Consider the following 72089-nt stretch of genomic DNA (forward strand, 5'->3'; position numbering starts at 1 on the left):
ACCAACGCCAGGACGGAGCCACGATGGAGCTCTGTGCCAGGGAGGGGCGCGCAGAACAGGTACTTAATGAACAGAGAATTAATATAGAACATTTGAGCCTCCAATGAGATGAATTCGTCACACAAAGTCAACAAGTGGAGCAACTCATAGGGGAAGCATGTTTGCATGCCCCTGAGCTGGAGATTGCGGCCGATTTACCTGTTGGCATATGAATCCAAAATCTAGCTAGTGGGTTCCATGAAGCAAAGGAGGAGGTCGCGAAGATTCAATTGGAGCTCAGCTTGTAGATTGCAGAGTTGAAGCTACAAGTACAGCCTTCGATGCCACTAGAGGTCACCGAGCAGTGCAAAATCATCATTAGCTCTGGCCGGGAAAAGATCACACGTTCCATGAAGGAATGCACTGACTTGTTAGCTCAGTCACTTATTACGCTCACTTCACTCCAAGAAGATCCTACCCTACAGTGACTGGAAGCCGAGGAAACAGAGCTCCAATAAGCCTATGATAATGTGAACCACGTAGACAGTTGTGGTTACACAACGCTTGGCCAAGATGAAGGAGGCCCAGGCCCTGAAAATACAAGCTAATGCTACCCGCCAGAAAGAAGCAGTGGTTAAAGAATGTCTCTAGCCATGGCTTGATGAGGCATTCATAGTTTCCACTGCCATCGAGCGCAAGGTGGCACACATGCAGGAAGAATATGCACCTGGGGCAGAAGCGATAGCAGATACTGATGTGTCAGTGGCACGCGTTGAACGAGTACAACATATGGCGGATGATTTTGCTGTACGTACCAGTGAGGCACATAAATTGTTGTCTGACCTTTGTGTGAAGATTGTCACACCAGCCGAGTGACTCGGGACGAGTCACAATGATTGTGTTGGGGGACTGTTGGGTAGCAGAGGGCCCACGAACAGTTTTGGGGCTTAAAGCCTGCAATTTTGGGAAAGGTATGGTAAGGACTCTACGAAGTGTGCAGAGCACGAATTGTAAATGAGTCAAGTCAAAGGGTTGTCCGCCCAAAAATAATGTAAAATAATAAGAAGTGAATCGGCCTGCCCATGGTCCGTGGACCATGGGAATGTGTAAATAGAGCAAGGCTCTATGGATAGAAGTCAGTTTTTGTTAGAAAATTATATATTATGGAGCAATGGAACACATAAAACATTGCAGAAATATAAACACAGAAAACGCATAAAACAAGAGAGACACAGATATATGTGGTTCACCTAGTTTGGGCTACATCCACAGAGAAACAACCAGTACTTCTTTTATTATATTATCCAGCAAACATAAGAGATACAACCTATAGCAGATCTGCTGTAACACCCTCTTAGCTCTCAATCTCCTCTCTTTTCCTCACTCAGAATACAGATATATATAGACACAATACAATTCCCTCATATATAGTGAGGGGTTGCCTTCTAGGGAAAAAAAACCCTAAATTAAGCATAACTTCTACCATCAGATCATCTGCCTAATGAATGGCCCAGATTGACTACAAATTACTAGACTTTTACAAGGCAATTTTACATCTATTTTTAGCTTCGATGGCATTGCCCCCGAACCCCCGCCGAGGGACCACTGGCCCTTAGACCCCTACGTGGAGGGGTGTACAGTCTTCCTAGGGTATACATCTGGATGACACCTTTGAATACAGAAGATAATCAGGCTCCACACCCAATAGTTTTGGTATGTACTTGTGGATCTAGAATGTAATAGGTTGTTAAAGAACGAAGTCTTGAAGCGTCTGTAAGTCTGAGTCAAGGGTGTTGGTAGGTAGATAGTGTTGGCATTATGAGGCAAGTGTTGTCCTTGATGGCAAATCACACAGATGATAGATCATAGTGCAGGAGGTCAGCAGCAAGGATTTGATGATCAGACTACAAAAATGAAGAGAAAATATATATACGCAGGTTCATCGTGACCAAGCCGCGTATACACGCGGGTTAGACGTTACAAAGGCACGTATGCGTATACACGCACTTTCATGCAAGGAAAAGCGCGTACATGATGTGAAACTTACTTTTGGTCCGTGGTAGTTAGTCCTTGGTATTTGAACCTATGGTTTTGGACCATAGTATCTCGACAGTTGTGTTGATCCGAAGTATTTGGTCCATGGTATTGGTTTGTTATGGTTTTGGACCATGGTATTGAGCAAGGCCTAAGACTATAAAAGGAGAAGAAGATCATTAGGCTATGGTATCTGAAAAAGTCTTGAATATCTGATGAAGGATTAGATCCAGTATGCAGATTATGGGTTGGTGATGCATTGCTTGATCTGAGCTAAGGAGAGATCTCACCGGTTGATGGAAGACAAGATCTAAGGATAGATCGGGATCAAATGGTTTGAAATGAACTATCTTTATATGGTTGATTATGCTTATTCTAGATCTACATACTGACGCATGTAATGTTCTATAAATGTTATGAGTATGACTGATGTCTGGTATAGCTGCAAAGTTATAAGAAAATATTTTTAGATCTGTACGCGGGTTGTCTTTGGAAAAAGCGCGTATGTACGCGGGTTTGATTCATCGTAGTAGCGTATACAGTATGAAGTATAATATTTGAAGTTGCAGATGGGTCTGATTGTTATGGCAGAGTTCTGTGTCTGCTCTTTGTTCTGGTGACTGTGTTGTTGACAGGGTTTCAGTGTTTCAGTGATTCAGAGATTGATGATGCTAGTATTGATTGTTTTGTGCTTCAATGATATTTATGGGTCCAGTATGAAAATTTGATGAAATGTGGCCTTCAGATTGTAGTGTTGTGCTTCAGGAGTATCCAGTCTGAAAATGTATGAAATGTGGTCCCTGGAGGATGAAAGGAGATTGTAGGTCGGCGCCTACGTACTAGTACATCGGCTAGTACAAGAGCTAAGGGGGTTGTAGCTCCCATCCAGGAGTCTGGAGAACGAGACAGGGTTGTAGCCCTCTACAGGTAGAAGCCTCCGTACTGGTAAAGGACTGCACCAGTACAAAATATTGTAAAATGATGTATCTTATTGAAAGAAGATAGAGATGACTTGCAGCAGGGGGTTTTCACCCACATTGGGTTTCCTCCTTATATCTGGTGTTCATGTGTGCTTCATGTGTGTGATGATCTATTCTATTTACTGCTTCTGTTTACTATTCATATGGTTAATAATGCTCTGATGCACTCATTAAGGATCAATTAACTGAAACATAAGGTTACTGGATATACGCGGGTTTCATTAATCACAGTTGTGTATACACGCGGTTTTTCTTAAATGAAGTAGCGTATATGATTCTGAATATGGAAATGAAAAAGTTTTATTGATTTGATAATACTGATTCACCCCCCCCCTCTCAGTATTATTTCCAACAGATAGAGGCTATACAGCTGTGTGCATAGAGGCCTAGTAGAGTCCGTAGCTGTGTGTGCAGACCCCTGCAGCTGAGTGCGCAGGGTGGATCTGGATGTTTTAGTGGAAGAATTGAATAAAGATAAGTTGATTCTGAAATTATGTGTTAAATTTGAATTATTATGGATCTGGCTAATTTATGGTTGATATAAATGTTTGATCTATGCATGTATGCTTATGTTATGAGTTTATGAAAATTTATATCTTTTCTGGGTGCGCGAACTGGTTATTTTCGTTAAATGTTTGCTTAAAGACCATAAAAAGTAGATCTAATCTATAACAACGCATTAATAAGTATTAAGGATTTTCCTCGGTCCGGATCTACGTGGAGCAGAGTAGCGCAAAGCCACAGAATGGCGTGTGAACCTTCCAGACCACATCAATACATCCCAAGGGTGCGAAAACCTGGTTCCATCACCCTCCCCTGCTACCTTGAGTGAGACCTCAGTCCGCGCTTCGCGGGCTATTGTTGAAAGGGTTGGTAGCTAAGGGATTTGTTCGGCTAAATAACTCTTCCGAACTTGGGTCAGGCCCTTATAAGCCAACAAATTGTTCCTCTATAAAAACCTAGCCTAGGATCTCTAGTCATATATACAGCATTGATCTGTTTTATAACCAACTCAAAATCTCCCATGATAGAGACTCTTTTGGCTCCTAACCTTTTGACCAATTTGAGACCTAAAAGAAGTGCTTCATACTCGACCATGTTGTTAGTACATTTGAAGTTCAATCTGTAGGTATGACCCTCTAAATGATCATTTTCTAAATTGTAAATCCATACTCCTACTCCTGCACCTAGTTTGTTCACTAACCCATCGAATTCAAGATGCCATAGAATTTCATGTTTATAATTCTTACTATCTAGGGGAACAAAATCTTCTTTGATTAAGGTATCTAGGTCATCTTTTTCATCTGAAAGTTCTTGAATTTAGACAATTTGACTTTCTTTTGCTTCTGAAATAATGTTGTTTGAAGTGTTTTCTTGGTTTGGTTCAGCATTGTGAAGAATGAAAGAATCGATATCAGAATGCATTGAATATATGGGAAAGTTTTGAGGTATCTCCTGGCTACTCACTACATACTTCATCAGAGTCTCTCTATACAGTTTTTTAGGATGTCCAAAGACTGATATAGTAGCATATGACATGTCAAGTTGTAGAGATCCTTGGATTTTAGCACCCCACGATCTAGATAGCAGCATGCCATATTTAGGTGGTATATCAGCAACAACTATGTCCATAAGAATGGTCTTAGCAGGGTACTGCACTAGGGAAACACACAGGTCTTACATAATTCCTACGCACTTGACTTGAATAAAATGAAAATAGGTCCTTAAAAGGTCTGGTAATATCCAAGTTTAGCTTCTCCATAACAGATTTAGGCATTAGATTGTGTGAAGCCCTAGAGTCTAGCATAGCATTATGCAGGATTTTATCGTGAATGTTAAGGCTAGTGTAGAAGGGTGGTATCCCTCCTTCCACTAGTTTTCCATTAACATCAGGATCGAAAATTAACTCAGGTTGATCATCGAATAAGTTAACAGAGTCTTAATTTTCAACGAAGTTTAAAGATTTTCTTATTTGAGATTTGTAAGTTTCATGTTTGATCAGTTCTGTTAAAGGAACTGAGATTTTTAGTTTGGCCACCTCTGCTCCCAAATTGAAAGGCAAAGGGGATTTCTCTGTTTGAACGTTTGGAATTTTAACAGTAGGGTTTGGAGTAGTTTGTTCTTCTTTTTCAGTGTTTGGAGTCTTTTTTAGTGGATTTTCTAATACAATTTCTAGAGGTTGTTCCACTGTTTCCTTGGAGGGAACTGAAGTGGAAGGTTTCTCATTAGAAGGTTGGTCATTGGTTACATCTTCAATGGTGGGACTGGGAGGGTTCTGATTTGTTCTAGAGAGGATTTGGAGAGTTTTAGTAATTGGAGCTACTTTAATTTTCTTAGGCTGATTAGGTACTGCTTTCTTGTTTTGGTCTGGAGCATCAGTGTTATTTTTGCTCCTTAAATTGTACTATTTATGCACCTCAAAAATAGTAGAATCATACCCTTTCTTGTAATCGAAGGATTCTCCAGATTGGGTCTGCAACTGCTGAAGCATGTGTAATTCCTAATCATCTTGAGTCAGAAACACAATTTATTCTTCATCTAATCCCATCAAATTAATTTGAGTGTCCTGCTCAGGGTTTTCTGAATGGGAAATTTCGTCATAGTTTTCTTGGAAAGGGGGTCTAATACTCTGATCAAGCCCATTTTTCCCAGTATTTTGGTTCTAGTTCTTCCTAAAGTTTGGATTTCTCATCGGAGGTGCCTATTGCTTGTCCCAGTGAGGCTTCCTTTCAATGTTTTCTATCCTATCCATCAATTTTTCCATTCCTTTGGCTAAAGCATCCATTTTTTGGTCTTTTTAGGCAGAGGTCTAAACCATGTTCTCACTTATCCAGCAAGAGTTTGGGCAAAAATTCTCATTTGGACATCTCCAATGTCAATTTCATGCAATTCGAAATGATTTGTCATTTTTCTTGTGTATTGTTGTGCTGTGTAGGATCTAGTGCCATCAAATAGGACAACTTTACTCTGGTAGTATTGTGGCATGACACCTTGTGGAGCAGGCATCACAAGAGGGGCATATCTATTTACCATGGTTCTAAGTTGGGCAGGACTGAGAACTAGAGTTGGGGTAACAAGGGGAGTTTTAGTGGTTGATGAGGAACTGGGGGTACTAGGTGTTTGATGGGCAGTGATAGGTTGATGGGGAAGTGAAGGTATGAATGGAGGTGTGGAATGAACTTCGGAAATATGAGGGAATAATGGTGAACTAAAGGAAGTTGAAGTTGTTTCGGAAATTTTAGGGATCTTAACAGTAGTAAGGGATGACTGAGAGGAATTTAGAATGTATTGATCAATTGACTGGTTTTCCCTTTGGACCTCAAGATCTCTAATGAATTCTCGATCTAGAACTATGTCATCAAGTGCACTTTCTGACCTGGTTCTAGAGAGTGAGAGGTCAAATGACTCGTCAAAAGGGAGGTCTTCTAAAAACAGCCACTCATCAGGATAGGAATCTACTTTAATTAAAGGTCTTGGGCTTACTGAACTTTCTTGTCTTTTGGATATTCTCGAAATAAGGTTAGGATTATCAAATACTGGGGGAGGGTTTGGATCCGGATTGGCCCTAGTATAATGAGTTCTCCTTGAAGCCAAATTTCAAGCTTTTTCTAGTTATTTCTTTTTTATGAAATTTTATAAATAACTTCTAATAAACCCTTTAAGAGGCTTGAAATAAAAAATTGAAATTTATCAAAGGTTTATTAAGACTGAGGATTTGAGTTCCCCAGTATGGTCGCCACTATGTTATCACTCAGAAGTCTTCCCTAGAAGTTATAAAAAGAAGGAATAATCTGAGGTAACCACAAACCTAATCTTTTAGACTCGGGTTCTAGCCAACCTGAGTCCAGAGAGGGCTCTCTCTTTATAATTTAACTTTGTTTTGGGTGGGATTTTAGGCTAGTTCTTAGTGCTCATAAGGTTTTGATTTTGATTCGGTGGTGGAATTTTGGGAACAGATGGATAGAACAAGGCTTTCAAGCCATCGGGCTATGGAGTCAATCAAAGGATGGCTTAACTGAATCATATCAATCACTAAAGGAAGAGTTCACAGGGTAGGCTAGCAAAGCAAAAGGAAAATCTACAGGTTCAAATGGGTGAGGTAGTCCTCACTAGGGTGAAAGGGAAATTAAGAATCCTTAGTCTGGGATCAAGATGAAGAGTAGGATGATATAAGTAGCAAAGGGAAACTAAGAATCCTTTACTATGGACCAAAGGGGGGAAACTACGGAAGTAAGGGAGCAATTAAGAATTCCCAAACTAGTTTAGCAGAAAACATTGAGAATGTGAATAGTCAAGACAGAGAGCATTAAAGCTAATTCTGAAATATCATTCCTAGTTTACCATTCATCTTTCATAGAGACACATATGATTATTCATAAACATGAAGAGAAAACAATAATAAACATGAAAGATAATACTTATTTGATTTCCGCTTTACACAAGAATCCTGTGAATTGTCTTTAACTTTATTCCTTGATCCAGCAAGCCAATCCAATCTTGATTACAATAGCTCCTTAACTTGATAAGAAAATGTCTATAGAAATGTCTTTGAATCCACACTAAATACTTCGAAATGTGAAGCATTTATACCAAAAATATTACAAAATATCTCATAACAGTTTGAGAATTATTCTAGGAAATTAAAATATCTTCAAGCATGAAGATAGAGACAGATGGAAAATTGCTTCTTCCTGTCCCTTTTATTGTGATTGTGCTGGTTGTTTGCAGTTCGAATTTAGATCTTTAGTTTGACTGATATCTGTGTGCTGGAATCACTTTATGTCTTCAACCTACTGATATTGTTTACCTGGTACTCTTTGACCCTGTTTCACCTTTTTCATTTGGCTACCATGTAGATTTACTGTAGTAACTTTATAGTAAATCTGTCAATTTTACCCACCTTTCATCTTTAGGTACTTTTTCCTTAATCATCTTTTTGTATATCTTGTCTACCTCAGTGTATTTGGCAAAATTTGGCTTGTTGACAAATAGGTGCTTTACCTCATGCTCCAAGAAGAACAAATTTTCCAAATTGTCATACAATACCTTTCTTGTGGGCAATGCTTTAACTCCTAAAGTGCTAGCTTCATCTTTTGTCAGCTTGTTTAATCTATCAACATAGTCCTGTTGGGTCATAAGCTTATCATGGATGACCATAGGACTGGGAAGGCCTTTTTCCCTCAAAATTCCAAACTTTGCCATGAATCTATCAATGTCAACTTGCATGTTTTGGCATCGTTTCTCTAGGTTAAGCATAAGGTTTCTTTTAGCCAGAACCTTTTTGATTTTGATGATGGTTTCAGTTCTGTCCTCCACACCAAGCTCATTTAGTTGATACCTGTTTTTGCTGTTCAAGAATTTGATGAGTTGATTAGCCTCCTTAGGCTGGTCTCCTAGGTCTTCCTTGGTATTTTTTATTGCTTCGATGGCCACTTTCACCAGTTTTGTTTGCTCAAAAATCACTTGAATTGATGGCCAAACATCATTGACAGAGTCAATGATGTTGGCCCAGAGAATTTCTTTAATTTGTCCTAGTGGCTATTGCAATGTTAAATCTTTTTCAAGGAACTATATCCTCTCACCCATCCTTAGGTTTTTCTATGCTTCTTCTTTTTGTTGTATTTGGGCAAGCTTACAGTCAGTTTCTAAGCTTGACACTTTCTCCTTAAGCTTTTTCAGTTCTGTAGCCTGGATGGACATGTCCTCCATGGCTTTCACTAACTCTGTTGTCTTCTCTGTAGATGTACCTGCACTTGTGGACTCGGCTGTGATTGGCAATGTTGTAGTAGATGGAGCTATTGGTGCTAAAGAATCCACCAATGTGGAGGGAACTGCTATAGAGACTGTAGGAATCACAATCTATGGAGCGGTGGCCAACTCACTCTGTTTAGACTGAATCAAATTGTCCAGCTCCTTCTCTATTTCTTTCAGTTGTTCATTTAGCTTAAGGACCAAGTCCATAAGCTCTTCCTATTCCTTTTGAGTTTCTAATACTTCAGTTGTTTGTGGGTGATGTAGATGTGGAATTTTAAGCTGCTTTTTCAAGGTAGCTATGTCATCATTTTTCTTTTTAATTAGCCTTTCTGCAACCTTGAAATCTTTGGGATTATGTCCCAACTCTATCATTAAGTCTTCCAAGGACTTTATCATCCTTGGCCTATGAAGAGGCCTTCTCTAGTTGGAATTGCACTGATATATTATTCAACGAATTTTGTAACTGATGTGCTGCAATGGCCTTGCTAGTCAATGTAGAATAGACCATTTCTCCGGTCTGTTTATGTAATTCAATCTAGTCAATAGGATGTATATCCTTTGCTAGCACTTCAAAATTTGTCTTCAAGTAATCAACTATTGACCTGGGCTGCTGAGTGGTAGGCTTAAGGAAAGTCATATGCATTTTACCTTCTTTTATATCAAAGGTTGACATAAGCCTTGTTTGATTGGTAGGAGCCATTTTGAGGTACTGTGCATAGCTTTGAGCCTTCAGCCTTTCATTTATGGCCTTTATTTCTTTGTATTTTTCTTTGATGTCTTGGTCTTGGCTAGCTGGAGCCCTGAATGAGGATACTTCCACACTTTGTTATCTTTCTAGCACCTGAGTAGGTGTTGTGGAAGGTTCTTATTTTCATCCAAAGGGAGTAGCATGCCTACTCTCTGCTTTTTCTATGCCCGTGGTTCCATTTGTTTCTTCTATGTATTCTTGCACTGAGAAAGGGTTTAAACTTTGTATCTTGAAATAATCCTGTGCAATTGGTCAGCCAGAAGGAGTGGTCTCCTCCTTGTCTCTTTTGGGATTCTTCTCCTCATTTAGAGGAGTTTTCACAATTTGAGTACTCATAGTGTGTTCTAGTTGTCTTGTCTGAGTCAGCTCTTCTGATGTTTGGTTGCTCAGACTGTTCTTGCTCCTGAGTTCCTTCTTCTGCTTGTTTCTCACTGTGTTCCTGTGTTTCCGTTTGGGCTTGTGATTCTCCTAGTACCTGTATGAAAGAACTTTCATCAAGCCTCCTCTCTAGGTCAATTAATACATTATCAACAACAACTTCTGTGCTATATCTATCTACTAGAGTATTTTCCACCCATTCCAACTGATTTGCATATTGTTCTATCTCAGGAATTTTGTGGTGGATGTAGGGAGACAATTTGTTCTTTTGTCTTCTATTGCAGATGAAATCAAAGGGGTCATATCTCCACATGAAGCTTTGTTTCAGTTTGATCCTTTGAAGGATTTCTTCTGATTCTCTTCTAGCTTCTCTATTGTTACATACAAAGGGGCCTAGTTGGTCTTTTATTCTGAGTTGGGCCTTTTTCTTGGCCTTTACAAAATGTACCTCATCTGAGTTGATTATCTGCCTATAGTACTCCAGAGAAAATAACCTCATTGGGAGGTATCTTGGTAATTTGTAGGGTGCTAACTCACAACCATATATTCTGATTTCAGTGTGATTTTGGTACAAGTACCAATCTCCCACTTTGTGTTGTTTAGAAAACTATAGGATCCTCCTGATATCTACACTGATCCTTGTGGGAGGACTTCCTAACAGCATGGTCACTACAGGATGCACAAAAAGGTCTATGGAATCTATGTATGTATATGGAGATTCATATTGGTGGATTGAAGGAGTCCAGAAGACTACTGATCTAGGGTTGCCTCTGGTATCAAGCTTCTGAAGAGTGAATGAGAATTTTTCAGCTTGATAATATAGGAAAAATTGATACAAAGCTGAAGAGTACTTAAATACTCTTTCATTGTCCATTCTCATGAATTTATCATGCATTTTATCTGCTATGAATTTGGCATAATCAAACATGATTGCAGCGGGTTGTCCAAGAGTGAAAATGGACATGAAGGCAATAATGATTTCATCAACATACTCACTGGTAGTATAGCCTAAGACACTAGATATCATTGACACAATGTCCCGGCCAAGTTCAGAAAATATGGTCCACATGTATGGGGGAGGGTCCTTTGGAATATATTTATCTTCCACAATAAAGGTCTAGAACATTTCAGTAAATCTAGCAGGGGTAATCTTGGCGAATTTCTCTAGCAGGTCTCTAATGGAAATGGGGGTCAGATTTTGTCCTAGTTGCAACTACAGCATTTCATTGATGGATTCAACAGTGATGGTAAAAAGTACAGTATGGTCAGGGGACATCACTGCTCTTTGGGTGGGATTGTAGTTCATATGCCAATAGTGGACAATGTCAGGGAAGATATGGACTCTAGGGAATTGGTACTTGGGCAAATTTGATTCCCAAAGACCTATTTTGTCTACGTGGTTTAAGTACTGGTCTCTGTACCTACAACATAATTGGTGGGGATTGATGCACATAGGTGTCCTTGATTTGGAAGTCTGTGTATGCCAAAGGGAGATGGTCTAAATCCCGATGGGGAGTTGAAACTAGTCAGACATCCATAGCAATTAGAGCGGCCATTCTTAGTTCTTATGGATTTAAGAATGGGGAAAAGGGTTTTCAGTCAAATTGGGACAATTTGGTTCAATTCAGAGCAATTTGAGGTTGCTAGGAAATCTTTTCACTTAATTACTAAATAACTTAAAGCAATTGAGTAACAGGTTTGGGAATGAAACAGGGTTTCTTGGTGAATTCGAATAAATATCTGGTTTTTGGCGTTGAATGGGTCAATGGATGACTGTGTACAGTTACAGGAGGTGTAGATGACTAAAGGGTGGACTGGAAGTTTCAGTAGCTTATACATGTTGGCAGTTGGACGTGGGTTAACAGTTGCACATAGTTTATCGCTTGCATGGAGGTCTGAGCATCTTTTTCATGATAAAACCAAAAAACAATGAGTTTTTTAGTTATATTTGCAAAGTCAACTGTTTGGTGGGTACATGGGGAAAAGGTACATTTGGATTTTAGCGAGAGATAAGATGTGTTGTCGCCTAGCGGGAGGCGATAAGCGAGTTTGATCGCACCGCTTTTGGGCTGGAGTGGTTTCGAGGGGGAGACTACCTGATGCCGCTCATCGGGCACCGCGTAGCATTGGGGCCCAAAAGGAAACCACCCATATCAGGCGGGTAAAGGTTGGCCTTCGAAGGCCGACTAATATGATCGTCCATCGTTGGATTAATAGGAGTCGATCGTACGGTGATTTCATTGGCAAGGTCAATTACTAATTAAATGCAAATCAGTTAATTAATTTCTTTTATCAAGATAGGGGTTTTATAAAGTTTATGTTTCAAACTTTCGGGGCGGGGTATTAATATAAGGGTTTTATTTATAACTATATATGGGAAGGGTTATATTTCTTTTTTGGGATTTAATATATATATAAGTTAGAAATTAATGTGGAAACAAAAGTGCTAAGTGTAATGTTGTTTATTTTATTATTGTCATAACACATTATACTTAGGCTTGAAGTGTTTTTTGGGTTTTTTGAAGAAAAGGGGTTTTTCCATGGGGGGTGATCACTTTTTCTAAGGTTTTATCCTTAGAGAAAGGGGTTTATTAGGGGAAAATGACTTTTCCTTAGGAAAATGATGTTTTTTCTTAGGAAAAGGGATTTGTTGGGGAATATGAGTGAATTTGAAGGGGGTGAATGTTCATGAGGGGACTTTTAGTACTTAGGACCTATAAGTCATTGGGCCAAGGGTCCAGTCCCTCCAGAAGTCAGAGAAATGCTCTGAGCCCCTTTGACTTAAGATTTTAGGTACTTTAAGACTTTTTATTGGAAATTAGTTAAGTGAAAGGTGTAATGAGTAAGGGAAGTTAATCATTTTTTACTTTGTGAACTTGATACATGCCCAATTTTCATCCATACTTTAGAACTTTGATGATGAAGGTGAATAATATGCTTTTATCTAACAATCATCATAATTCTGCAACCATTCTTCTACTTACCCACCTACTCATCCTACCATTTTTACTTCTCTTTATTAGGGTGCACTTAAGCTAGCAAACCCTTATCAAAACATTTCTTTTCTTTTACAAGAGTAATCTATCTAAGTCTAACCTTATTACATCCAAGGGCTCAGATTAAACAGTTGAGCTCCTTTTATTTACTCTACCTAATCTAATTATCTGCCAAGATTAAACAGTTTGGTCAGATTTTATTCTCTATCTCTAAGCATAAAATTGAAAACATGAAATAGTCAAGTTTAAACATTTTGACTATCATGGATTGTGGCAAAGATAACAAGATGCACACAATCTTTTATTCTGCATCAAAAGTAAATAGTAGTGGCATTTTGACTTGCACACTTTCATGGTCTTTTTCTTTTCTTGGGGTTCATTTTTTCATCTTTTTTGACCTTTTTTATTATTTTTGTCCTTTGATTTTTCTTTTAGGACATACCCTCTTTACATTTTTTAATTTTTTGAATATGGAAAACATTTGCAAAAAGCAAAGGTATGTACATATTACAGGTTTAATCTCAGCCATCCAAACATTATGACTCCTATTGGTATAGGAACCTAACACCTTGCTCACAAAAGGTCATCCATCATATACTCCTTATCAGGGCGTCCTTTTAGCGCTTTAGTGGAATGAACCTTACCCAAGTATCATTATGGTTCATTTGTGTGTCACCTTCAGGGAAAGAGTTTATCCTCAAAAACACAGGTTCTACAGGCCCAGGTTAGTTACTGCTCTAGAGTCAGTTACCACTACAGAGACCTCTTCCCTACAAAAGTTGATTGCATCATTCTAAAATATTCTAATGCCTCATCCACCAGCATCATCGACACTCAAGCAATTTTATGAAGCAACATATGGCCAACTTACCAGGATGAGGGTCTTACCAGTTCTCTGCATGAAATTGAAATTTGTCTTTCATATCCAGGCTCAGAGGTTTTCATGCATACAAGTATCTTTGGTAGCCAACCTCAGGTGTTACCTCAGTGTTTAAACACGTATTCACTCACAAAGTCGTGTCTTACCTTTTTGTTGCAACAAACAGTAAAATAAGTTAATTTTTAGAAATGCATATCGTGCTTTTTATATTGGTCATTTTTAATATTATTTTAAATGAATAAAACAGGTGGAATTTTGATCATAGCATCTTACTCCAAGTATCTAGGAGTATGACTCACTAGATCTTCGTATTCAAATGCCCCTTGATGACCATACAAAACCAAGAATCATCCCCAACTTTATATTTTGAATCCTTTTATCATAAATATTATTATAAATACGCTTTTTTAAAAGCTTGACTTGTTCTATCATGGAATAAAACTAACGATTTATTTAGCCAAGGATGTCATTATCTAGGCTCTTTTCCTAATTTTGTACTCAAAGCTGTTACGTGTTAATATCAATACAGGATTCCGTAGTATGGACTCTGCAACGTAATGTTCCGGATCATAAATCATTTAACGCGAACTCAGTAACCTGGACTAAATATGTCAATCCAGGTTACTTAGCTCTATGTAAGCTCATCTTGGTGTAGACTAGTACATGTTACTCCATGCTCTCAGTAATTAAGCTTTTCATGTAGAAAACAATTGATACAATAGTATCCATGTTACCTCCTGGAGCTCATTAACCAAGTATTAGAAACGCAGTGACATATAGCTTGAACATGATACCAATAGTTTTTCAACATTGTGGAGTATGTCAATGTTTACAGTTCATAACTATTATATAAGAACAAAGTGGTTACTTCAATACAACTTTGAGCACGTCACTGCTCTTAGTGAGCTATTAATATGAGTGCAATCATAGGCTTGCAGCCATACTCGTGCATGTGAGCATATCAGGCATTACTCACTTGCTTAAGAGATCCATAGCAGGAGTATCCATGAGCTTACTCATATTCACCACTGTACTGAATTGGAATAGGTGCAATTTTTCGAAGTAATGTTAAGGGATGCCACTCTATCAAAAAAGTTACAGCTAGTAATGCATACTTACAACCATGAATTACGTATTATAACATAGTTGTAGAACCACTTGCTTAAGAAACCCTAGTGTATGCCTAATAATGAGCTTTCTTGATTACTGGTATATACTATTCTTTTGATAGGTTAATGGAATAAGTTCCTGATGTACTCTATAAAACTATGTCATGTGGCATTCCTGAATAGTGACACTTAACCAACGAATGATTAATTTCTTCTACCATTGACTAGAACTACTGGATCTTGTAATCATTTCTAACGCTTAACACTAAATAACATGCAACTTAGAACAATAAGAGGATCTGAATCCATATATTATTACATAAACCATGTCTTTCGTTGCTTCATGTTACTCTAATACCCTAGCTCTCTTGTATCCATATATTACATAAACCACGTCTTTCGTTGCTTCATGTTACTCTAATACGCTAGCTCTCCTGTTTCAGGAGCTCTAATTTCTTATCCTGGTACACCTGTAACCAGGCTCTACTGCTTAATCAATGAATCACTTAAGCACCTTAGTAATGTTTCATTCCTTTCACCTACAAGAATGAAAACCTATAAGTCCTAGATTTCTTCCACTCGCTAAAAGAGACTGAGACACAACATGCACGGACTTGCTGCCTCTGCAGCCCTTCTTGTTTTTATATATTCTAATAATCAAACCCATTTACAAATTCCTAGAAAAAGATAAAGTATCTCTCTTTATAGATTTTACAGATTTCAATAAATTATCTATTTCTTTATAGATTTTACCTATTTTAATAATCAAGCCAATTGGTAAAGTATATACAGCTTGGCAATAAAGTACCTTTCCTTTGAGAAAAACTTGAAATAAATAAAATGTTTAGCTTTTCACATATTCTGAAAACAACTTAAGATTGTCCAAATTTCCATGACCGTCATAAATATCATCTAATATAAATGAAATTAGAAGTTTTTGTGTAAACCGCTCTGCAGGTAGCGAACTCTAGCTCAAACAAAAATGACGCTGGTGAAAAATATATTTCAACCACATGTTCTTGAGTGAAGCCCAGCTCCGAGAAACCCAATGAACTCCACCACCTTTGAACAATGCAATACAAAATATATTGTTAGTTATGAGTAAGGAAAACAGACTTAACATGAATGAAAAATCAAATGCAAATGTGGAGTATGTAGCACCTTCGAATATCTTGAAGCTCCTGTCTGTAAACATTGCACACGATTGAAGTCCAATTTTGCTAATTCCAAATATTTTTGGTTGGAAATGTTTGGCATCCTAGTAGAGGGAGTTACAGAGGGAAGTATATATTAATGGAGGTTTTACAGAGATGAAAAAAATAAAAATGATTTTTTTTTTGTTTTTTAATAATTTATTTCTGTATAATTTTTTTTTTGTTACAAACCGGAGTTGAACGAGTATATTTATTTTTCCATAATACTAATGGAAAAAAACTGAAAAACTCAATCATACGATCTTGAAAATGAAAATTGCAAAAGGGTTTTATTAATCTTACATCATTTGGTACATAATTTTCAATGTAGCTTCTAGCCTCAAGCCTTGGCATACTTCTATGCTAGGATATTTGAGTGCATATTCCACCTGGAAAATTAATTGTCAGACACCAATGAAAGATTCTTCCCCTGTTAGGAGATTTTTTCATTTTTTTCTAGACTCTTTCCTGTACTCTTTTGGGGTTTTTTTCTAAACAATTTCTCCTTTGCTATCAGTGTTGCCTGATAAGCATTGTCCACCATATTCAGGGGTAAAAGGTTAATTTCATCTTGTATTTTATATCTCAGGCCATTTATGTACTTGGTCAGCATCTCCACATCTTCCTTGATGTGGCCTACTCTGATATTCAACCTATAGAATTCTTTTGTATATTTTTTCACTGTCATGGACTTTTGCTTCAAATTTTGTAGCCGTCTGAATAAGTTTAATTGGTAATTCATGGCATAAACTTGCTCTTGAATTTAGCCATCATTATGTTTTTATCTTTTAATTATTGTTTTCCCTTTTTTTTCTTTAATCTTCCTACAATTCATCCCACCATAGTGATGCATGTCCCGCCTACTTAACCTTTTGGTTCTCATAATCAAAATACTTGTCTAAAGTGTTGATCTAATCCAACAACTATTCGACATTCAAATTGTCATTATACAACGACACTTTCATATTTGGTCTAAAATCAACCTTGGTAACCAACTTTATCAGTTGTTCATCTAGTTTCTCCCTTCTTGGAGTTACCTCCATCTCTTCCACGGAACTTGTGTCCTCACTCTCACTGACATCTTCCACATCAAGTTCTTGTCTTTGAGAAATCTCCAAGGCCTCCATTCTGGTTTGGATACTCCTCAATTCCAATCTCCGGTCCTCGTCCATTCCACCCCTTTCTCAACCTCCTCTTCTAAGCGACAACAGAATCCTTAACAGCTCCTCAAATTCTCTTACCAATTACAGGGCTTGCATAGCTCAATTGCTTGTTGGAGAATCTAATCCCAACCACATGTTAGGTGTCAAAACCGTCCCTCCAAGTGTCCCAGTTCAGTTTGAGTTAGTTGAGTTTAACTCCAGTCATTTATTATTGATGTTTCCAATGTAATCTTATTTAAGTGATTCGTAATACTCAGAAGAGAAAGTCCTCTGCTCCACATTTTGTTCTCTTCAATTTTTGTCATGGTATCAGAGCTCAGCCTGTGTAAGACTCCTTGAGAGCAACAAAGAGAGACGAGTTTGCATAAGACTCCATGAGAGAGCAACAACGTGAGTGAAGAGAAAGCGTAAGCCTCTTTGAGAGAGTAGCAGAAGTGATTGAAGAGAAAGTGTAAGCCTCTTTGATAGAGCAACATAAGTTTAGCATAAGCCTCTTTGAGAGAACAATAGAAGTTTGAAAGATCTTGTGAACAAGCAGCGAGAAAACCAAGAAGCCAAAGAAAGAGAGCCAAAGGCAAAACATATTGAAATTTTTTTTTGGGAGATTAACCCTTTCCATGCGTTAAAACTAGTGCGTTAGTAACATTACTTAACATTGAGAAGTCATAGAAGAAAGCGCGTTAATCGAGCTTTCCTTGCATCATTTTCAAATTGGCGCGGGTTGGTTGTGATGAACAGTGCGTTACTGCACTAACACCGGCTTTCAGTCTCGACAATGGCTTTAGCACGTGGGATAGTGGCACCTGCAGCTGCGTTATAGCTCACCGAGAAACTCAATGGTATCGGCCAACGCATCATAGATCTACAGCAAAACGAGCCATCGAGGTTGTTTTCAAAAGTGATCTACTTGAGGTCTTCAAATTTTGAATTGGAGTCTTCATACGAAAGAAGCATTCCAATCGGAATTGAAATCGAGTCTTTATATGGAATCAACATTCCAATTGGAGCACAAATAAAAAAGGTCAAAGGAGTATGATCGTATTATTTTGAATGGAATTATTTCAAATTTTATAATACCTTTTATGAATTTGAATGTGAAATGAGATTCATATTATTTATGAATGGCTTATGTAATATTTTTAAATAGGCTCTACGAGATTTGGAAAAGGGATTATTGTTAGTTTAGAGCATACATAACGCACAACAAATTTATACTCAGAGACTTAGACAGCAATAGCAAAGAATAATTTCAGAGACAAACAAATGGATAAACAACAAGATTACTCAATCAGAAACAGCGGAATAGATAAAACAATCACTGGAGAACAAAAATTGCTTTGCATTACGTAACAGGCCTAGACCTTGGCTTGCTTTCCTTGGCCAGAGAAATTACAAATTTATAGAGGCTGAAGAAGGATCTAGAATCTTGCACGTGTTCTAGATGGAGATCTAGAAACTAATGGCGGTGTAGAAGGATCTAGAATCCTGCATGTGTTCTAGATGGAGATCTATAAACTAATGGCAGTGTAGAAAGATCTAGAATCTTGCATGAATTTGGCTTCACAATTAAAATTCTCCCACTTGAAACCAAATAAGAGTCATGAATCAAGTCACATCGAGTCCTACCATGCCTCTACATAACTCATGTTTATTTCGTGGTAGAATCTTAGTGAGAATATCAGTAGGGTTCCTATATATATGGATATTTTCCAAGGATAACTATTCTTCCTCCAACACATGTCAGATCCAATGGTACTTTAAGTCAATGTGCTTGGTTTTGAATGAAATGCTGGGTTTTTCGCCAAGTGAATGGCACTCTGACTATCACAATATAACACATACTTGTCCTGCTTTATTCATATCTCTCCTAGGAATCGTTGCATCCACAACATCTCTTTACAAGCTTCTGTTGCAGCTATGTACTCTACTTCTGTTGTAGAGAGGGCTACTATTCTTTGTAGCCTTGACACCCAAGATACTGCTGCACTTGCAAATGTATACAAATAACCTATAATTGACTTTCTGGTGTCCATATCTCCAGCCATATCTGCATCTGTAAATCCTTCAAGAGCAGTCTCATCATGACCAAAACATAAACAATAATGACTAGTACCCTTGAGATACCTCAAAATCCATTTTACTACTTGCCAATCTTGTTTGCCTAGATTGGCAAGGAACCTACTCACTACTCCCACTGTATATGCAATGTCTGGTCGTGTGCATACCATGGCATACATCAAACTGTCAATTGCTGAAGCATAAGGAATCTTTCTCATCTCTTCTTTCTCCTTGTCATCACTAGGACATAATTCAGCACTCAGCTTGAAGTGGGCTACAAGGGGTGTACCAACTATCTTGGCATCCTTCATATTTAACTTGTCAAGCACCTTCTTGATATGTTTTTCTTGTGACAGCCACAACCTTTTGTTTTTCCTGTCACGCATAATCCGCTTGCCCAATATTTGTTGTGTTGGTCCCAAATCCTTCATTGCAAATTTGCTACCCAAATCTTTCTTCAATCTATTGATCTTATTCTTATCATGCCCAATAATCAACATGTCTTCCACATATAACAATAATATGATATACTTTCCTTGATCATACCTCTTGATATAGACACAATGGTCAGCTTCCAACCTCTGAAAACCATGTTCCAACATGAATGAATCAAATTTCTTGTACCATTGTCAAGGTGCCTGTTTCAACCCATAGAGACTCTTCTTCAACCTACAAACAAGGTCTTCTTTTCCTTTTTCTATGAAGCCTTCTGGCTGCTCCATATAAATTTCTTCCTCCAATTTGCCATGAAGGAAAGCAGTTTTTACATCTAACTGTTCACATTCTAAGTCTAAAGCAGCAACTAGACCAAGAATGACTCTAATGGATGACATTTTAACAACAGGTGAGAAAATTTCAGTGAAGTCAATACCTTATTTTTGGGCAAAACCTTTCACCACCAGCCTTGCTTCATACCTCTCCTTTTCATCACCTTCATACTTAATCCTGTAAACCCATTTGTTTTGTAGAGCCTTTCTACCTTTTGGGAGGTTTACCAACTCCCAAGTTTTATTTTCCAGCAAAGAGTTCATTTCTTCTTCCATTGCTTTCTTCCATTCTTCACTGTGATCAACTTTACAGGGTTCTTGAAAAAAATTAGGCTCACCTTCATCAGTCAACAAAATATAGTTTAAAGGAGGGTACCTTTGTGAAGGTTTATGAGGCCTAGAAGATCTCTGAACCAACTGTGGTGGTGCATTATTAGGTTGAATCTCCTGTAAAGGTTCCTGCAAGATTCCTTCTTCTTGTTGTTCATCGTTTTCCACTTGTTGTTCTTCATGCTCCTGAATTTGTTGTTCATTTTCTTGTATTGGTGGTATGTTTTCCTGCTACTCTTCAAACCTGTCAATAACCTTCTTGACCTCCAACTCACCTACAATCCTCTTGAACATTTCTGAGTCATTAAATATAACATCCTTGCTTCTAATAATTTTATGTTTGAATAGATCCCATAGAAAATAACCAAAATCTTCATCCGTATATCCAAAAAAAATGCATTTCATAGATTTATCATCTAGCTTAGTTCTATTTTCTTTGGGAATATGTACAAATGCTTCACATCCAAAAGATTTTCAAGTGAGAATAATTCAAATTCTTACGAGTCCAAAATTCTTCAGGGATGCCGCCATCCAAGGCTATAGTTGGAGATCTATTTATGAGGTAGCAAGCGGTCCTGACTGCTTTAGCCCAAAAATTCTTCTCCAAACTGGAATTGGACAACATACTTCACACCTTTTCCATAATGGTGCAATTCATCCTTTCTGCGACACCATTCTGTTGAGGAGTACCAAGCACAGTCTTCTCATGCTTTATGCCAAACCTGTTACAATATTCCTTAAATGCATTTGAGCAATATTCTCCACCATTATCTGTTCTTAAACACTTGAGCAATTTGTTAGTCTCTCTTTCAACAACAACATGAAATTTTTGAAATATTCCAAAAACTTCACTTTTACTTTTCATAGGATATGCCCAAACCTTCCTGGATGCATCAGTTATAAATGTTACAAAATGTGATTCTCCTCCTAATGATTTGATGTTAACAGGCCCAAACACATCTGAGTGTACCAATTCTAACACATTTTTCTTTTTGTCATGGCCACCTCTAAGGAATGAAACCCTTCTTTGTCTACCATATATACAATGCTCACAAAGATCAAGATTGTAGGATTTCAAACCTGGCAATAAATTTTTACCAACAAGGATTTTTAAGCCCTTCTCGCTCATGTGACCCAAACGCTTATGCCACAGATCTGCTGAATTTCCTTCTTTTGTGACAGCAGCCAAATCTGATTTTCCTATCAGTCTTCAATGTGTATAATGTTCCTATCTTGGGTCCTCTGGCCACGACCAATGCTCCTTTGCTAATTTTCCAGCCTCCTTTTCCAAAGCTTGTGGAATAGCCTTCATCATCCAGTCGTCCCATAGAGATTAAACTCATGCGCATTTCTGGTACATGCCTGACCTATTTCAACAATATATCTTGTCCATCTTTCATCTTGATCTAGACATCTCCCACTCCAACAATACTGCAAAAATGATTATTCCCCAAATGCACTCTACCATAATCACCAGAATTATACGAAACAAAACTATCTTTGCATGGGGTTACATGGTGAGATGCCCCAGAGTCAAGGATCCAATCAAAGCTACTGCTAGATGTATATACACATACATCCTCTACTGAAACAGTAAACAACACATCACCTTCGGTGGCTACAGCAGTAATCTCACCTTCATTTGTGCTGGATGACTTGTGATTTGTATTAGATGGTCTTTGATCCTTTTGTCCTTTCTTCCAAAATCGACATTCTTTCTTCATGTGCCCGGGTTTGCCACAATGAAAGAAGATGATTCTTCCTCTCCTTGATTTTGATCAGCCTCTCGATCTTGATCGCCCTTGCCGGCCTTGATCCATTCTCCTACCATGATCAGCTAGAGCTAGAGCTTCTCCTCCCTGGTTTTCTGCAATCGACTTGTGTCGCAGTTCCTCATTCATTAAACTGCTGCTGACATCATCAAACTTCAGGGTCCCTGCAGTTGTTGAAGTGCTCATAGCTACAATTAAATTTTCCCAACTGTCTGGCATATAACACATTAGCAAAATAGCTCTAATTTCATCATCTAAAATGATTTTAACATAGGCAAGTTGATTAGTAATAATATTAAATACATTCAAGTGCTCATCAACTGAAGCACCCTCCTTCATTTTGGGATTATAAAGATTCTTCATCAAGAACATTTTGTTTGATGTTGTGTTCTTCTCATATAGATCATGGAGCTTCTTCCATAATCCTTCAGCCGTTTTTTTCTCCAGACACATTGAAATACACATTTTTTGCTAGATATTGGTGGATTGTTGCAATCACTTTTCTACCTAGCTTATTCCATTCTTCATTTGTCATCGTTGAGGGTTTCTATGTTGTGCCCTCAATCGACAAATATTAATCCTTGAAAATCAATATATCCTCCATCTGTGATTTCCATAGGGAAAAATTAGCCCCGCTCAACTTCTCCATATCTGTAATTGTTGTCTCAATTTTCAATATATTGATGCCCAAAAACAAAAACTCTACTTAAAAATAAAACTTTAATTATTATTCTTTAAAATCTAGTAATAATGGTCTTCCTCCTTTTAAAATACCCTTTTCAAAATTCCTACTCCTTTTTAAAATATACTTTTCAAAATTCCAACATATAATTATATAAATATAAAAAACATATATAATGTTTTAACCTTTTCACATTTCACACATACATATGTTGGTTTGTATACGTGCAAGCTTGATGAAAAAAAATTACGAACTCCACGTAAAGCACTTACGCACTCCACGTTTTAGGTTTCATGGCGCGTTTCACCATATGCCCATGGCCTTTTGTTTCTTGCAACCACTGTCTTAATGTTCCTCAGTTAGTTCCTCAACTATTTCCTAAACAGATCCTTTTCCTAGACTCTCTTCTTTGCAGCAATTTCCGATTTCCTGGACAGATCCTTCAACAGATCCAGAGGTAAAAACCAACGTTTTAATGAACGCTGTCAGAATAAGACGATGGCACTAAGCGGCTTGCATGGTGGATATTCGACCCTAGCTCTGATACCAGTTATTAGTTTAGAGCATACATCACACACAACAGATTTATACTCAGAGACTTAGACGACAATAACAAAGAATAATTCCAGAGACAAACAAATGGAGAAACAACAAGATTACTCAATCAGAAACAGTGGAATAAATAAAACAATCATTGGAGAACAGAAATCACTTTGCATTACGTAACAGGCCTGGACCTTGGCTTCCTTTCCTTGGCCAGAAAAATTAGAAATTCAAAGAGGCTGAAGAAGGACCTAGAATCCTGCATGTGTTCTAGATGGAGATCTAGAAACTAATGGCGGTGCAGAAGGATCTAGAATCCTGCATGTGTTCTAGATGGAGATCTAAAAACTAATGGCAGTGTAGAAGGATCTAGAATCTTACATGAATTTGGCTTCACACTTACAAATTATATTGTTATATAAAGAAGGTGCATGCAATGTTTCTAAAAGGGCATTATATTGTTTAAAAGAGGTTTTTTTAAGAGGGAATTAAAAAAAGATTTGTGAAAGTTTTTGAGAAAGTAAGGTTTTTGTAGAGCAATTTGTAGACTTTTTTGTTTGTGAAAGCCAAGAAGCATTTTTATTGCAGTTAGATGTGATGTCTACATTTTTTTTTATTTGTTGAGTTGTAGTCAGTGAATGCTCAAATGGGAAAAGCCAAGAGGTTGAGAAAGTCAAAGAGACTACATGAGATGTTTGAGATCTTTTTAGATCTGGAAGTGAAGAGGCAAAAGGATGCCTTTGCATTGAAATGCATAAAAGAATCTGTCGATGACAACATTCTACCCTTGATTTCAGAAGCCAAGACAGCCAAGGAGGCTTGGGATACCCTTGAAAGGTGTTTTGGTCCAAGGGGGAGTATTGAAATTGAAGATGAAGGTGGATCTATAGCAGCAGATCTACATCCAGATGAATGGATTGTTGAAACCCACTGTGCAGAGCCACACGTGGATGATGTCTGTGAAGAAGTCGTAGAAGCGAGAGAGAAGGAGCACATAGATGCTCATGAACCCCACTGTGCACAACCACAGGTGGACGGAAACTTGGTGATTCCAGCAACAGAGCTTGCTTGGGACAATGAAACTGCCACTGGAGCAGTCAATGCTATGATGAATCCAACGATTAATATTGTTGATGTAAAATTTGATGAAGAATTGTTGGCTAATGATGAATGGTTGCAGGGGATGCAACATAAACATCATATTGACATGATGTTATTTGGTGAGAGAGTTGAAGACAACCTATTTGCAGTAGTACAGGTTAGTACAGAAATAGAGGCAAAAGCAAAGAAGGAAGCCCAAAAAGAGAAAACAGAGATAGATGCGGAAGTGCAAGAACTGGAAGTACAACAAGAAAAAGCTCTCATTGCAGAGCAAAAAGAACAGAGCCAATGTGGTTCTGTAGATGTTTTTAAACTTACCATTGATTTCAAATGTGCAGGTACACAGAATGACTATGAAGAAGAATTAAATTTTCTTGAAGCATGGCTTGCAACACCATGTCTAGATGAAGTATGCATAGAAGCTGCAGAAATGATCCTTGAAGAATGCTTGGATGGTGAAGAAATTAATGAAATATTCAGGTATTGGAGTCCTGAAGAGATGAAATTATATTATGGTCTAATGTTGCAGCAGATTGAAGATGAAAAACGCACTACAGAAGATAATATGTGGCAGCAGCCCACATACAACTTGTTTTTAGAAGAAGTTCAAAATATGCTTAGACAACCTAGAAGAATGGAAGACATGCACCAACAAATGAAGAAACTGAGATTTGAAGGATACAACAAAGATCAAAAGTTGAAACAATTTAGAGGCTACAAAATCAAAAGAGAAGAAGAAAAGATGAAGCCAATTTTTAAATTGTAAGCCTAGCTGAGACAAAGACCAGCATGTATCTTAATTGAATTTTTTATGTGGTTATAATTAAAGGGGAGTGTTGGAGAATCTAATCCCAACCACAGATTATGTGTCAAAATAGTCCCTCCAAATGTCCAAATTCAATTTGAATTATTGAAATTTAACTCCAATTATTTATCACTAATATTTCCAATGTAATCTTATTCAAATGATTCCCAATATTAAAAAAACCAATTGTTCTACTCTACATTTTGTTCTCTAAAATTTTTTCCATTAATCTTATACCACTTTGAAGCAATGTAAGCGTGGCAGCTCTCTTCCCCAAAAACCCATTTATTCCTCGTTTTCCGTCGTGCCTCCTTTTCTCTTTCTAATAATTTTATATTTAAAAATGATGCCCACTTTTATTAAAAGTAGGCTAGTTGGAGGTAGGGTAGTCGGCCTCGTTGACTTCTGAACTTGCGTCACGCCCGACTACACCTACAGGGCTCACGCAGGGCCGAGGTCAACACTCCAAATTTGGTTGGGGTTGGGACCTCTGTTCTATTCTTGTTTTATTTCACCCGACTCCTCTTACGTGTGACTATACGATGCCCGACCATTAAGGTTTTTGCACTCCGCGCTTAGTTTGTACAGTGGATTTGAACCAATTAATACATCAATACGAGATTCCAGTGAGAACATTCAACTGCACAAAGACACTGAAACGTATATATATATTTTTTTTCTCGTTCCCCTGAGGCCTTTGGACATACATGTATATATACACAACAAAGGAATGATCTTCAAAATAAAACACGGAGACGTTGGCTAATAACACCTCCCTAAAGTAATAGCTGGCTTCTCTAGAAGGTTTCTACTAACAACAAAAATAGTTGTTACAGACAAAGGGGCATGTAAATAAATAGAAAAAAGACATTTTCTTATAATTATCTTATAAGGAACACATATGCAAACCAAACAACAAACTTTAAGAGATATTTACATCAAAAGATGTTTGTTTTTTAAAACAAAATGCCTAAGGAGGCTAGCACTCATTGCATTTACAAAATGTAATTTTTTATTTTTTTGAAAAATACATTTTTATATATTTGAGTGAAAATTACACTTTTATATGTAAAAAAACAATCAATTTAAATTATTTTGTATTTTTTTTAATGAAAATTCCATTTTTATATGTAAAAAAACAATTAATTTAAATCATTTTGCATTTTCTTAATAAAAATTACATTTTTATATGAAAAAAACAATTAATTTAAATGTAAAATTTATATGATTTTCAACATTTTTAAATCATTTTATTATTTAAAAGAAATAATTATTAGTTTTTTGGTTTATTACTTATTTGATCATGTATAAATGCTTTGTTAAACATACCACCTCCATTTACATGGAATATTCCTTTATGTTTTAGTTATGTAGTTTCTTAACATGGATAATAATACATCTAAATCTATATGTGGATGAAACTTTTTAAAATATAAAACAAAAGCTAAAAAAATACTTTAGGAATTTTTTTTTATATCTATATTATATATTATCTAAAAATAATTAGTGTCATAAAATGTTGAGTACATCCGTTTCATGGAAATGTCTTTTTAAAAACGCCTCATGGCTTGTACTAAACAAACTAGCAAATACCAATTCTAGGCAACAGCCCCTATGCCTGATCCTATGCCTCCGTTATTTTTTCTTTTAAAGAAACTTTATTGTTTAAAGGACTAAAAAAAGTCTTTCCCTTTTTAAAATATTTTATTGTTTTAAAAGGGTAAATATATATACTTCAAATTTCAACCATAAGTAATTAATTTTTTACAATATTATAATATTGTAAAGTTTACAGGTTGATGTTAATGATAAACATTAAATGTCAATAATAAATATATTTTGTTTTAGGAATTTAACAAATATAAGTATATTTTATTTTAGGAACCTAATAAAAATATATTTATTTTAAATAAATTTTTATTTTAAGAATAATTTATTATTTCAAATAGTAAATATATGGTATATAATTTGTTTACAATATTTAGAGAGATAAAATCTCTTTTCATTCTAAAAGAGGTTTGCATATCAATAGATTTGATCCCTATAAGAGCTCGGGAGTTAAGATGTATCTAGGCTGGCTTAATTCTCCCCTTTAAATAGGCTATAGTCCACATGAATACCCAGTGTCAATACCATGGGTCATTTTTATTTTATTTTTATAAAGTTATTTTTATTTTTATCTTATTTTGATTGAGTTAAAAGGTTTACATTACATTACGCTACAACACTTAAGAGCACCTACTTTAAATGTCAGCGCTAAGAGTTTAGCTCATCATTGAGTCTTTGTCTTTAAACCACCTCTAATGTTGAGAGGTCACTAGGTATTTATTTGATTATGTTTCACAGTTCAATTCTCTAGACATAGTCTTTGTCTTTAAACCACCTATGTAGGTCACCATTTATTTATTTGATTATGTTTCAAGGGTTCAATTCTCTAGACACTCTTAAAATCATGCTATGTGTACTTGAGCCAAAATATAATTAATACACAAAGTCTTTGTCTTTAAGCCTCTTTAAGCCACCTCTGTTGTTCAGAGGTCACTATTTATTTATTTGATAGTCTTTGTCTTTAAACCACCTCTTTTCAGAGGTCACTATTTATTTATTTGATTATGTTTCACGGGTTCAATTCTCTAGACACTCTTGAAATCATGTTATGTGTACTTCAACGCAATTATAATTATTTTGTTTTATTTTTTATTGATATGTAAAACATACAACCTCCATTTATGTCGAATTTTCCTTTATATTTTGATTTTGTAGTTATGAAATAATAATCAATCAAAATCTAAATTTAGAGTGCTCAAAAATTAAAATATAAAACAAAAGCTAAAAAATTTACTTTGGAAATAAAATTTTCCAAATATGTTATATATTATGTAAAGATAATTGGATACCATAAAATGCTGAATCCATCTGTTTGATGGCAATGTCTCTTTAGGAACACCTCATGGCTTGTACTAAACAAACAAGACAGCTCTAACAAATACCAATACTAGGCAACAACTCCTATGCCTGCGTTATTATAACGTTAACACAACGTCATGAAGGACCTTCAACTTAAGAATTGAATCTAAGCAACCGGTTGGAAGAGGCAGTTTTTGACATGCTCCTTAATTTCCATATTATGTGAAAGTGTCAAACCGTCTCCATCCATGTAAAACAACTGCATTATTCTCGCCGTTTCAAAAACCAGTCTCCTGCAAGTGTCGGGCACATCTCTGTTATTCACAAACTCTCTATTCAACTCATCAAGAGCATTATCCATGATAGTATAGACATGTTTGAGAGCTTCTTCTTCGGACATCTCAGGATGGTCCTTCATGTAACATTGTAATGCAGAAGCCACCTCTCCTTGACCTCTCTCAGCCTGCATTTATATTTACCATCCATTTAATCATGAGAAGCAATTAAAGCATATGAATGGCCCATGGTAAATATTAAACATTATGCACTTAATTAATGATTGGTTTCTTGTTTTTGGTTTTTCATCTTTTACATTGTATACATGTTATTCTGATCTAACTATTGCTTCTTCATATTGTCAATTGAACATTGTTTTTAGATAAACAAAATGGAAAAACAAGAAGCCAATGATTACTTTACCACATAATACTTAGTATCTAATTGTAAGATGTTGAAAATACTAAGTACCTGATAAGTTTTGGTGTCGTTCACCAGACGCCCTGTCAAGCCCATGAGGTATAGAAATCTGGAATCGCGACCAATTTTGGAGAGTATATCATCTGTAAGAATCTCCCCGGTGAAAAGAGCACTGATGAGAACCACTGTTCCCAATGCTATTGAAACACTCGCGTTCCCTATATATTCATCATAGGATGGCACGTATCTAGCTGCAGACCATTCTGCTTCTTTGGTATACGCTCCTAGCTGGACCTCCCACTGCCATATACCATACCATATCAGTGAATGATGAAACTATAATCAATATTAAACCACATAACTAGAATATGACACACTTAATACATACAACTTTTTGAATGTAGCCTAGCACGTCACGCCCCTGCCTCTTCCGCCCTTCTTCAGCGATTTCATTAAAAGTATTGTAAAAACCCTTAAAACATATTTTCATGTCTTGTGGCATTTGATCTACCAAGGATAGATCCCATCTAAAAACAAAGCCAATAATAATTTAGAATAATAAAGTATGTCACAATTTGAAATAATAAAGTACATCACAATTTCAAATGGGAAAAATGAAAAATCTTTATTTTTATAAATTTTAATAGTTAAACCAGTTCACAAATTCCCATGAAAATGATAGAAGTATCTGTCTCTTCATAGATTTTACAGATTTCAATAAAGTGTCTATCTCTTTATAGGTTTTACAGATTTCAATAGAGTATCTATCTCTTTATAGATTTTACAGATTTTAATAATCAAGCCAATTTTTAAAGTATATACAGCTTGGCAATAAAGTACCTGCCCTTTGAGAAAAAGTTGAAATAAATAAAACGTTTACCTTTTCACAGATTCTGAAAACAACTTGAGATTGTCCAAAGTTCCATGAGCGTCATAAAGATCATCTAATATGACTGTGAAATTAGAAGTTTTTGTGTAAACGGCTCTGCAGGTAGCGAACTCTGGCTCAAACAAAAATGACGCTGGTGAAAAATATATTTCAGCCACACGTTCCCGAGTGAAGCCGAGCTCTGAGAAACCCGATGAATTCCACCACCTTTGAACAATGCAATGCAAAATATATTGTTAGCTGTGAGTAAGGAAGACAGACTTAATATGAATGAAAAATTAAATGCAAATGTGGAGTATGTAGCACCTCCGAATATCTTGAAGCTCCTGTCTGTGTAAAAATTGCACACGATTGAAGTCCAATTTTGCTAATTCCAAGTATTTTTCGTTGGAAATGTTTGGCATCCTGGTAGAGGGAATTACAGAGGGAAGTATATATTAATGGAGGTTTTACAGAGATAAAAATAAAATATTTTTGTTTTTTTAATTTATTTCTGCATATATATATATATTTGTTACAGACCGGAGTTGAACGGGTATATTTATTTTTCCATAATACTAATTGAAAAACTCAATCATACGATCTCGAAAATGAAAATTGCAGAGGGGTTTTATTAATCTTACATATACATAGTTTTTCCGAGCCAGACATCATTTGGTCCATAATTTTCAATGTAGCTTCTAGCCTCCAGCCTTGGCATACTTCTATGCCAGGGATATTTGAGTGCGTATTCCACCTGGAAAAAAAAAAATTGTCAGACACCAATGAAAGATCGAATATATTAAACTGAGGAAAAAATATATATAAAATTTTGTTGAACAATTTAATTATAAAATTTGATATGATTTTCGTGCTTGTTCTATTAATCAAATTCTAAAATATGGTTATTTCCAAAATCTGGAATGGTTCGAATAGCCAAACTGATAACATAAAGAGGCAACAATATTATGTACCTCTCCCCGAATATTCTTTTTAAGAGCCCATTTGTCAAAGGCGCCCACATCCTCCAGAGCATTCCTCAGATACCTTTCGGTACAGAGTTTTGCTTCTTCCAGGATGGTTTCTCCCGGAAATGCAACGTGTGAACAACGATTGACATTTAACATGTCTGTAACTCCTCTCTGTGTTTGACCCAAGAAGCAGAAGAACTCTCCATTCTCATCTCTAAAAGTTTTTAAAACATCTGCCAAAAATGTTGGTTGCAGAGTTCAACAAACTGAATGAATTCAAAAACAGGGCCATTGGCACAATTCCCAGCAAAATATAACTCTTTACACCATCAATTTACCTGAGGATACATTGTATCCATGCAGTCTCAAGATTCGAAGGCCCATGGCTGTATCATCGATATCAGGGACAGGATTCTCTCTCGCCCATCCAATTCCTCTTTCGTCCCAGTGGCTGCACAACAATTTCACATATAATAATTATCAGGTATTAATGAGCCGATCCAGACCTGACTCGTTTAGAATGCCCAAAGACATGATACCTGTAAACATAATCCAATGCGTCCTTGATCTCCTCTTTGAAATGGTGATCGATCCCTAGCCTCTCAACAGTATCAACGGCCCACAGACGTTCAAATAGATCAAGCGGATAGTGACAAGGAACTGCAATAACAAATTCTTCATTCTTAGCATTTTTCACAAATTATATAAAATGAAAAGGGCTTTCCTGAAATCATATTGTCATCTTGATACCATGGTTTCCGAATTTCTTCAAGACAAAATTCAAGAATTCCAAGCATTTTTTGTTCCCTGTACGCATGAACACAGCCGCTGTAGATGCTGGCGAGCTGAGGAATGACCCATCCTTGGATTGAAGTTTCATTATTTTCTCCCACTCTACTATTTCTTGCAGGCCTTCCAAAGAATACAGTAACGTTGTTGGTAAGGCATAGAGAAGATCAGGAGGAAGCCTGATCCAAACACCACCAAGGTAAAAGGTAAAGTTAATCGGTTATCACTTTGAGAGATGGAAAATTTATCAATGACAGAGGAGAATGGTGATCAGATTCTAACCTTTGAAGCTTAGCCTCCCGCTTTTCAATGATTTGCTGGATGAAAGGCAATTCATAAGGCAGATCCAGACCTAAGGCTTTAGCTTCTTTTAGCATTGCAGGAAATACTATTTCAAATCCACTTGGCCTGTGGCTATCAGCCTCCTCCTCTATTTTTCCAGCTTGTGTCTTGAAAAATTCAATCCCTGAAATATGTACAAGTTAAAAACTCTTCACAGGAGAGAATATACCATAATTTTGTCACTGTGTGAAGACATCGCAAGGTCAAACCTGATATTAACATATTTCTACTCCAATCCACACATAATAAAAAAATTACACAAGGGCCTTGATCGATGTACAAACCTTTTTGTACTTGTGTGTCCCCAGTCTGCCATATAGTAAGAGTAATAATACATGCAAGAGTAGCTAGTATCCTGTCATATGCCAAGAAATAGAATTCTTCACCCCAAGAGCCATCTTTCAACTGATTTTGAAGAATCCATTCTAGTGTCTCAGGAAACTGAGGCTTCTCAGAGCCATCAACTGCTGGAATCCTTGCTACCCAAGCAGTGTCATATGCAGAGGGATTAGTTTCCCCATCGCCCATAGATCGAAACATATTCTTAATCTCGGATATTAATGTCTCGATACGCTTCTCGTCTGATGGTGCAACCTATAATTATTTCACGTCGTCAATAATAACAATGGAGGAAGAGCTGGTACAGTGATGGGCATTTAATGGACAGGAACTGAGATTACTAACCTTGTAAGATGGCATTAGAGATTCGATAACATGATCCTTCCAGAAACCTGGAGGGAATTCTCGTTTGACCAGTGGAGGAACTGAAAACGGATCTGAAGGTATCCAATTAAAACAATCAGGGAAAATGAGACAGTTAACATTTAAATTGAAAAATTATTTGCTGATCATTAAAACAATCAGGGAAAATGAGACAGTAAACATTTAAATTGAAAAATTATTTGCTGATCCATCACATAAGGGAAAATGAGACAGTAAACATTTAAATTGAAAAATTATTTGCTGATCCATCACATAAGGGAAAATGAGACGGTAAACATTTAAATTGAAAAATTATTTGCTGATCCATCACATAAGGGAAAATGAGACAGTAAACATTTAAATTGAAAAATTATTTGCTGATCCATCACATAAATATTTTGTTGGGCAACTTTTGAACTTTCTTAAAGATGAATCACATTTATTGGTTTGAAACATCCCAAACAAAATACCTTCACACTTTGAAACCCCTTTAACAAAATACCTATTTTCTTAAAGATGTATCACATTTATTATTCGAGACCAAAATACCTTCACAATTAATGGTTTGAAACCTCGTAACAAAATACCTCTTTTTTTAAAGATGAATCACACTTATTAATTCAAAACGTAGATAACAAAATGAAGTAATTTCTCGACATAAATCGAATCCAGTCTTTTGAAAAATTTAAATTACTTTCTACCAAATGCGCTATGGCAGTTTTTTCAGTAAACTGGTAAGGAAGAGAGGCTGTACCTTGTCCAACACAAGCAACGATCTTGCTTGGACCTGCATATCAAGATACATTAATCAGTTGAGCTGAAATTAATGTGAGAAAAAAATAACCATAATAGTTCAAGTGGATAATGGATATGTGAGAAAAAAATAACCATGATAGTTCTAGTGGATAATGGATAGTCTAGTTGGTTTGAAGTGTGATGTTTACCCAGCCTTTTTGCCTGGTTATCTGCTGGAGAAGACATGATAAAAGGTTATTATTCTTCGCCTAAGTGCGGAAACATCAAAGGAACTATTTGTGGAAGTTATCTACTGACCTTTACTCTCATCCAAAACAGGAAAAGGAGATTATCATTCTTCAGTTAAATGTAGAATGATCAAATGATAATCAGAGCTATTTCTCAGAAAAACGCAATAGAAATTATATACTCACCTTTACCCCATCGTAGGTACAAGCTTCTTCGTTTGCCAGCACTGGTTCCTGCATTAAGCGAGCTGTGGAAATGTGGAATGCATTGTGTGGTAGCTCCAGTATGAATCTGGGATGACAATGAAGAGGAAGGCAAGGCCATCTTCACCGAGTTGCAGAGATTGAACTCAATGAGATGAAAAGTCATCTCATGAGGATTTCCTATAAATAATACTGGGGTCTACATCCAATCATCTTCAGACTCAAAAATGGCCCGCAAGCGGGCTGAAAGCCTAGTCCATAGATTCCGATATTTTGTCGTGTGTAGAGATCCCTAAATTTGTCTTTTATCATGTGGGTTTAAAAAAGAGTAGATTCCAACAAAACACATGTTGAGGTTATCATCAGAAAGCACCGGGTACTGCTATCGACTTTGACTTTATAAGCAGACGAGTACCATAATTCATGCTTTTACTCAATCGCTCATTACGCTACTTTATAAGCAGACGAGTACCATAATTCATGCTTTTACTCAATCGCTCATTACGCTCCTTCACGAAACCATACGGACAATCAAACACCCAGTGCATTTAATTCTTCCAACCACGTTGGAAAAATCAAGCATCATCATTATACGGTTCATTTCTTCGCTAACAAATATTTAGGTGAAATTATTTTAACGAGCATGTTAAGCAGCAGTATTTATTGACTTTTTTATAATTTTGGTGATTAGTATGGTATGGGTGTAGATTTTCTTTTTCATTAGACATTTTATTATTTGGTGCGGATTTTTTTCTATATAATATTTGGTTGGTGTTGTTTTGTCTCATAATTTTTTTTTCCATATGGAAATTATGAAGATTTTTGTAAATCCAAGTTAGAGCTGTCAAATTTTAAAACTGTGCCTCAAGGTTTTTGATGGTGCTGAATCCATTTCCACCATCAAAAACATGATTCAAACACCCCTATTGCAAGATTTCTTAAAAAAAATAAAAATTGATAGGATTTTGGCCACTTTTGGCTGTTGCCATAAATAAGAGTGTATTTGCTCTTAAGAAGTTAGAGGTTCAAAGAGAGAGATAGAGTACTGACCATTTTATTAGTATGCAGATTTTTTTCATTCCAACATTTATAATTGTGCAAATCTTTTTTCATTCAATATTTATTGGTGTGCAGATATTTTTCCGTTCAACAATGGAGTTGTCTTTAGTGCAACTTTTTGGACTTTCCAGTGCAGGAATCAAGCATAAAATTTTGAGGTAAAATCTTGATTTGTGTTGTTTACATTCTTTTTTACTCTATATATAGATTCAGCACCCTCAAAACCCCTAGGGCACTTCGATTGTGCAGGGTTTACCCATCAAGCTTGTGATTTCAATAAATTCCTAGTGGATTTTAGAGAAATTAGACTGGAAAAATTCACCAGAAAAGCTTCCAAAAAGTCTCACTAAAGACAATTAGTTAAACAATGGGGTGACCTAAGCTTGGTTCAACCTAATAATTAAGAATATGTGTTTCATCGCAAGTTCAAAAAGAGGGAAGAGTATTCACCATTTTATTGGTGTGCATATCTTTTTTCATTCCAACATTTATTGTTTGTGTGAAGATCTTTTTCCATTTAACATTTATTGATATGCAGATCCATTTCCATTCAACATTGGGGCTTGCCTTGCCTTGACTCAACCTAATAAGTGAGAGTATATGTTTCTTCCTAAGAAGTCACATGTTCAAAGAGAGATATAGAGTATTCACCATTTTATTGGTGTGTAGATCTTTTTTCATTCAAGGTTTAGTGGTGTGCAGATCCATTTCCATTCAACATTGGTCCTAGCCTTGGCCTAGTTCAACCTAATAATTAAGAGTATATGTTTCCTCCTTAGAAGTTACATGTTCAAAGAGAGTATTCAAAATTTATTGGTGTGAAGATCTTTTTCCATTCAACACATGGGGCTAGCTTGGGAATTTTTCAACCTAATAATTAGGAGTATGTGTTTCCTCCTAGGACATCACAAATTCAAGAAAAAAGATAAAATATGTTTACTTACTTAAACATGAATAGTAAAATAGCTAAACAGAAATAAATCCTTTAATTGCTAAACAAAAAAATGTAGTATTTGACTTCACTTTTGAACTTAACTTAAATATTTATTATTTCACTATTAAACGACGAATCTAGTATGTGACTTCACCTTAACTTAACTTAAATATTCATTATTATAAAAATAACTAAGTAAATATTAATTTTACACCATGAATCCTTTAACGGCTAAACAACAAATTTAATATTTAATTTCACCTTTTAACTTAATTTAAATATTTATTATTATAAAAATAAATAAATAAATATTAATTTTACACCATAAATCTTTCCACTACTAAACAACAAATCTAGTAATATTTCACTTTAACTTAAAATTTATTATTACAAAAATAAATAAATAAATATTAATTTTACACCATGAATCTTTTAACATTTAAACAACCAATCTAATATCTAACTTCATCTTAACTTAAATATTTATTATTTTAAAAGTATATATAAATATTAGTTTTACACTATGAATCAGATATACACCACTAGTTGGTTCGAAAAAATTGACCAAAATCTTCAATGTAATTTCTTCCGAAAAATTCTTATACATTTAAATATTTAAATATACACTATTAACAACCAGATCGGATAACATAAATTTCCAACTTGCAAAACCGGTAACGCTCTGTCACGAAGTAATCCATTGTTATTACCAATTGATTACTAGTTGCTTTTACACCATCGAACAATATGCTCCTTTCACTTTGTGCTCCACTCAGGCCTGGTATTTGACATTACAACGAGCGGAATTTGGGGTTTTAAGCGTATTTGTGATGGAGAATAAAAAAATTGAAATCTCAAAAAGCGATAGGAATGAAACTGACTCAGCTGTCAAATCGACATTTAACTATTAAATTTATCCTTTAAAAATTAGTTCAGTTATACCCTGGTCCCTGACCCTGGACCTCATATACTGTAACCGTGTTTTTCAGTAATACCCTGACCCTGCACTTCATACTGCAACTGCAACCGTGTTTCATCTGAATGAAACTGAATCGATTGTCAAATTGGATTTAAATATTATAATTATTCATTTTGTTTTTCTAGTGGGTTTGGTAATTTTCCATTTTTTTAAGAGATTTTTTTGGAAATTTTCTTAATGGGTTCAGTGACTTTTTATAAGAGAAATGCTTATATAATAAAATTCAACAAATTAAACTAACTCTTAAGACTGATAAGTATTGTTATAATGAGTTTATGCCAATGAATATTATTGTATTGACTTCATACTTTATAATTTTTTAAGTGAGTATACTTGTAGATTGACTTAATACCAACAATCTCACTGGAAGTTTCTAACTAAAAATTACCTTTTATATATATATATATATATAACAAATTAAATTAACTCTTAAGACTGATAAGTATTGTTATAATGAGTTTATACCAATGAATATTATTGTATTGACTTCATACCTTTAATTTTTTAATTTTTTAAGTGAGTATACTTATAAATTGACTTAATACCAACAATTTCACTGGAAGTTTCTAACTAAAAATAACCTTATTTATATATATATAATTAAACTAACTCTTAAGACTGATAAGTATTGTTATAATGAATTTATACCAATGAATATTATTGTATTGAATTCATACCTTATAATTTTTTAAATGAGTATACTTATAAATTGACTTAATACTAACAATCTCATTGGAAGTTTCTAACTAAAAATAACCTAATTTATATATATATATATATATAAAAACTAATAAATTTTTTAAATAATATAAAAAATTAAAATTTCTATACTAAATTTTTAATATAACAATGAGTAAGTAAACAAGTTAACTGCCCAAGACCCAGAGGCATTTGGCACTAGTGAAAGTATATAGGCTAACAGCCCAAGTCCCAAAGAGATTTGGCAGGAGTGAAACTCTGCCACTGAAGCATTAATTATTCGAAGTAGCATGGTTTTCTTTGAATAACATCACAAGCCGATTAAGTTTTCGAGATGACCTAGTTTTCCTTGAATAACAGTGACTAGTAACAACTAGAAATAACTATGCTCACTGTTAATTTGACAACTAAGATATAATAAATTTTCCCACCTAAACAAAATAAACAAAAAATTTAAATTTCCAAACATAATTCCGATTATCCATTTCCACTCTTTAATTTTTTCAATCACAAAAAGCATCAATTCAATTTCCAATGCATTCAATTTTGTACAAATATATTTATTTTTTAAAACTGAAAAACACTCGATATGCCAGAATTACCATAAAACGGTGACATCATCATAGCAACCCAAGGACGGATCATTTAGTGTCCAAGAGATTGCGATTGTCCAACCAGAACATTTACGTCATACCTTAGGAATCCAGAGCATCCCAGTAGGAGTTGTCTAGCGACTTTTTGAGATTCCGGTGACGGAATCCGGCGGAAGAAATTGAGATGAAATCATGATTTGTTGCAGTTAAAATGGTTTTTTAACTGCATATTCGGATTCAGCACCCTGAAAAACCCCTGGGACGCTTTCATTGTGCAGAAACTAGTTATCAAACTTCGATTTCAATAAATTACTGCCGGATTTTCACCGGAAAAAATCGCCGAAAAGACTTTCAAAAAGTCGCGTTAAAGACTACGTCATCCCAGAATTGTATGACTCATTAATTGCATAACCATTTAGCTTAGGTGTCGAGAGAACGGAGTAGCTGTATGACTCATTAATTGTATAACCATTTTCTAATATTTAGCGTAAAGATTCAATAAATTTAAAATATTTTTTGAAAGTTAAGTTTAGGTTGAGGTTGATCTATATATTGGATAGAAAAATGATATTTCATAAGATTATGCGAAAAGAGATTGGTTGTCTTTTATAATAATGTTTATATTCTATAATTGATTTTTATTCTTAATCCCTTTTATAAAGTTTGAACATGAAAATTAATGGCTACCAAACACATACAAATTTATATTTATATATATAAAAGAATTATGCATTTTAGTTTTATTTTATTTTTACTAATTTTAAATTTTCAGTATTCATGAAGTAAATAAGCCTAGCATGAAAAGAAATAATAACATGAATGAAACCATACAAAGAATGAAAGAATGCTTCCATTATCTAATAGAAAAATTGAAAGAAAACACCTGAGGAAAAGACTCGTTGAAGATGTGTGGAGCTCCAGAGCCTTTTCCTTAGGAGGGTCCTAACTTCCTTGATGTGTGAGTGTCGTGGCGGAAAAAGTCGTTTGTGCGGACACAACTGACCTCCCTAGGAGTCTAAACTCTCTAGCGACAAACAAGACAAAATGGAGTGATCTTTCTCTAAATCTACCTTTTAAAACATGAAAACTACAAGTGTTTAGGCTTACCTTATTCCAAAACGTTGTTGTTGTGGTCCGTCCTTGCCGATCCGGATGAGCTCCTCCTTCATGTCAATTCCTGCAACCACAAACAATCAAACAATTACCAAGCACTTGCATTTCATATAATAAAACATATATTCAACATGCAGACCAAGGAACACATGAAATAACTCATTAACACAAGCTATTGAGAAAAATAAACCAGTTTGTATTAATAACGAAACAAAGAAACTCTTACAACCTGGCCTTGGTGTTGTGCAAGTTCCTCCCAGGGTCCATCAAGGGTTTTCCTCTACTTTGACAAAGCTCACCCACTTCCAAGTAGAATCAAGCAAAGACAATCTCTCCTCACAAGGTTCTAAATGGGAGTCCTAATTCCTGCAGCATTTACCCAAAGAAAATGTATAGCTCCAACCTCTCCTCCCTCTGGCTCAATGTCTTTATTTATAGTGCTGTAAAGAGGTTATTCAGGTCCACCATCAATGGGATAATCCCCCTCTTTGGGTGGGATAGCTCCCTTATTGATGGGATAAGTTCCTCCTTAATAGGGATACATGAACCAACTGGAGGCGCATCCATTTCATCAAACCGACCTCTAGAAAGTTCTAGAAGTAACCACAAGTAACTTTTTTAAGATGAAACTCGCGCATTTTGCCTTTTACAGAAGGATGCACCTGTCCCTTAACATACAGAGCGTCCATGGACGCAACTTTTGTGAACATTGTGAGCGTCCCCGCAGGTAAGGCTAGAGAGAACCTGCGACCCCAGAGATAAACACATTTTTTACAAGACTTTCTCTCTTCTTTGAGTTTGAGATGGATAGCAGAGGCATAAGACTTGCCTAAGAGGGTAGCATGACTGTTGATTTGAGCCATACTAACTGTAAGTAGTCATGGTGACATTTTTTAGTGTAACAGATTGCCCCCTAAAGTGCGAAGCCTGGAATAGATTAGGGTTTTGTAATTCTAGGAAGGGTGAAGCGCTTTATCATTTCAAGGATTGTCTTGTGGATGACCTGGTTGGAACCTGCAATTTTCAACACAAAATACATGTATAAGATTATATCATCACTGAGGTAGGCATTCCCATACTCAGATTCAAAACTTTAACTAATGGACTAACTATTCTGATACAGGAATGATCTTGCAGTACATCATTTTTTATAGACTTTTGTAGACACAGTATGGACGCAGCCATCTGTTTATGATTAGTCTACATAGATAATGAATACAAAACTCCTCGCAGCCTGGATGGTAGAAACTAGATCCAGGGTCTTCACTTCTACTTCCCGAATTGGTACGATTCTAGCCATGTGATTAAATGATTTGATGTTGAACATGTTAGAAACCATTTGATTACCAGTCGATGATGTAAACTGTTAACAAGCGTGAGAGAGACCACCAGTAATGTCAATGGTTCTCAAAGTACCAAGCACAACCCGTGAAATGTGAATAGATGTTTTGATGTCGAACACTTCACGGAATCCTTTGATCGAAAGTCAATGATGTAAACTGACGTCAAAGGCGAGAAACCTGCCATTGATGCATGCAGACTTCAAGGTACTGTCGATTCCTAAGTCATCTTTCTAGATAATGTGTCGATGTCGATAGAAAGCGACCCGTTGCAGGCAAGCCCGCAACACGAAATCATTGTTCAAGTTGAAGAAATGTTGCTGTAAGGACTGACTCAGGGATGGTCAAATGGATGACAAGTATTTTGCAGATGAAAGTTTTGCTTGCAGACCTCTTGAACACATAACGACACGACAGATGGCTTGGTGACGAATAACTCAAAGTTAATCCCGGAACCCGGTTAAAGACTTTCAAAGTGGTTTGGTCAACTGTGAGGTAAAAGATTTCCCAACCCAGGTGAATGAAAAGTGTCGTGTTCAAGAGTGGTAATAAAGTTTCTTTTGAGACAAAAGGTAACAAACAGGTTCATTCTTCTCTCTTTTCCCCCACCATTTCTGGCAAGTACCTCTTTATTTTTAACAAGCTTGAGGAGGATAACATATGCTTGATTATAAGCTCATCCTTCGGACGAGTCCAACCTAGTTTAAATTCGAACCCTAGGAAGGAGTGGTTCGTTCCTGTTTGTAATTGAACAGGTCCCTTACTGTAAAAGTTTAACGAGCCCAGTATAGGAGAAACTCGGCGTTTTTCATTTTTAGAGAGTCTGAAAAAACAAAAGGAGACTCCACGTTGAACTTTCATAATAGTGTCGTTGACCTGAAAAGTAAAAAGCGATCAAGGACACGTCGTTTTATTTCCTTATCAAGTTTGAAACGACAAAAACCCGGCAATCTTTTCCTGATTTTGCGGTCAGAAAAGAGCTAAAAGGGGACCGTCTTTTAATTCCGTTTTAACGAGTGTAAAAGAAACGCTCGGCGATCTTTTCATGTTTTAGGAGTCAGAAAAGGGCTTAAAAGATGACTCTGATATTTTTATTTGTGAAAAATGACAATTTCCCTCGAAATCCTTTTGTCCTGCACAAAAGCAACACATTACTCATACCTGTTTAAAATAGGCAAAAATACATCGAAAAATATCTTTTCATGGTAAAAAATGAACTAATTCATCCAAAAAACCTATAAAAAGACCTTTTACCATGTCATTTTTACCGTTTGACTGTTGAGGTTGAAAAAGGAGCTTTTGACAAGAAACTTCCCGTGGTCGGTGCGGAAAATCCGACCGTCGGAATCGAACGCCGTCTTATCCAGGTATTTTACACATCCTACTCTGCATTTCTATCCGTTTAGAATTAATTTTTAGGTCTTAGTTTCATTTTTTGGGGGGGTTTTGGTTTTGGAATGCGCCTCTCGGCGGACGCGGGTGCCCTTCGGGTGACCCGCGTCCCCCGACTTTTTCCTATACAGGAAAACGGTCGGAAGACGCAGCCCGCCTTCAGGGCATCCGCGTCCGGGCGCCCTGTGCTGTAAAGTCGGGGTGCGTCTTCCGTGAAACGCGCATTTCAAAACCCCAACCCCCTCAAAAAACTATCTAAAATTCCCAAATCAATTTCTAATGACTATTTCTGATGTGCAGGGCATTAACCATGTTAGATTGGAGAGAAAGAGAGCATGTAGAGGATGATGAAGCTGCAATAAATCATCAACCTTCCCTGGATGTCCTAAGAGCATGCGGATTATACAAATATTGGACCATACCGGGCATGAGGGGCCAGGTAAGATTCTTGGAATGGCTGGTTGAGCGATGGAACGTTCAAGAACAATGCTTTTACATAGGAGGGCACCAGCTTGAGATAGAGCCCTCGGATGTATACTTTCTCACTGGCTTGCCGAACAGAGGTGAGCAACTCAGTCTTGCGGGGACTAGGCCGGGTGGCCAATCCCTTGATAGTCTCCGCGACGAGTGGTGCACACCTGGGGCTCACCATTCAAAAGGCATAGAGATAAAACACATCACTTTGCCTGAACTCAAAGTCATAGCATTCACGGTTACCAGAATTTGCGGCGCGGCCGCTTTACACATTGCTTCCGGATCCCAAATGCGGATGGCAATTGACTGTTACCAAGGCACCATTTTCAACTGGTGTGAAGCTGTGTCGGCTCATATGAAGAGCCAACTGACCAAGGCAAAGAACGGACGACTAAAGACTTTTGGATATGGGCCTCTAGTCGTGAGCTTTGCCTTGGAGAGAGTTCCAATGCTGATCCCTCAGCAACTCACTGTTGATATCTTGGGTCCTCGGGAGCCAAAGCTGATACGATGGGTTGCGGTGATGGCCCGGCATCCTGACGAGGGTGCGACAGTGGTTCGATTCTCAGATAGTTACTTTCACTGGTTGGAGGACCAGGTTTTTTCGATACAGGACTTTCCGTATGCCGGAGTGGATTTTAGAGGTGATCCGGACATGGTTCTTCCACCGGGAGAACAATGGGATGACAGAGGTACTTTTATTTTCACAAGTTCTCTAATTATGTATTTTTTTTATTTTTCATATATATCGTCTCAAAACTTAACAGTAAAATTTTCAAAATGCAGATGTTGGTCCACAGCGTCCAGCCAACCTCCGGCCTTTTGATAGACTACATCCAGCTGCACCGGTACCGGCCCCACAGGACGCGGCTGCAGAAGTACTAGCTGAGTTGGAGCATGATCTAGAGCGTCTCACGGCAGATATACCTGAGACTACTATGGATGACATTCCTACCCGGCTTCAGCGCTTCGTAGTCGCGGTCCCTGGACCGTTTAGGAGATTTTTGCGTAAGGTAGCCCGCGCAGTGGTGTCATACAGAGAGCACCACCAGTGATTGACTAGTCACTTTTGTAGTCACATGTGACATTTTGACTTTTTGTACTATCATTTTACCGATCATAAGGTGTTTTCAACCTATGATCGAAGACGATGTATATATTTTTTGACACACTTCTATCTATATATATCACTATTACCGGCTTATCTTGTTTAACATATGTGATGAAATGTTTTTTAAATTTACTTGCATGATTATCGTAAATGTCTGTCCAACATTCGAGAAGCAATTGCATCTGCTAATGTATTCAAAGACCTTGGAATATGTTGATATTCAATGTAATCAAATTCACGTTCCAAGAGACGCACTCTCAAAAACAACCTTAATAACACAGGATTCCTAATGGCATAAACTCTATTAAGCTGTAATACAACAAGTTCAGAATCTAACCTCACTATCAAACGTCGAATTCCAAATGAAATAGATTCGGATAATAATTCAATCACTGCACTGTATTCTGCAATGTTGTTCGTTGTTTGACCGAGGCTTACCCCATGCATAGAAACTAACTCGTCAGAGGGCGAATAGATAACCCAAGCTGCGGAAGAGATGTTCCGTGTACTACGACAAGCACCATCAGCAAATCCAATGTATGTTTGGAGAGGCGTCGACATCTGCAATATCAAGAGTAAAACCAAGATAAGCCAGAATAACGACGAAAAACCACACTCTCTAAGCTAAGCACACTGACTAAACTAACACACCTGCTAGCTAGAAAGAAAATCTAACCTATCTAAAAATTTCTCCATACCCATCATTTAAGCATAATACCTCTTTAGGTAAAGTCCATTTCTGGGTTTACCCAAAGAGTCCCCATCAAAGTCAACTAGCTCATAAGCCCCTTTTGCTAGCTTTCGCTTTACAATGTAGGGCCCATGCCACATGGGAACGAATTTTCCAGCACCTAGCTTATCGTTAGCTTGATCATATAATAGTACTAGGTCTCCTTCCGAAAAACTTCGAGGGGTTACATTTTTATCATACTGAGCTTTCATTCGTTTCGCGTGAGTCTCGATTGCCAATGTAGCGTCACGTCGAGTCTCATCTAATTTAGCCAAGTACAATAAACGTTTCTCCTCTTCGGAAGTAGCTGGAAGTAATTCGACAGCCATTTGAAGTGATGGGATTTCGCATTCAATGGGTAACACAGCTTCTAAGCCATAAACTAGCTGGAAAGGAGTGAACCCTGTTGAATTTTTCACTGAGGTTCGGTATGCCCATAGCGCTGAAAATAACATGTTGTGCCAATTCGACCGATGAAAACCAATGGTTCGTCGGATCATGATAACTAGAACTTTGTTGATAGACTCAACCAAACCGTTGGCTTGCGGATAATAAGGAGTAGAGCTATCGTGGCGCAAACCAAGTTGGCTTGTAAGCTCAGTCATCATGACGTTTCGAAAATGGCTCCCATGGTCAGTAATGATTGCTTGTGGGACACCAAACCTAGTTATGATATGATTGAATACGAAAACTGCAGCTGTTTTGCCGCTTGCGTCGAATGTAGGCATCGCCTCGGCCCACTTAGTAAAATAATCAACCGCAAGGATGATATACGCATGCCCCCCGGCCGAGTGAGGGTTACAAGTAATAAAGTCGATACCCCATTTGGCGAATGGACCAACGGCAATTATAGGGTGGAGAGGAGCAGGTGGAGCGCGCATCTTGCGATCAAACACTTGATAGTTGTGGCACTTCCTGACTGTAATGATACAATCCTTAAACATAGATGGCCAGAAATAGCCAGCGCGCAACACCTTCTGAGCTGTGGCATGCCCAAACATATGACCGCCACATGCTCCAGAGTGACAATCATTCAAAACCCTCTCAGCCTCGTCGTGAGTTAAACAACGTCGAAAAACTAAGTCTGCCCCCCGGCGATAAAGTGTATCTCCAATAATTTTGTATGGCTGGGATTGAAACCGAATTTTTCGACGTTCCGCTTTGGAAGCTTCAGGCCGAAAGGTTTGGGTTTGGAGATAAATGATTATATCCCCGTACCACGGATCTACAGTACTGATAAGAAACAAAGATTCGTCCGCAATGGACTCCTCTGCCACAGTCTTTGTGTCAGCACTCGGGAAATCACACATCAATTCCGCAAAAACTAAGGATTTCTTAGACTTGGACTTCTCGAACTCCAGGTCAAACTCTTGCAGGATGACAATCCATTTAGAGTACTTGCCCCCTAGCAGTTGTTTTGTCAAAATATAAATCATAGGGTTGCAATCCGAAATAACTGTAGTTTTGCGGAGAAGAATGTAGTGACGGAAACGCTGGACAGCTTGAACGGCTGCCAGGGCCAATTTCTCCACATGCGAATATTTTAGCTCAGTGGGATTCAAGGTCCTACTAAGATAATATATCACATGCTCCGCTCCGAATTCATCTTCTTGAACTAACACCATTCCAATGGTGGAATGCGAAGCTGCGAGGTATAAGAAGTAGTCCTGGTTGTAGTTGGGAGGATGCAATAACGGTGCATGGGTCAACACGTGTTTAAGTGCATCAAAAGATTGTTGGGCAATCTCGTCCCAAAAGAATTGTGCATTCTGTTTCAACAACCGTGTAAAACCTTTAGTGACCTCGGCGTAGTTTGGGATGAATCGGCGTAAAAAGTTCGCTTTCCCTTGCAAACTTTGGAGTTGGCGCAAACTCGAAGGAGGAGGCAATTTGATGATAGCCTCGACTTTCGAGGGATCGACGCGAATGCCGGCTTTTGAAACAACAAATCCCAGCAATCGACCTGTTTCTATACAGAAAACACACTTGTGGGGATTCAACCGAATTCGATAATGCCTACACCTCATAAAGATTGCTCGTAGGTGGACAAGGTGATCAGCTCGATGTAAAGAATGAGCAGGCAAATCATCGAGATAGGGTTGCACAATGTGCTTGATGTCATGAAATGCATAAGACATCGCCCGTTGAAAAGTAGCGCCGGCATTCTTAAGCCCAAAAGGTAATTTGCAATAAGCAAATGTCCCCCATGGACAAATGAATGCCGTTTTTGGTTGGTCGGCAGGTAGAATATTGATTTGATTATAGCCCGAGAAACCATCCATGAAGGAAAACATTTCACTTCCGGCACAATCATCAATAATTTGATCGATATAAGGCGTAGGATAGTTGTCTTTTGGACAAGCTCGATTTATATCCCTATAGTCGATACAGATTCTTATTGTTCCTTGTTTCTTATTGACTGGAACAATATTCGATACCCAATCCGTTAACGGGATCGGATAAATGAAACCTGCTTTCAACAGCTTTTCGACTTCTGCTTTAATCACAGCCGCTTTTCGAGGGTGAATTTGACGCAACCGTTGCCGGACGGGTTTAGCATCCGGGTAGGTCTTTATTTCATGAACAACAATGGCAGGATCAATTCCCGGCATTTCCTCGTAAGACCAGGCAAACACGTCGCGGAATTCTTGGAAGAGGGCCTTGTAAGTTTGGATTTCTTCTTCAGTACATGCGGCACCTATATGAATGTTTTCCTCGATTCCGGGCTTCACTGAAATATCAATAGGAATAGTACGAGAAATATTCCCTAAATTCAACTCTGAATCAGAATGTTTCGTTGGATCCTGAGCGTCTTTGACATATTCAGCGGTAAAGATAGATGAAAAATCATTTTCAAATGCATCATCCTTAGGTAAAAACGAAGATCTGTGATGGAGATCCTCCCATGGTAGATCATCTACACTTAGGATTTCGCGAAGTTGTTCGTCAGATGACACGACTTCGGGAAACGTTATCCATTCTAAGGGTGAGGTGAAAAGTGACTCTTCACTGACCACATTCATTTGGTCGACTTCGGTTGAATGAAAGTCGGTAAAAGACATGAGAGCTTCATAAGCAATTTCATATGGACTCAAAGGCATAGCATTACCGAGTGAGTCTATCTCAGAGTCAGATGGGACGAACCAAGGATCATCATAAATAATGTTTTCTGATGTAATCATATGAATGGTTGCAAACGAAGGATCTGCGCTGAGTGGAGGGAGAGGAAAAGTTCCCAGTAAACCGGAATCCTTAACTAAACCTACACCAACGTCCCTATAAGGGATTGTCGTCTTACCAACATGCTGGATACTCTCTGAAGAGGCTGGGTCGGATGAGAAGTATGTCAGCTGATCAATAGTCACGATCTTACCGTTATGTGGAAACTTAATTACTCTGAAGACCGATGAAACGACCGCTGTCATAGCATATGACCAACTTCGACCCAAAAGAAGGTTGTAGTCTAGAGGGGCATCAACCACTTCCACATCCAGACTAACGGTTTTACCTTCAACCCCTATAGGCAATTCTTGTAGAATACCAAACGGACGGAACCCACGGCCATCAAAGGCCTTAAGGATGGTGGGGGATTGGTTCAACGAAGGAGAACCAAGCGATCTCCAACATTGAATCGACATAATACACGTAGAAGCTCCCTCATCAATCACAGTCCGATGAATAGGCCTGTTTTTGACTATCACTGGAATTTGGAAAGCCATTTGATGGGGGAGACGTGGCGTACTATTTTCTAGATCAAAGATCATTAGGTTCGGGTCCTGAACATCGACAGCTCCGATAGCCGACAAAAGCAATTTCCATTGTGCTGGGCATGATTGCAGCACTTCGAGTGCCGACATTGCTGAAGGTGAAACAGCTAAGTCCTCAACAATGTTGTAATTCTGGGCTGCTCTCGCATGTGGATTGAAAGCAGACCTTCGAAGTACACCCTTGGCGGGCGGCTTAATCACTAAGTCTGGGTTAGGTTTTTCGATCTGTAGTGGATCGGAACCAGGAGCTGAGGTGGATGGGTTAGAGTGAGAAGATTCTGCTTCCTTGCCATCAACAGGAGCCTTACTACCATAATCTTGCGATCGAGTCGCAATCCTCACATGAGACATCATCAAAATGGGTTCTTCACTGGCATTCAAAGAAGAACCTATCATCTTATTCTCCTGCTCTGGAAATGGATTCTTTAACACAGCAGGAGTGGGAGAACCTTTGACTATTTTTACAACCTCGGCCCGATGAGGGCAATCTCTCGTAAAATGATCCTCTTCACAAATAAGACAAGGATATCGAGGTTTGCGTTTTTCGTCATTGGTTTCCGACTTTTCAGTTTTCTCCTTTGGAGCCTTGTCTGCTTTAGCCTTCTTCTTTCCTTTCTTCTTTCCACCGTTTTTTGGTTTGGCCGTAGATGACTCTACAGCGTGAATGTCGGCGGTGAGTTCAGGAGAAGACTCTCCTGTCGGAGAATCAGGCAAAGTGATAATTGGAGTAGTTGAAGCCTTGGAAGACTTCTTCTTGCTCTTCGTAGTCACGATACCAATCATACCATTAGCGGCATGAGATCCCGAAGGAGCAGCAGCGATTTGATTCGACTTTGGAAGATCCGGAATCTTCTCGTGTAACGTACCCGACTGAGTGTAAACTAAGTCAAGGTATTGTGCCTGAGCAATGACTTGCTCCTCAGTAACTACTCCGGCCTTAGCTACATCTTCAGTAATCTTCGGTAATAATGATTTGACAAACCATTCAGCTAAGATTTGGTCCGGGATAAAAACTTTCACTAATCTCCTTCGACGTCTCCACTCATGAATGTGATCAGAAATATACGTGGACGTCGATTGTTTTAGTGAAGTTAATAACTCCGTGCCATTATCGTATCTGACCGGCAACTGAAAGTGAGTTAAGAACGAGGTAGCTAACTGGCTAAAGTTGTAAAAAGAGGCCCGTGGTAACTCAATGTACCACTTGGCCGCGAGACCAATGAGTGTACGCTGGAAAAGACGTAAGCGGAGGGAATCATCTGAGATAGAATTCGAAGCACACCAGAGGTGGTAAGTCATCACATGATTGGACGGATCCTCTCCAGACTTACCTTCGAACTTGGGTATATCGCTGGGCAACTTATTTGGCATTGGCGGCCAGAACTGAAGATATTGAATTGGATCGTTCGTTAGGCGCGTCAAGTCGGGTAAATCCAAAGTTGCAATAAACGGTAACTGCCGGTTAGGATCTCTAAAACTCTGGGTCACAATACCAGCCCCAGGAGGAGGATATCCAGGATAACTAGGAACATGAGTCGCATTTGGGATATTATATCCTCCTGGAAAACCAGGATTAACCGGACCGTACTGGGGTTGTTGAGGTTGTTGATAAGTGTACCCAGGATACGGTTGATACTGGTAAACAGGTTGTTGGACAGCTTGCCCATGTTGGTACTGTCCCTGGTACGGAGGTTGAACAAATTGAGGTTGAGTAGTGACAACCGTACTTATACCAGGCTGACCTACAGGCATCTGGACCGTGGTTTGAATCGTAGATCCAGACAACGGTAAAGATGTCTGAGGTGTGGTAACAGGGACAGTAGAAACTGGAGCCGTCGATACTCCAGAAGTAAGTATGGTAGATGTAGCGGTAGTTGCAGCAGCCGTTTGAGATGGAGTACTAGGTGCAATTGACGGCTGAGTAACTACCGAAGCTACAGAAGTTTGAACATTTGGCTGGACAGGTTGCGGTTGCTGGGTTGGACCAGAAACTACGGGTTGTCCAGCTTGAGGAATCATCTGTACACTTGGCTGCAACACCTGTTGACCCTGTGATGGATCCCACACTAACATTCCAGGGTACTGACCCGTAACAGGTTGAGGATACTGAGATCCATAACCAGATTGAGGGTAGGATTGATAATTGTAAGGTGCAGTTCCCATACTTGGAACATATGACTGACCTTGAGGCGGTTGATAACCTTGACTTGAGTATTGACCTTGAGGTTGATAACCTTGAGGTAAATACTGATACTGGGGTTGACCTTGACCTTGAGGTTGGTACCCTTGAGGTTGATAACCTTGGGGTTGATACCCTTGAGGTTGCCATCCTTGGGGTTGCCATCCTTGAGGTTGATATTGATACTGAGGTTGACCTTGGGGTACATATTGAGGCTGAGGTTGACCTTGAGGCACGTATTGCACCATAGGTACATACTGACTTTGAGGTTGCCCCCCAGACACGATTTGTGTACCTTGAGGTTGCCCCCCAGGCGTTAACTGCGGTTGCCCCCCAGGCGGTAATTGGCCACCTTGAGGTTGGGAAACGGGAACTGAACCTGACATCATGTAAATGTCTCCTACACCCAATGGTATATTACCACTGTTTCCAGCAAATAACCCATGATCAACGGGTTGAGGAGATGCCCCCGCAAAGGTACCAGAAAGTGACTGATACCCAGTGGGAACAGAAGGACCGCCGTGTAAAAAAGATTCAGAACTTTGAGTAAACACGGACGACTGACCAGACATATTTACAGGAGTATAAATACCTCCAGGTGGAAAAGGAGTACGAGGTGTAGAAAAACCTACTGAGTTGTCTAAAAAATTGGTTAACACAAGGTACCAAGAAGTACTTCTAGGAGGACTGTAAAAGATGGATTCACGCTCCCTTAGATCAATAGTAAGTTGACCTTCAAGGTGAGAGACACCTATATCTTCTTCTGGAGCAAGTTCTTCTATAGCAATCAAACCAGAAGGTAGATTTTCGGTGATAATTCTTTCTATTCTCGGTGAATCAGGGACACTAGAAGTTGGAGTAACAGGTTCGGAAATTTCAGGTTCTTCGCCTGTTTCACTGGCAGATGAAAAACTACCAGCAAGCTCGGAAACTGTAACAGTTTCGGGATTGTAACCTGTTTCTAAACTTTGGTAATCTAGATGGACTACCAAGGAAGATTCTCCTTCTTCAGGTGAACCTACTCTACTGTCACTAGGAGGAGTTACAAGGACCTTTAACCCTTCGTACTGACCCGGAATGTCTTCAGGAGATTCACCCCGCGATTTACGGAGTTTTCTTAACAAATCTATTCCGGTAACAATCTCAGGAGACTTGCCCCAAAGTCGACGGGACTGTCTCGGTAATTCCGCCACAATTAAAGATTTTTAACTACAACACACGAAAACAAAGTAAAAATTTCAAATCAAACCACCTAAAGTCTTCTAAAGAAGCAAACAAATTTGAAGCACACGCCTAAAGAATCTAGAGCGTCATACCAAACACAAACAGTAGTCTTCCGGACCAAAAGCGCTAGTTGGTGATTAGGCCCAACCTCGCAGGATTCAGTACAGAAATGGCGGGTGGAACAGTTACCCGGCAACCTGCTTAATGAATAGACCGGCACAAGTTCCTCCACTTTAACCGTCTCGAAGTGAAGTGAACCCCCCGGAAAATCCAAGTGAGTATAACCGACGTCTGCTCCAGGTACAGTGGGACCGTCCCTCCACCGTCACCTTGGTAGAACCCTAAAGATTATGGTCACTAAAGTTACCAATCACAACAATTACACCTGGGGGAACAGTCTAAACTCCGACAGCACGCAAGGGCAGAGTAACAAGCTCAATCCCCTTACTGGCTCCTTGACAATAATCCAAGGTTTACCGATAAGTGACCCTTGGCTCCTCGACAATGGTTAATCCGAGGTTTACCGTTTGTAATACGTACTGTCTGGCGTCGTTCCCAACGAGGGGGGAATGATCCCCTCACTGGTTCGGACACGAGCTCGTGCTTCTCCTTTAAGAGGAGCTTTCCCAGAGTATAACTAAAACAATTGGATTTAATCTACTCAAGATAAACTATCTGTTTGGTTTTGTAGTCTTGGAGAGTTAAGTACTCACCTACTCCAAGATCCTAGCCTAAGCTATGTTGGTGTTTCAGAGCCCTAGAAAAATAAAAATTACTAGATTGATTTTAATTTAAGAGTTACTTTTAAGGTTGTTTCTTAAGTCAAAAGGTGATGGAAGTGAAACCAGTGGTGTGTTGACTCGACTCGAAACCACTACAAAATGCACCTAGGATGATTTACCCACTACTTTACTTTTTCGATGAATTGCTTAACTAAAAAGTTGAGAGAATGCAATCTTTATAAAAGCAACTTCTTAATTGAAGACAATCAAAGAAACAATTCGTTTGTCTTTTCCAAGCATAAAAACATGACCGCTCTTTACATGCACGAAAAAACTCTTTTCCTCTTTCAAAAACAAAAAGCTATTTGAAACAAGACTTTTAAAGAAGATGTTTTTGTATTTTTCTTTTAATAAAGCAAATAAATCTAATATAACCAAAAATCAATCTTAACAACTATTAAAATCTACAAAAATTCACTCATAAGCAAACTAAAAGGTAAATTTACTCTAAGCAATCTTAACGAGGCCAAAACCAACAATGATTATTCTAAGGTGTTTTACTTGATCACAATCAAATCAAGGACTAGCTTATTGCAGAACCAAAAACTATTCAAAACAAAACTCTAATCTTTTTGTTCTTTTGTAAAATGGAAATCAACACTTTATAAACAAGTAATTCGAAATTTGACCCAAAACAACTTAAATGGCAAGCTGCTCACACAAGGAGACTTTACGACAGGCCCGAATTCTAAGAAGGCTGACTAACCAGAGAGATCTAAGGCTGGACAACTTTCTACCGTCAAAGTCACTACAGGACCTATCCAAAAACCAAACCCTAGGCCTAAACTTCGTTGAAATCCACTAAAACACTCAAAGCTCACAAAACAAGTTCAGGTGAAAATTTTTGACAGGGTACTAAAGGATCTGGGCAGAAAACACTAAGAAAAATCAAAATCTAAAAGCAATTAAAGCAAAAAATGGAATTTTCCTAAATTTTACAGGAAGACGCAGGCAACCCGTTATAACAGGTGCGGGCCCGCTCTGTGCAAACGGAAACAGCGCGTCCAAAGACGCACTGTGCAGTACTCAGAGGGTGCGTCCTTCTGGAAAAGTTAAGAAAAACCAAATCTAACTAAATCTAAAGCTAAGCCACCCAAATACTAATTCTCACAGTCAAAAACCAGAAAATAAAAATGATTTTCTCAGAGCAAAGTTCACACAAAGGAAAAGACTTTGTCATTAATGGATTCCCCAGTGGAGTCGCCAATTTGTCGTGGCGGAAAAAGTCGTTTGTGCGGACACAACTGACCTCCCTAGGAGTCTAAACTCTCTAGCGACAAACAAGACAAAATGGAGTGATCTTTCTCTAAATCTACCTTTTAAAACATGAAAACTACAAGTGTTTAGGCTTACCTTATTCCAAAACGCTGTTGTTGTGGTCCGTCCTTGCCGATCCGGATGAGCTCCTCCTTCATGTCAATTCCTGCAACCACAAACAATCAAACAATTACCAAGCACTTGCATTTCATATAATAAAACATATATTCAACATGCAGACCAAGGAACACATGAAATAACTCATTAACACAAGCTATTGAGAAAAATAAACCAGTTTGTATTAATAACGAAACAAAGAAACTCTTACAACCTGGCCTTGGTGTTGTGCAAGTTCCTCCCAGGGTCCATCAAGGGTTTTCCTCTACTTTGACAAAGCTCACCCACTTCCAAGTAGAATCAAGCAAAGACAATCTCTCCTCACAAGGTTCTAAATGGGAGTCCTAATTCCTGCAGCATTTACCCAAAGAAAATGTATAGCTCCAACCTCTCCTCCCTCTGGCTCAATGTCTTTATTTATAGTGCTGTAAAGAGGTTATTCAGGTCCACCATCAATGGGATAATCCCCCTCTTTGGGTGGGATAGCTCCCTTATTGATGGGATAAGTTCCTCCTTAATAGGGATACATGAACCAACTGGAGGCGCATCCATTTCATCAAACCGACCTCTAGAAAGTTCTAGAAGTAACCACAAGTAACTTTTTTAAGATGAAACTCGCGCATTTTTCCTTTTACAGAAGGACGCACCTGTCCCTTAACATACAGAGCGTCCATGGACGCAACTTTTGTGAACATTGTGAGCGTCCCCGCAGGTAAGGCTAGAGAGAACCTGCGACCCTAGAGATAAACACATTTTTTACAAGACTTTCTCTCTTCTTTGAGTTTGAGATGGATAGCAGAGGCATAAGACTTGCCTAAGAGGGTAGCATGACTGTTGATTTGAGCCATACTAACTGTAAGTAGTCATGGTGACATTTTTTAGTGTAACAGTGAGTAGCCATGTCTTTGGTTGAGTGAACAAGTAACATGAAAGTGAAGCAATATCAAGAGGAAGAGGTCCTCAAGATATCTAGTGTGATTTCGATAGCATGTCCTTAGTGTCATGAAGTGACTTTAAGTCTTTATTTATAGGTAAAATAGTGGTTAAAACCCTTGGAAAAGTTTTTCAAAATAATGATTAAAGATGAACAAATAGGCTAAGAATAACAATTAGGGTTTAGAAATGTCCAACTATAACAACATTCTCTTTGTGGCAAATTCACCCTCAAAACTACCAAAATTATGAATTTTGTGAAGTTGTGTAAGTTTGGAAGGTATGTCCTACTTTGATAATGCACTTATTAGGGGTAGCATCTAGGTTTCCCCTATGATCTGAAAATGGAATGTACTTGTTTAAGGGTGCAAGGTATCCGGTGATAATTTCAAATGTGAGCTATACACTCCAAGTGACCTCTAAAAATGTGAAAACTTCTTATTCCTTATATAGAGATAGACTGTAGGGGCATTCACCGGACATGTCACCTCTAAAGAGAGGATGAGTTCCAGAGGCTACCTTGCCCTCTACAGGCTCTGCCCAAAGAAATAACGAAGTAAACACTTAGAAGTCTTTGACATACACATACTTGAAGTTTGATGTCTTGCGGAATAAGACAAATAACTTTCTGCAACTAAATAGGTGATTATGTGTGTATGCAAGTTATGTATATTTGTTGTTTAACACTTTATATCAGTTTTGTTTAGCATATCATCTTCATCAAATAAATACATCAAAATGATAAAGGAGTTCACCCCTTCTGGGCTACATCTGCTGGACCAAGCCTCTCAAACTAGGCTTGTCCTCTTGTATTAAAAATGCTACAAAGGCTAATACAAGAATATGAGTGTCTCGAAAGACAGATCTGACTGTAAATACAGAATCAGAAGATAGGAATTAGCTAAACATGCTCTTTCCCAAACACTAAACAGTGAAATTGTACCTTATACAGTACTTTCCCCAATTGGCCCTGATGGCCCTTTAAACTTGCATGGAGAATTTCGAGGTAAAGATGAACTCAATTGGTTCTAAAACCTCTGCCATCAGACTCGGAAGGTCGAAAATAGAAGACATAGGCTTTTGAATCACCAAAAATGGATGAACATAGCCCCCAAACAGCTCAAGCACTGAAATGGCCCTAGTGGCCCTAAAAGCTTCCCTGAAGCTAAACAGTGAGAAGAATGCGTCAACACGAAAAACAAGCTGTAGAAATGGATTCAAAATGCTGAAAACCTTCAGGAATGACCTTTGTTCCACATTCACTGGCTACACAATTCCCAATGTAGCTCCCAAACTGATTTGGCCCTAGTGGCTCTTGGAACTTCCACGAAGCAAAAACACCTGAAAACGACCTCAGATGGCTGTGAAACCTATGCCAATGGCTTCAGAAGGTCGAAGAGACCCAAAATAAAAAAAAAAATCGTCCAAAAAGGACTTTCCTAGCCAAATTTATGGCTCATTGAAGATTTCCTCCAATTTGGCCTAGAATCACTCCAGCTAACTGTAGTGGAAGTTCAGTTAGCTCTGCCAATTATGGCGGGACCGCCCAATTTTGGTGCTCCACCAAAATTCTACCAAATTGACTGTTAGTTAACTTCGCATTCAGCGTGCATGTGACCGGGAATCTCGGCTGGTGGTTTGCGTTGGAGTTCGTGCCGACGGTTAAGGGAGGAACCCACGGTCCCGGGCGTGAGGACACATGATAAGGGGGTTGGCCCCCTTCGGGCCCCGCCCAGTTCCAGCTCAAACCTTATATTGAATTTGTTCTGCCATAACAACAAGAAGTTCCGTGTGGCTTAACGGTAAGGCGGTCGGTTGGTGACCTAGAGGTTGCGGGATCGAACCTCACCGTTGCCACAAAATTTTAAAACAATGCCCATACATATGCTGACGTCATCCAGGCCATGTGGTCGCCTCCGGGCCTGCGACGTGGCATCTTTCCATTCGCTGCCCAAAAGGAATATTCCCTGGAACATTCCAAGGAATATTCTATGGAATATTCTTTTTAAAATTTTTTTGAAAAAATTCAAAAATTAAGAGTCATTGGGCGATATTGTTTTTGGCATAACTTCTGCATACGGAGACCGTTTTTCAAACCGTTTGCAGTGACGGAATTAGGAAGACGAGCTCTATCCGGTCGTTTAGGTTCAAACCAGTTCTGAGCACTTTCATTTTTGACCATTTTACGACACTTGGTCCTGAGCTCCTGATCACACCTCCCAAATGAGAAGGCTTTTGGTCCCCAAAAGCTTACTAAATCTCTGAACTGAACTGTACAGCACTTGAGGAATAGAAATATCCTCTTCCGTTCATCCAAAAGAGCATACTGATGCCAAAATGTCCTGCCTTGCTAACTGTCATCATGGCGACTTTTTGCTGCATACGCCAAGTACTTGTCGAATCCCGACCAAGTTCTTTCGCCAGACAAATTTGAAATTGCAGGAACCAGCAATGAAACTTGCTGATATATGAGCTGAAATATTCCTCTGAACATGTGGGCTTGCCAACTGTCATGATGCCCATCCATGGCACCTCCGCTCCAGAAGAAGAACTGCCTCCCAAATGAGAAGGTTTTTACCGGCTGTAGCATGCTAAATGTACTGCAAATGCTCATCCCAAACTCTTGGGATACTTGCTGCAAAAACTTCTCAAAAGAAGTAGAGACCCATGCTGAAATTTGAGCCCTCTTTGCATGCATGCTTTTCCAGCTCATAGAATTGTGCACAACTTTGCACCAAATTCTTTCCCTGCACCAAATGACACCAAAGGTATCTTGTGCAACAACAGAATCATCAACAACAATTTGTCCGGAAATATGCTGAACAATGGACTCAACCATCAAAATAACAAGTGTGTACACAACCGACACAAGTTGACAAAACATGTGCACCACAATCGACACAAGTCGACAACATAAGTGGCACAATCGACACAAGTCGACAACATAAGTGGCACAATCGACACAAGTCGACAAAACATGTGCACCACAATCGACACAAGTCGACCAACAACAAGATACATTTACAAACACATGTATGTATCAAAAACAATGAACTATATACAGTTTGATAAACACACCTACAACATCTATGTACATGTGCAACTTCAACTCTTCTTTTCTAAGACCAACAGGTACATCAACCCAATAAAAACACATGTGGGTGACAAGAGCTGAAATATAGTGAGTCTCATACTCAGCCTTTTCCATCTTGCAACTTGCATTCCCTTAACAAAGAAATGCATTCAATCAAAAGACATGAAACTTTAGTTGGATAAGGATTCTAACCATTTCTTACCAATCCATTTCAAAGGCGCTTCCTTTAACTGCACATCAATATCAACATGTGTATCATCCTGACACATATCAATGATGGAAACTTCCTTCCCATTCTTGCCATACTCTTTCTCCAATTTCTTCAATTTTCGTGGAAGCATTGTTGGATTCAGACTCCAACACCTTTCAGCAGTATGTCCATGCTTATGGCAATAAGTGCAACACATGTTCATATTCTTGATAGCATGATTTGCATTGTTCAATGGAACTTTGGCTTCTTGCCTCCTTTCCTTCAAAAGTTTCCTATATGTGGCCATTCTTTTCCAACATCTAGAAACACTATGGTTAACCAACCCACAAAAAGAACATGCAATTCTTTTCCAATGCTTATGTGGAAATTTTCCATGCTTTACATGATCAAAGGAAGTGTGATGGAAATCAGATTTATACCTTTGTCTTTCACCTTCATTACCTTCATAAGGTGGTGAATCGAAAGAAGAAGAAGCTCCCTTTGAAACACTATCAATCCCTTCAATGGTTTTAGAGCTTCCACCACTTTCTTGTTTAAGTGCATGCTTATGCACACCTTCTTCTTGCAAGGTATGTTTTAAACTATTGCATTCCTCAAGGATACAACCTTTACAACCTTAAGATAGGGAACTTGAAATGAAACTCCTTCTAGGAACTGTTTCAATTGCCTTCATGGCTGCTTTGGAACTTTCTCCATAAGATTGTCCATAGCCAAGACCCAAATTCTTAGGCCTTACCTCAACCATTATTGGCTCAACTATACCCTGTGCATGTTTGCCCAATCCTTTTCCTTCATATCCCATTTTGGACATCAACTTGGACCCTATACCTTTGGTATGTTTTTCAAAAGAACCAACATCCACATTCTTATAAGAATTTGAAGACAAACTAGAATTGTTTACCTCTTCTTCAAGCTGATTCTTGGCTAAGGCTTCTTTGACAACAAGGAGTTGTGTCTCCAACTCATGCATCCTTTCCAGATTCATGTTTGCAATATGAAGTTGGCCTTCCATTTCCTGCAATTGGTCAGAAAGCAACTGCTTCTCTTCCCTCATGGAATTCAACTACTCTTGAAGTCTAGAGCTCTTTATTTCATCCTCATACATTTCTCTCACCATATTCATCATGATGAAAAATTCTAGCTTCAAGCCTTCATCAAAAAATCTTATGAAGGAGGATGATTTGAGAACTCACTTATGGAAGTTGTCATTATAAAAATGAACAAAAGAGCTTCAGCAAACTCAAACAACAAGTAGTTTGCAGAATAATAAAGCATTCAATCTTCAACACTGCTTAAGACACCTTTCAAGCTACACAATCAAGCTAGTGATGTCAGTCAAGAAAACCTAGTGCTCTGATACCATCTGATCTGAAAATGGAATGTACTTGTTTAAGGGTGAAAGGTATCCATTTCCCATAATTTCAAATGTGAGCTATACACTCCAAGTGACCTCTAAAAATGTGAAAAATTCTTATTTCTTATACAGAGATAGACTGTAGGGGCATTCACCGGACATGTCACCTCTAAAGAGAGGATGAGTTCCAGAGGCTACCTGGCCCTCTATAGACTCTGCCTAAAGAAATAACGAAGTAAACACTTAGAAGTCTTTGACATACACATACTTGAAGTTTGATGTCTTGCGGAATAAGACAAATAACTTTCTGCAGCTAAATAGGTGATTATGTGTGTATGCAAGTTATGCATATTTGTTGTTTAACACTTTATATCAGTTTTGTTTAGCATATCATCTTCAGCAAATAAAGACATCAAAATGATAAAGCAGTTCACCCCTTCTGGGCTACATCTACTGGACCAAGCCTCTCAAACTAGGCTTGTCCTCTTGTATTAAAAATGCTACAAAGGCTAATACAAGAATATGAGTGTCTCGAAAGACAAATCTGATTGTAAATATAGAATCAGAAAATAGGAATTAGCTAAACATGCTCTTTCCCAAACACTAAACAGTGAAATTGTACCTTATACAATACTTTCCCCAATTGGCCCTGATGGACCTTTAAACTTGCATGGAGAATTTAAAGGTAAAGATGACCTCAATTGGTTCTGAAACCTCTGCCATCAGACTCAGAAGGTCGAAAATAGCAGACATAGGCTTTTGAATCACCAAAAATGGATGAACATAGCCCCGAAACAGCTCAAGCACTGAAATGGCCCTAGTGGCCCTGAAAGCTTCCCTGAAGCTAAACAGTGAGAAGAATGCCTCAACAGGAAAAACGAGCTGTAGAAATGGATTCAGAATGCTAAAAACCTTCAGGAATGACCTTTGTTCCACATTCACTGGTTGCACAATTCCCAATGCAGCTCCCAAACTGATTTGGCCCTAGTGGCTCCTGGAACTTCCACGAAGCAAAAACACCTGCAAACGACCTCAGATGGCTATGAAACCTATTCCAATGGCTTCATAAGGTCGAAGAGACCCAAAATCTAAAAACAATTCATCCAAAAAGGACTTTCCTAGCCAAAGTTATGGCTCATTGAAGATTTCCTCCAATTTGGCCTAGAATCACTCCAACTAACTGTAGTGGAAGTTCAGTTAGCTCCGCCAATTATGGCGGGACCGCCCAAATTTGGTGCTCCGCCAAAATTCCGCCAACTTGACTGTTAGTTAACTCCGCATTGAGCGCGCATGTGACCGGGAATCTCGGCTGGTGGTTTGCGTTGGAGTTCGTGTCGTCAGTTAAGGGAGGAACCCATGGTCCTGGGCGTGAGGACACATGATAAGGGGGTTGGCCCCCTTTGGGCCCCGCCTAGTTCCAGCTCAAACCTTATATTGAATTTGTTCCGCCATAACAACAAGAAGTTCCGTGTGGCTTAACGGTAAGGCGGTCGGTTGGTGACCTGGAGGTTGTGGGATAGAACCTCACCGTTGCCACAAAATTTTAAAACAACACCCATACATATGCTGACGTCATCCAGGCCACGTGGTCACCTCTGGACCTGCGACGTGGAATCTTTCCATTCGCTGCCGAAAGGAATATTCCCTAGAACATTCCAAGGAATATTCTATGGAATATTCTTTTTTAATTTTTTTTGAAAAAATTCAAAAATTAAGAGTCATTGGGCGATTTTGTTTTTGGCATAACTTCTGCATACGAAGACCGTTTTTTGAACCGTTTACAGCGCCATAATCAGGAAGATGAGCTCTATCCGGTCGTTTAGGTTCAAACCAATTCTGAGCACTTTCATTTTTGACCATTTTACGACACTTGGTCCTGAGCTCCTCATCACCCTATTAGGTCAAAATCTAGATTTGTCCAATAACTTTCAAAGGTCTAGTGGAGATGGAAAATGAAGTGAAATGGATGTTAAACATGGTGACAATGGTGTATTTAGGAAAAACTTCTGAAAATGTCACAAGGGAGTTATTGAATGGGGATGAGTAGTTGGGAAGCCGACCGCCCGTAGTTATGGAGGTATGGAGACTAAATGTGTAGTTGAAAATGGTTAGAGGAAGGTACAACAAGAATCCATTTCAAGTTTCTTTTTATGACCCTCAAAATCTCCTAACACAAGCCATAAAAATAATGGGTTTTCCTTGGTTAGAGAAAGGAAATGCACATGGTGGTAGAAAAGGCCAGTTTTTTTAAGAGTGGAGAGTATGTTGAAGGCCTCAACGAGTGTGGAAGAATATTTTAAAGAGTTTTGTGAGAGCCCAGAAGTGAAAAATGAGTTGATTCATGTATGAGTTATTTGTTGGTAATTATATGAAAATAGAACTTCTAGGGAAACCAAAATTCATGCCCAAATGGTCTTGAATTGAAAGAGAGCTCATTCCCAATTGTTTAGGCATGATATATCTTGATTTTGACTACAAATGTGAGGTAGGAAAATCCAAACCTAATAAGGAAAAGGAGGGCTACAAATTAGATTCTCACTATGTTAAATAGTGGGCACTAATAGGGGAGGGCACTAAGGAATTTCACATGTAGAGAAAGGACTACATTATGTATCTACAACCAACTCGGAGGAATCTATTAAATTTGTGGAAGTCCTAGACCGATGGTTGGTAGGCTAATTCCATTGTTTTTTTATGGAGGAGAGTAACTTACCCATTTGGAATTTTCATATTGTGAGTTTTACCGAGGTGGTGTAATAGCTTGCCTATGGGGTGGTTATTTGTAGATAAGAATAAGCACAACTAAGCTTATGATCAAGTGGAAAAGTGCACACCTTCTTAGTTGCAAGAAATTCATTTCAAATAAGTCTTTGAAATTGTTTTTAATTTGATGCTCTTCAATTGTAAATGTATATGGTATATTTTTTATTTTGAAGTTACATGTTGTGTATATGATTATTAATATGGTTTTTATATCATGGCTAAATAAATAGGGTTATTGAAGAATGTCTATGAAGATTCCACTAAAAGCCTATATACTTGGTCTAATGATAGGATTCATAGCTGGAATCATAACTTTCATAAGAAGACTAAATGGAAAAATCTTCCCATAACATTTGATTTTGTGATTTAAGATATTCTCGAATATACTCACTTTTCCTTGTAATTTTGGTATGGCATGGATCAAAGAATGAGATCTAATTATTGTTTGATTCCTCATTTCCAAATATTGGGATCCATTTTGGAAGCAGTGAAGTGAAGAAGTAGTTGTAGCAACTACTAGAGCAAGGTGTTATTCGACCAAGTACTTCACCTTATGGGTCTCCCATCACAATTGTTCCAAACAAGGATGGGGCTTAGTGAATGTTCGTAGATTACAATGTTAAAAAAATTATGTTAAAGAACAAGCACCCCCTACCTAAGATTGATGACCTATTCAATTGGCTATAGCAAGCAAAATACTTCACCAACTAGATCTAAAATTAGGGTATCACTAACTTCAAGTCAAAGAAGAAGATACTTGGACGACTACCTTAAAAAGGAAATAAGGTTTGTATAATTGGTTAGCCATACTAATTGGTTTATCTAATGCACTAGCTAGATTTCATGTGATTAATGAATGATGTATTGTGCCCTTATCTAGATTCATTTGTTATTTTTTATTTGGATGATATACTAGTTTACATTGCAACTTGGAAGGATCACATCTTGAACTTGATGCATGTGCTAGAAAGTTTGTAGAGGCACCAACTATTGGAAAATCTCAAGAAATGTGAGTTTCCATAGTAGTGTTTGGTGTATTTAGTGATCCAGGTAGATATTGGTGGCCGCTCGCCTATTCCACTTGGACACCTAACATTATTTCCTTTAAGTTTCCTTGATTCTAGCACATCTTTCTATTTTGGGCAGTTTTTCGGTTCCTAAACTTTTGGAGCCATTTTGAGGTCCTAAAAGACATTTTCTGGTAAAACGAAGAGACCAGAAAAATACCTCATCTTATGGGTCACCCATCATAATTTTTCCAAAGAAGGATGGGGCTTAGCGAATGTGCATAGATTACAATGTTTAACAAATTATGCTAAAGAATAGGTACCCTCTACATACGATTGATGACCTATTGTATTATCTATAGCAAGAAAAATGCTTCACTAACTCGATTTAAAATTAGGGTATCACTAGCTTCAAGTTAGAGAAGAAGATACTTGGAAGACTACCTTCAAAACCAAACAATGTTTGTATGATTAGTTAGTCATGTCAGTTGTTTTATGTAATGCACTAGCTATATTCCACGAGATTAATGAATCATGTATTGTACCCTTATCTAGAATAATTTGTTATTGTTTATTTGAATGATATACTATTTTGCATTTATACCTGGAAGGATCACATCTCCAACTTGATGCATGTGCTAGATACTTTGAAGAGGCACCAACTATTAGAAAATCTCAAGAAATGTGAGTCTCCACAATAGTCTTTGGTCTACTGAGTGATTCAGGTGGATATTGGTGGCCACCCGCCTATTCTATTTGGACCCCAACATTATTTCTTCTAAGTTTCCTTAATTCTAGAACATATTTCTATTTTTGGCAGTGTTGTGGGTCCTAAACTTTCGGAGCAGTTTTGAAGTATTAAAAGATGACTTTTGGTAGAACGGAGGGACCAGGAAAAGTGCCAAACTATATTTCACAAATCATTCATTAGAGAAAATTTGACGTGAAAAATGGGCCTCAAAAGAAAATTGTATAACAAAAATAAATTTTATAAGAATCAATAGGATTTAATATGATGATATCAACCATGGGGAATGATTCACCATTTTTGGAGTAAAAAGGTGAAAAAAAATTATTACTTTTCAACTTGTATTTTCAATTTATCTCCCTATGAATTTACTTAAATTCTGAGTAGGAGCACTCGTTGGATGCATAATTTAATCTTTCATCCAAGGAGTACCCATGTTGCATATTTTCGATGGACCCTACTATACGAAAAATGTGAAATACATGAAAAAGTGTAATTGCAATAACATTTTTTCATGTATTTCACATTTTTCATATAGTAGGGTCCATTGAAAGTATGCAACATGGGTACTCCTTGGATTAAAAATTAAATTTTTCATCCAACAAGTGCCCCCGTTCGAAATTTGAGTAAAATTCTAGGTAAATAAGTTGAAAATATGAGTTGAAAATGTAGTTTTTTCTTTTTTCCCTCAATCTTCACGAGGTAATCTAATATTATTTATTATTTCCACTATTATTTTATAATTATAATATTCCTTAGGAGGTCCATTTTAGACCTCAAATTTTCTCTAGTGTTTTTTCCTTCTCATGGAGATCTTCAAAATGAGGTATTATGGTAACCAACTGGAGATCGTATGCCAAAGTTACGACCTTAAGAAGTTGGTGGTCCAACTCACCCCAATGAGGCCTGAAACTATTAGCATTTCATCTCCTAGGGTTAGGGTTTCACACTTCTTATTTATGATAAAAAGGCCCCTGAGCCTCATTTTAATATAGTCCAGAAGGCATGTAGCTATCACATCTCTTCTAAGAGATAAGCTACCATCGCTCAAGCTAATTTGTTCTATTCTACATGTAAACAATTTTCAGTACTTGTTAATAATTAATTGAAGTTATTTTCTTGTGTTGTATCTAGGTGTTATGTTTAAATATGTATTTCATTTCGTACCTTCATAAATCTGGATCAGTGGTATCAGAGTAATCTGCTCTTTCTCTTTTTTTTTGTGCATGTCCCCAATGAGGTTGGGGTATAAAGAGTTAGTACTTGAACTGGTTGAGCCCTTGCATGACCATCCCTGTCGACACCGACAACCTCCTGTGGTGAAAGAAAAGAAATATGAGGGAGCAAGGGATCTTATCAAATTATTGCTCGAAGAAGCCCTCGAGCGGCAAAGGAAAGAGATGATGGACAACTTTGCCTAGATCCTTTGGTGGATGCCAACAGGCGACGCATATTCATCCAGTAGTCACTTCGGAGGTGTTGCCCCTTCCAAAGTACAAGTTAACTTTGATAACCCTATATTCAAAGGTAAGATAGAAGCATATGTTGTAGATAAATGTTTAAGTCTGCTAGAAAGTTTTTTTTCATTCCATAGTTTCTATGATATGGAAAATACTACTTTTTCACTGCTTAAGGCCACCCCCATGTCAAGGAAAGGTGGGAAACTTACTATGAGAAAAGGGTTGAGGAACCCTCTTTGTTTACAATTTCACCCTCTTGCAACTCTTTCTGATATGTCGTCAAGGAACAGTATTACCCTGTTGGGATCTATGAAGATAGGTACATAAAATGGGCCACACTACGACAACAAAGGGACCAATATGTGCATGAGATCACAAACATTTTTCACACTTTATGCATGAAGCTAGGTATCAAAGACTATGAGTGACATTTTGTGCTCAAGTACTATGACATTCTACATAAATACATTCAGGAATAAAAAGAGTTTCTAGACATCCCCTCGCTTGGTGTAGCATACTGATATGTTGCCAATATTAAACAAAAATTTAAACAAAAGAAGCGAGACTTTGGATTTGTAAATCCAACACAGGGAAAGAGCAACCCCAAATCGAAGAACAAAGGATAGAGCCAAGATGGAAATACCTAAGACAACCCACTACATCCATAAGCAAAGAATGACATCATGAAGACAAAGGAAGACATAGGAAAGTGGTGGGAATTCCACACGAGCGCTACCCATAACCAAAATGAGTGTCGCGCCAAGCATTCATCAGTGGTCGAGCTAAAACCTTCTAATTTCGATGCATGTTCTCATTCTAAGCTAGAAACCAGCAAGAGGAATGACAAGAGGAAGCAAATTATTGATGCATAACCTAGTTCTACCATTTCCACCACCAAGGTCAAAAATACTAAGCCCGAAGATCTAGAGGAGGGGGAGTGTCTCTTCCACTCACATATGTGGGTGAAGGGTTATCCAATACAGTTCATTATCAATAGTGGGAGATAAAATAACTTCATCTCAGTAGAGGTCATTAAGAAGTTGGGTTTGCTAACTGCACCACACCCATAAACATATACCATTGGGTAGCTCCACCAAGGATGAGATCCCTGTGTCAGCCAGTAGTGTCACCTTCCCTACAACATCAAGCCCTTCATGGATGTGTTACTATGTGATGTTTCTCCTCTTGAAATTTGTGATGTTCTATTAGGCAAACCATATTTTTCGAAGCATCATATTGTGTATGAACCCAAGCCTCACATTGTTATTATTACTTTGGGCAGGAAGCTATACAGGATACCGGAGATAGCCCCGCCTACCACCATCTCTTTGATCTCTGCTAAGAAATGTAGTAAGATCATCTCTCACACTAGGAAATTTGTTTTCTTTCTGATTTGTTCTCAAATTAAGGGGAACATTATGGCCACATCCATGGCCCCTAGAAAGGTTCCCTTTGCGCAGTAAAAGATAGTTAATAAGGTCATGGAAGAATACATAGACATTTTCTCCTCACCCATACTAGTACCCTTGCATTGTCAGGTCAAGCACTCGATCGATCTAACTCCCAAAGCTCCTCTACCCAATGGGCCAATATACCATTTCTCTCTTCTGGAAAATGAGGAAATCAAGTGAAAATTCTAGGAGCTACTCATATAGAAGAAGGATGGGACCTGGAGACTCTGCATTGATTATCGAGCACTGAATAAAATCACTACCAAGAACAGGTACCTGATCCCATGAATTGATGACCTTATTTACCATATCAAGGGGGCCAAGTACTTCATCAAGATTGATTTCAAGTCCAAATATCACCAAGTTCCAATAAAACCCACATATGTATGGAATACCACCTTCAAATCCAAGGAGGGCCTTTTTAAGTGGTTGGTCATGCCCTGCGAGTTGAGAAATTCCCCTGCAACGTTTATGAGGATGATGGATGACATTTTGTGTCCTTTCACCAATTCATTCATGGTTGTGTATTTGGATGACATCCTCATCTTCAAAAAGAGTTGGGTAGAGCACTTGCAACATATTCGGCAGGTCCTTTAAACCTTATGGAAACACAAGCTATGTGCCGTGGAGAAGTTTTCCTTTTGCATGGGCCAAGTCCAATATTTGGGCTACATAATTGATGAGAAAGGCATGCATGTGGATCTGACTAAGATTTGGGTCATTCAAGATTGGCGAGTCCTAATGACTATGAGAAAGATTCGTGGCTTCTTGGGCCTTGCTAATTTATATCAGAGATTTGTGTTGGGGTTCTCTCATATTACTTGGCCCTTGAGTCAAGTTACCAAGGGTGGAGAAAAATCAAAGTTATTTTGGTCCTACACAACATAAGGCATTAATTTTACTAAAACACTAACTTTCCTCTGCACCATTCCTCACTTTACCAAACCTACAACAACCATTTGATATTGACACAAATGCCTCAAATTATGCTATTGGTACAATCCTCACTCAGTAAGGGAACCCAGTGGCCTATCACAGTGAGACACTTTATGATAATGTTCTTATGTAACCCACCTATGATAAGGAGATGTAATCTATTGTGCAAGCATTCCGGTAATGGAAGCATTATATTGTGGGGAAGGAGACAATCATGCACACAAATCCTTCGCCTCTTCAATTTATGAAGATGCATGGGAAGTTGCAGAACGATCACCATTAGAAATAGTCCACATACCTGCAATAATTCCATCTGAACATAAAGTACAAGAAGGGAAGCACCATTCATGTCACAAATTGCCTCAATTGTCCCCTGATTTTGGTACTGAGTACAATTCTCAACTCTTGCGAGCATGAGACCTCTAGATGGTCACAACTATATGAAAGTAACTCAGAGTTTGTTGCCATGTACAAGATTTTGATGGATGGAAAGCCAATTCTAGACTTCCACCTTGAGGATGGACTATTGTGCTATCTAGGACATCTTTGTGTTCCTTCAAGTGATCATGATAAGATAATTTGGGAGGTTCATTACAATACGGTCACATGACACTTTTGTGTCAATAAGATAGTGGCAGTATTGCAAAAATATTTTTATTGGCCAAAACTCTGACAGGATGTTGGAAAATATATCAGATCTTGTATTTCCCATGCCATCACCAAGCCAACCATTATTAAGCAAGGCTTGTACGCTCCTCTTCATACTCCTAGCCAAACTTGGGAATCCATCTCCATGGACTATATTTATGGCCTCCCTTCTACCAAGCATGGTAATGACTATGCATTTGTGGTCTTCGATATATTTTCTAAGATGGCTATATTGATGGCCTATAAGAAGGTGATGGGCATGGAATCCCCCCCAAGTCTTGTTTTGGGGCTTAAAGCCCAATTTTTGACCCAATCTTGTTGTAAAGCTCCGCGAATTGTGGGTGCGGAGTGCGAAAAGTATGATAGAGTCACAGGTTTGTTTGCCCTAGTTTTGTAATGTAATGTCAGCTGGATAGACCTACCCATGGTCCACGGACCATGGGATTGTATAAATAGAGTGAGGCTCTAAGTGTAAAAGGGGAGAAGTAGACGGAGATAGGAAGAGAGTCTGAGTAACTAAGTGAAGTGTGTCTTTGGGTCGTAGAGTAGGAGAAGGCTCTGCAACTGAGTGTGTAGAGGCCTAGTAGTCCACAGCTGAGTGCGCGGACCCCTGCAGCCGAGTGCGCAGGGTGGAGTCGAGTCTGTAACCAAAGAAGGAATTAAAAAAGATAAGGTTTACTATAATTTTGTGTATCTATTCTTGGGTTAATGCATGTTTGATACAATTTGCAAATATACTATTTATTTACTACACGTACTTGTATGAATGGTTTATGTTGTTAAGTATAACTTAAAGCACGCAAGTAGGCTAAAATTATCAACTAACATTGGAATACGAGTAAGGACTTGGGTAGTAACGCAGAAGTACAAAGTTTGGCCCCCAAGTAGGGATGAAGGTAGTATATCACGGTGTGAGGTATGGGAAGTGCGAGAAGTGACTTGTGCACATGGTCAAACCACGGATCACTTGAAACTCATCAGAAATCTCCAGGGTGTGGAAACATGGTTCTAGCACCCGCCCATACTACTTCTAGCGAGACCTTAGTCCATGCTCCACGGACTATTGCTGAAAGGGCCAATAGTACCTGGATTTTTTTGGTTAAATTAACTCTGAAGCCGAGACCAGGATTTGCATAAGATATGTCTGATGTCGTATCACTGGAATCTGAAAAAGAAAGGAATTGAAGAGCGGTTGGACAGAAAGATTCACAAGTTCATGGCGTAGGAAAACAGGAATCCACGTTTATCAAATGAAGAGTGGTTATATTGCTACTTATATACGGAAATCCATGAAATTTTCTTTGCATCCTTCCCCTTTGAGTTGTACGAGTGGATTGCAAAGCTAGCAGACAGTCAAAGAAGGTGTAGGCTTGATAAACCTATTGTGTGGACTCCAGAGTTGGTGCACAGAGTGGAAGCATTAGAAGATAAGATTGCATGTGCTATGGACCATTGGCTCGATCAAATTATAGGAGGGTTTATCACCGAGTTTGCGATAGATACTTCAGTCAGCTATAGCGAGGTAGAACGACGTTTCCTCAAAGGACTGTGAGGTAAGTATGTTAAATCTTTGAACACTTGGATTAAAATGCTACTGTGTGAAAAGTGAGTTATGTGAATAAATTTATGTTTGGGGCTACACGAAGTGGGAGGATCGACAGGAATGAAGGTAGCACAGAACTAGAAACTAGCCCTTTGATTTCACCTTTTTGAGAAAGCGAGGAAGAATTCGCAAAGGTGTCACCAAGAAGTGTGATCAGTTTGATAAAGCAACGAATTCTGTGCATACCACCCCCACCTAAACCACCACCAGTTTCACCATCTTCACCCCCATCTTCGCCCACACCCCCTCCGCCACCACCATAGTTCAATATGGTGAGCGCGATAAAGTTGTCAGTGTTCAAAGGAGTAGGGAACGAAGATCAAGACCAATTTTGGTTCATGGTAAAGGTTGTATCAGAAGTGCAGGAAGTCACATATGACAATATAAAGAAAGCAACACTAGTCAGTGCTCTACAGGATCGTGCACTAACGTGGTACATTAAGCACTCTAATGATAATCCGAACACAGGGATCACGGATATCCAAGCTGTGCTAAACAGGGAATTTAGTAGGCCAAAATCAGAGACGCAGTCGATTATTGGATTTAAGGAAATTGCGATGCTTCCAAGCAAGACCCCCTGGGAGCTAGATCAGAGATTGAAGTGTATGATTCGTGAATCCAACATGACCTTGACAGATGGGCAACACCGTGCATGGTTTGTAGCTTCTGCTAACGCCACATCTAAGGAAAGAGCTATCACAGCAGAAGCTATCCACTCAGGCTGAGGCCTTGGAGATCACAATGAGACTGCATGAAACCCTGATACAAGATCCTAACCTGGGAGTCCAACAGATCCACGTGCAGTTGAAAAACTTGTGCCTTGAGATGCAGAGTTTGAAACAAGACAGGACAGCTCGCCCAGAAGTGCGCGAGGAGGTATGGTGCGTAAAGTGCAAAGGTTAGGGACATGACAAGGACCATTGTCCAGTATTCGCGAACTACCTGGCAGCAGGAGGACCAATGCCATTGAGACCAGAGGCACAAGCAGGACCGAGCATGGCGCCTACCTTATGGTGCGCGATTTGTCAGATAGGAGGAAAGCATGCTACAAATAACTACAATCTATTATAGAAGTATACGTAGACTTCCTAGCAGTTGTTTTGTAATTTCTGCAGGTCAGTAGGCCATGATGAGTGCACCTATAGAAGTTATGAACTAATGATGGATTAGACTCCTACCTACAGAGTTTAGACTAAAACAAGGTCCCTTGATCAAAATGCTGGGATGGCACGCACTGGATTTCAGGGGCACGGACGAGGTCGAGGTGGAATGGGACCAGGAAGGGGTCACAGACAACTGATCTATTACAATTGCGGAGGGCTAGGGCATTATGCCTATGATTGTACAAATCCAAAGAGACCATCATGCTTATATTGTACCCAGTTTGATCATGAGACAAAGGACTGTCCCAAGCTGATAGCAAGGTTGCGCGATAAAGGAGCGCTCCAACCTCCCCTGACTCAGAACCCATAAATGATGAGGTCTGAGCTGCGTGAGGAAGACCCGAATGTAAATATCATGCTCTGAAGTGGTATTGCAATAGGAGATGACAAAGGAAAGCAACCCGATGAGAGTGCATGGGTTCACAAGGCTCTAACAAAGGAACAAGAATTTGATTTAGAGCACGCTAAGGAGAAATTCATGGAGGCTAAGAAGAGCTTCGCGAATGCCTCGACTTAAGGAAGTAAAGGCAAACTGGAACCAGAAATGGACACATCAATGCTCACTACATTTTTGGAGATATGCATGAAGCTACTACGCGATAGAAAAGTGGTGAAGGGACTGCAAGAACTCATCACTAGATGTGCTAGACCAGGAGAACCACGTGTAGTTCAAAATCTCGGGAAGCACACAACACGAACAAGAAGGGAGATGAGATTGACCACGCAGATCGGGGAATATGAAATGGATCAAGTGATTTTGGATCTAGGATAGGATGAAACCATATGCCAAATAAGACATGGGAGCGCATGGGTAGGCTTGCATGGCAATGGTCTCCTATTCAATTGCGAATGGTGAACCAACAAAAGATCCTACCCCTGGGAAGATTGCAGGGAATAATGGTGGATATCGAAGGTGCGAGCATGCTTGCAGATTTCGAAGTGATAGAGATTGTTGACGATAGCAATCCCTATCTCACGCTACCGAGAATAGATTGGGCCACTGACATGAATGGAGTGATAAATCTAAAGAAGTGCAAGACGATTTTCTAGAAAAAGTCACTATGTGTAGTGGTACCTTTAGACCCTTCAGAAGGATCGCACTACACAGAACCAGTGTGTGACTACAAGAGTGACGATGATCTAGACTATATATACAAGATAACCACATGGGAGCAGGACTGGGTGAATCCAATAGTGGATGGTAGGATTTCATGGGAGCGCGAAAGTTCATGCA

At 38.3% G+C, this 72089-nt stretch overlaps 1 protein-coding gene across 1 annotated transcript; it reads right to left on the reverse strand.

Annotated features, from left to right (window-relative positions):
- Positions 1-28102: 28102 nt before the first annotated feature.
- Positions 28103-33895, reverse strand: LOC149263038 (bifunctional levopimaradiene synthase, chloroplastic). Its single transcript, XM_089425627.1, has 15 exons — positions 33717-33895; positions 33302-33334; positions 32530-32621; positions 32130-32439; positions 31786-31969; positions 31465-31682; positions 31254-31374; positions 31053-31165; positions 30718-30947; positions 30388-30500; positions 30071-30169; positions 29756-29971; positions 29264-29402; positions 28927-29175; positions 28103-28642 (listed from the first exon to the last, which is right to left on the reverse strand). The coding sequence occupies exons 1-15, from the start codon at positions 33853-33855 to the stop codon at positions 28346-28348; spliced, it is 2553 nt and encodes an 850-aa protein (XP_089281753.1). The 5' UTR covers positions 33856-33895; the 3' UTR covers positions 28103-28345.
- Between the last annotated feature and the right edge of the window lie 38194 nt (positions 33896-72089).

The sequence above is a fragment of the Pinus tabuliformis genome, chromosome 6 (genome assembly GCF_031772625.1).
Source record: "Pinus tabuliformis cultivar Carrire ecotype Pingquan chromosome 6, CPIR1, whole genome shotgun sequence".
Classification (NCBI taxonomy): domain Eukaryota; kingdom Viridiplantae; phylum Streptophyta; class Pinopsida; order Pinales; family Pinaceae; genus Pinus; species Pinus tabuliformis.

Coding starts and splice junctions, on each gene's coding strand:
- LOC149263038 (XM_089425627.1), bottom strand. CDS start 33,855: ATGGCCTTGCCTTCCTCTTCATTGTCATCCCAGATTCATACTGGAGCT. Junction 31,970..32,129: donor GGACACACAAGTACAAAAAG/GTTTGTACATCG, acceptor TACATATTTCAG/GGATTGAATTTTTCAAGACA. Junction 30,170..30,387: donor CTCGGAAAAACTATGTATAT/GTAAGATTAATA, acceptor TCCCTCTACCAG/GATGCCAAACATTTCCAACG.